The sequence below is a fragment of the Nicotiana tabacum genome, chromosome 3, assembly GCF_000715075.1.
Source record: "Nicotiana tabacum cultivar K326 chromosome 3, ASM71507v2, whole genome shotgun sequence".
Lineage (NCBI taxonomy): Eukaryota > Viridiplantae > Streptophyta > Magnoliopsida > Solanales > Solanaceae > Nicotiana > Nicotiana tabacum.
This window is the reverse complement of record NC_134082.1, coordinates 208428386-208500474: the sequence shown is the minus strand read 5'-3', so window position 1 is coordinate 208500474 and position 72089 is coordinate 208428386. Positions and strand designations below refer to the sequence as shown.

The 72089-nt window shown below is 40.1% G+C and overlaps 1 protein-coding gene across 1 annotated transcript; it reads right to left on the bottom strand.

The window, feature by feature from the left end:
* Positions 1-38706: 38706 nt before the first annotated feature.
* On the bottom strand, positions 38707-43735 carry LOC142161757 (uncharacterized). Its single transcript, XM_075250494.1, has 2 exons — positions 43018-43735; positions 38707-40359 (listed from the first exon to the last, which is right to left on the bottom strand). Exon 2 carries the CDS (start codon positions 40187-40189, stop codon positions 38885-38887), a length of 1305 nt encoding a protein of 434 aa, XP_075106595.1. The 5' UTR covers positions 40190-40359; positions 43018-43735; the 3' UTR covers positions 38707-38884.
* Between the last annotated feature and the right edge of the window lie 28354 nt (positions 43736-72089).

The following is a 72089-nucleotide window of genomic DNA, read 5'->3' as shown; positions in this document are numbered from 1 at the left end:
AAAATACGTGATACAATTTCCCTCTTTATAATTTACTCAGCTCTCAACTAGCAAGTTCCCTCTGTAACCGGAGCATATACGTAGATATATTGGATTTCATCAAAGAGGTTGTCATAATTCAAATCAGGGGAAAAACCATAAGATACACGGGCTTCTTGACAAATATTACGCACGATTCCATGAGGATAATATATATATAGGAAATGCTGAGGCGTACGGTCCGATCCAACATAAAAGTAAAATGTGCACTGCCGAGAGTCGAACGGCGCAAACCATAGATGCATCTATTAACCTACCGAGGCGAACGGGCTCCCATGAGAGTGTGGTACATAAATCCTGCTGAGGCAAGTGACCCGATCCCTTAAGAGTAGTAGGAAGTATCCCGCTCGCGAATCATACGTTCGACGCGGTCAAACATAAATTTAAGGAATCATCCCGCTTGCGGATCATACTTGCGACGCGGTCAAATATAAATTTAACATTAAAGTTATATATCTTTCTTGATTTTTTCAAAATAAGGGAAATTCAGCTTGTAGCTTTTTAAGGAAATTACCTCGCTCGCGAAACATACATGTGACATGGTTACACATAGATTTCTTCGGCTATTATAATATTCCTCAATTTCTTTTCAAAATTTCGAAGTTCAGATGAAACCTTTTAAATTCTTCAATTTCAACTCATTTCAAAATGTTTAATAAGCAGACTCAAATCTCGCCCCATCTCAAGGCATACAATAAATATAATTCAATAACAATATCAACAAGGCATGATGTGAGCCTAAAACTACCCGGACATAGGCATAGCTAGTAGTTACGTACAGACTCTCGTCACCTTGTGCATACGTAACCCCTCCACCCCCACAAATAGAAGCACACAATAATTGAGTTCACCTCTGGAATTAATTCCCTATTACAAGGTTAGAAAGGAGACTTACCTCACTCCAAAGTTCCATAGCCGGCTTCCAAGCCCTTTCCGATGACTCAAATCGATACACAACGTTCCAAAACTAGCCAATAATTATGCAAACCCATTAATATATGCTCAATACCCATTATAATCTAATTTATAATAATTTCTAACCCCGATCAAAAAGTCGATAAAAATTACCCTCGGGCCAACATGCCCGGATTCCGAAATTTTTCGAAGATAAACTTTACCCATAACCTTACGAACTCAAATATATAATTTACTCTTAATTTCATACCCAAATTCGTGGTCAAAATTCAAAAATAACAATTTCTAGTTTTTCTACTAAAACCCCAAGTTTTCACTAATTTTCCATGAATTTTCATGTTAAAATATATAGATATAATCCAAGTATTTAACTTGCAATATGTGAGAATCACTTACCTTGACATGGATGATGAAGATGGAGCTCCAAAATCGCTCCTAGGCCGGCTTCATGGAGGAAATGAGATGAAATGAGCCAAAGCCATTTTTGCAAACTTATACACTTCCCAGGCGATCCTTCTTGGTATTCACGAGCCCCCCATCGCGTTCGCGATGAACAAAAATTCCCAAAATTCATTTTCAAACTCTTCTCAGACAACCTCTAGTATAATGATCATAACCTTTTATACGAAACTCCAAATGAAAAATGGTTTAATATTTTGAAAACTAGATACCAAGATCTACAACTTTCATGTTTTGGTCATCTCCCAATTTCTTATATATTCTGAGATATAAACTGCCAAAATTAGCCCTATGCAACACAAATTTCTTCTTTATCTTCCCGGACAGCCTATAGTATACCAACCATAACTTTTTGTACACAAATCCAAATGCTAAATGTTTTAACTTTCTAAAAACTAGACACAAAGAACTACAATATTTACTTTTGGATCATCTCCAAATTCCTTATAAATTGTGAGATATGAGCCTCCAAAATCAGACCTGCGTAACAGATATTTTCTTTTTCGCGAACACGAGAGTCTCTTCACGAACGCAAAGAACAAAATCCCTGAAGCCAAAGCCTTCTTCGCGAATGCAAGAGGATCCTCGCGAACGCAAAGAACAACACCAGATACCAGCATCAACTATAGCAAAACATTCCGAAATGATCTGAAACCACCCCGAAACACACCCGAGGCCCCCGAAGCCCCATCCAATCACACAAACCAGTCCCATAAAATAAACGGACCTGCTCGAGGCCTTAAATCACATCAAACAACATCGAAATCATGAATCACATCCCAATTCAAGCTTAATGAACTTTAGGACTTCAAACTTCTACAATCGATGCCGAAACCTAACAAATCACGTCCGATTGACTTCAAATTTTGCACACAAGTCACATTCGACGTTACCGACCTACTCAAACTTCCGGAATCAGATTCCGACCCCGATATCAATAAGTCCACTTCCGGTCGAATTTCTCAAAAACCTTCAAATTTCTAACTTTAGTCAAATGACTCCAAAATGACTTACGGTTCTCCGAATCCACTTCCGAATGCACTCCCAATACCATAATCACCCATACAGAGCCATTCCCAGACTCGGAATCCCAAACGGACATCGATAACATTGAAATGCACTTTAACCCAAATTTATGAAATTCTTCCAAAATACTAACTTCCTCAATAGATGCTGAAACGCTCCTGAGTCATCCAAAACCTGATCCGGGCACATGCCCATGTCTGAAATCACCATACGAACCTGTTGGAACTTTCAAATCCCGATTCCGAGGTCGTTTACTCAAAAATCAAACCTTAGTCAATTTTTTCAACCTAAAGCTTCGGAATTGAGAATTTTCTCTCTAAACCTACTCCGAACTTCCCGAAATTAACTTCCAACCATGCGTACAAGTCATAATACTTGAAGTGAAGTTACCCATGACCTCAAACTGCCGAACGCCACGCTAGAGCTCAAAACAGCCGGTCGGGTCGTTACATTCTCTCCCACTTAAACATACATTCGTCCTCGAACATGCTAAGAACTGCTCTGGGGTTGTCCGAAATAACTGTTTAACACCTCGTGCACCTATCTGTGCTGCCACAACTCAACTGAGCACATTTGATCTAACAAATATGAAGATTCTCCCTTTTTACTTAGCCAAATAAGCCTTAAATCCAAATTCCAACACCCGGAATTTTCTACCAAGCCTTTTTCCAACATACGAACACCGTACCAAACACTGCACGATACATTAATACATGATTGCATAGCTTTGCTGAATCCACACCATGCACCGAATAATTCACATGACCATAATAACATCCTCTGATAGCGATAGCCGAAATTCCATGAATTCGGTGCTCACAACACACCTCATGATGCATATAAGTCATATTCCAACTCTTGCAATATTGACATGATGGAAGAGACATGCCGAAACTCATAACCAACTGCCGAGTCAACAAATCATTACCCCATATTCTCTTGACAAGAACCATTACCCCATTCTGAACCAAATAATGGTATTTGCTCTTTAATATACTTCATATAATTCGTTTGCACTGATCCTAGATACAATAATCCCGTCTCACCCAGTATGAGTTGGTCAGGCAATAAGCCACCTCAGACATGACCAACAGTTTCACATGATACCATAATGTGCCAATAAGCTACAAACTCGAACGTGATACATAAGAAAAACGAACTCTGGAAGGGACTACTCAACCCACACAACTAATATGAACTTTTCTCTGAAAATGGGAAACAAAACACACAAAAATAGATATAGGGGATTGTACTCAACATCACACTGTTGCGGCGTGCAACCCGATCCAAACAACATACCCGTGGCGGTGTGCCACCCGATCCACACACAAAATCTATAAGGAAATACTTACCGAGCTAAAGTGCTCATAACCACAAAACATCCGAATATCAGACATAAGCACGTCAAGTGCATAATACCATCCCTAGGGAGACAGATAGCACCATACACTACAAAACTCAAGCACAACTAAGGTGCGATATATGATCTGAATCTCGAGAGCCATCCTTCTCACATAACACCATCGCTATGCAGAACCTCAACACATATGAAATTTATCAAGCCGTTTCACAACTCACACGGCACAATATATCATTACATGAAATAGCCGACGACGAAACGACATCCTTGCCATCACCAAACTACAACCTTGATCCTCACTTTCAAATTTCATACCGCTTACTGCATCTAACATGACAATATGCCATAGTACAAGAATTTCCTCATAACTCATGAACCACTAATATGGTGAACATTTCATTACATAGAAACTTTTAACTTAACTCATTCCAAGAGAACCATAGCAGCACACGAGTGAATTCTCATAACCGTAGAACATGCAAATCCTCAAGTAGTAATCTAAACCACCATAACCCTTTTGGGATCCGGCTACACATAACAGGCCAAAATACTTGGATATTTCTGTTACGACCCAAAACGATGGGCCGTGATGGTCACCCGGTACCTTACGCAACCGAGTATCAACGTAACATATGTTTCTTATTATATCATCATATACACGTGACATACGGGCCTAATAGTCCAACATAATCATTTATAAATTCAAAACTAGGCCAACAAGGCCGTACAATCTTTCACGTACATGACATATGTCTACAAGCCTCTAAGAGTACATAAATGTCATAAAGGTTGGGACAAAGTCCCGCCATACCAATCAATACATGTCTAAATCATACTAACCAAACACACAACTCCGAAGCAAATGGAGCACACCAACATCTTTCACTGAGCTGATAACCTACTTGGAGGGCTCTCGACCTGTTTGTATGGACCTGCGGGCATGAAACGCAGCGTCCCCAAGAAAAAGGGACGTCAGTATGAAATAATATACCGAGTATGTAAGGCAATATACTGAAAGCTGAAACTGAATTGATAATATAATAACTGCAAGTAGCTCGAAGTCAAAAATAATTTGAAGATATGTTTACCTGCTGATACTGTCTCAACTCTCTCAAAATATTAAGTAAAATAGCTGTCTGGCCTTATAAGGCTCGATATATAACTGCTCTGCCGTAGTTGGCTCGCTCATAGGCGCTCGGCCATACTAGGCTCTTTATCTTGACCAATTGGGCTCGCTCATAAGCACTCGACCACAATAGGCTCGGTATATAACTTACCATCTGATCAGAGGTTGCCCAATAGGTGCCTGCCCGTTGATTATAGCTCGATGGTAATGAAAATACTGTAATATTGTATACATATAAATTCTCTGCTCTCTTTACTAGAAAAAAAATACGCAAATGAATATAAAGTCCCGATAAAGAGAATATTGTCACTTACAAGGAAAATTTATGTAACTTGCGAGACTAGCAAAATATACGTAAATTCCGGGATATGAATTTTTTTCTTTATGCCTCGTTATCAAACTCGTGTGATTATGAGATCATGCCAAAATGAAAGAAGGGCTTAGCCTTAATATACGTGGAGTAGGAACGACTCCGTATAATTATCCCGTTGGAAACCTTCGCGATTGAGTGAAATTTTCCCTTGCTTTGTAGAAATTCACGGACGAATATTGCTTTTGATTCCTTGAGCTTCTTGGAATGAATCACATTTTTTTCTGTTTGGAAGGAATAATGTTTCTGCTTCTGATTTTAAACGAGACTTTGCTTATGGATTTTAATGTTGGACAATGATTATGTTTTTAATATCTTTGGTTTGAAACCAAAATGCAGAATGTGGTTTCTAATATTGCAATGCATGTAATACTAAGACGGTTTACTTGTTAAAAATTCCATTGGTTTATGAAAATAAAAGTTTGTCTTTACAAGAAAATTTCTTTTACATCATCATTGCAACGTATCTCTATTAGCTATTAATTGACTTTACAGTTTGTTGTATGCTTTGGACCTAAACTAAGTACAAGAAAACTACACAAGGCTACATAAACAGAACTTTGAAGGAAAGGTAAATATATCAACGTCACTGCTGGGCAGTTGGTGGCTAATGTAACTAAAACTTGAATGAGTTACACGTTACCTCCACTAAGCATATATGACCAATCGGTCATATATTTGAATTGTCTGTCTATTGCCACGTGGGGATGGGGTGGAGATTATTAATTTTATCCACTTATTCGTTAACTGGGTAATGCCCTGTTACTCGATAATTAATCAATTATCCGCATAATTTAAAAATTATCACAAATTACTTAAAATTCTATTTATTTATAAAATACTTCAGATATACTTTATATATTATACTATCGTGGTCATATGGTACCTTGCATGGTACTAGTTTTTAATTATTAGGTATTATCGCTCGACCCGTATTTTTATTCCAAATTGACCACTTTCAACGAAACTCATTTTCTTTAATTTGTGTACCCTTTATCCTTCAGGACACTTATTTATCGCTTGTTATAAATAATGTAAATATATTAACATCAAAATGAGCCCATCCCCGAGTCTACGTCAATTACCTGAACACGAAACTTTTAATGTTCGAAAATGCGAGATGTAACATCCTTCCCCCCTTAGAAACATTCGTCCTCAAATGTTGACGGATGCTCTTATTATTTTCGTATCTTATAACTCTTGTGAATACCTTAATACTCTTCTTGCCATTTAAGCATTTGTTCTGTGAATACATCTAAAGTCTAGGGTATCCCCCCCTAGTCTTTTTTCTCATATCATGACCTGTGGTCGAAATCTTCCTACTCTTGCAACTACTGTTACCTCCTGTCATGCAGCCTGTATGAACCTGGCTTTGTAGGTGTACTTATGCGATTTATCGTTCCTTCTTCCTTTTGTCTTTTAGTCAATCTCTAGGTCTTACTTTGTATATACAAGGCTTAATAGGATGGCTCTCTGGGCCTCTATAGGTATATTGAAGTCCTTTGCTCGATACTTTGTAACTTGCGAATATGGCCTTATCTTATTTCATAGATCTTGTTATCCATTCATATGACTTTACTACATTTATATGGGTTATACTATACCATAATTTTTACTTCAATATATCATTACTGAGGTATGCTTACCAAGCTCCCAGTTGCTTTTGTTGCCTATCCTTTAGGTATAAATCTCAGTCCTTTAATGCTCCTTCATTGCCGTTTGTCTTAAGAATCATGGCCTAATCTCATGTCATACTTTGTAACTTGTATCTGACCGTTGTTGATTCGCCTCAATGTTGATCTATAATCCTCTACTTAAAGACTTGAAACTTCTTATGTAATACATTACCGCTAGAGCTTACATTGCATTAATGAATATTTGAAGTTATTTCCATAATCATATTTCATAGTGCCTCAATGTGATTCTGTCATGTTCTCAAACACAACTTCTATAATTTTTCTAGGTCCAATAATCAGACTCCTGATTTACTTTGGGTGATGTAATTCTTTAGTTTCTTCTTCCTTCTAATCAGCCTTTACGTAGGCTTAGGCTATCTTCCGATCTGTGGCTCATGGTATCAGTTATTACCTTAGCCTTTCATGGGCATTATGGAATATTCATGATACAATCTTCTAACAATTCAATCCTTTGTCTGTGCCCTAAGCTCAATTATTTCTTTTAACTTATACCGGAGTCTTCTATGGCTATATGATTGTCAACAATGCTGCCTGGATAATGCTCCAAAATTTTGTGTGTATCCATAACGTACTAACTTTGGATCATTGATCAAATAATTCTTTCGTTACATCTTAGCTTTCTTTCAATGTATGCTCTTACTTTTCCTGGTCTTTCTGCCCCCTTGTTGCGTCCATACTTAGCTTATCTTAGTGCCCACACTTGCCAGAGTTTTCATACAACTTATATGATCTCGAATATTACTTTTAATTCTTACTTCCCGTTCATTAGCCACTATAGGTGCCACTTTCCTTTGGAATGCTTTACAATGTTGTTGCAAGATTGTTGTTACACGACCATTTCCTCTTTAGGTCTTTGTGCTTAGGTTGAAGCCTTCTTTCTTATCTCCTCAACTAGTCTTTCGTTGTAGTACTTAGGGAGAACCCTTTACTCTTGTAAAGCTATGAGCTTATTCCGAACCTTTTTGATGTCCGTAATTGCCTATAATCATCTATAGTTGCTTACTTCCATGCCCTTGTGCTTGTATGGTTGCTTCCTGAACTGATATTTTGACTGCCTTCCCAGCGGTACTTTCTTTTATTCTCGTAACACTCATACGGTACCTTTAACTACCCCGACTCTTGTTTGAATATATCTCAAGTATTATAATGATATTCTTCGAGGCTGAATTCTCCATGTTGGGTTCTACTATGTTTATCTTACACGATCTAATGACTCATTTGTAACCTCCTGTTTAGCCATAACTGGGATCTTCCTGACCAATTTCTAACTACTCGTTGGCCCATTCTCATATCAATATTCCTCGTGATCTTTCTTGGGTTATTTTCTTTGTCTTAACTTATGTCTTGCACTGACTCCTTATTTATTAATAATAGCTCGGGTTGGAACCTTTACTTCCTCTCCTTAACGTCGTGCTTGCACAATATTCTTGAATCGTAGCATATCTGTATCGCATTCTTCCTTTACTATTCCATAGTCACTAGAACTACTTAATTCTGACTTAATGCCACATCACTCCATATTCCCCCCTTTAGAGGTGTACTAAGAGTTGAAGCCACGAGGATCTACCTATAGATGTTTTACCTCTTCTTCTTTGGCATTTTTTCTCAACATCAATGATCCTTACTCGCCTTGCAGCAATCCTTCTATACCACGGATGAAAAATTCCCTTACTTGCGAGGGTGACACTTAGCGTAACTGGCACATACAGTCTTTTAAGCTTAACTTTTCTCACATTGCTTGCTTTAGGGAAGTGTCTCCCTGAATGACCATTCTCTGAATTCATCATGAATCTTTTTCTGTGGTCCATTCTATTACCGCTAGAACGAATCTGAAATTTCCATGATGCCGAGTATTTTCCAATCATCCAATCCCTAATTCATATTTAGTTTATCTTGTTTACCAGCCCATACTGATTTCTATTACTCTGGGGATTAATTCTCCCTTCTGGTAGTCGCGTTGGAGTCAAGAACTTATTTCTCGAAATGAGGATATAACCTTATGGCCTATATTCTTTTGTTGTCTTAAGGCCCATCACCTTTCATCTCTTTCTTCATTTTACTATAGGTTTTGTAACACTCTACCATTTTCATCCATGTATCACACCTTATTCGTAATGCTTCCTTATTTCTCTTCTCATTACTCTGCTAATATTTCTGTATATCCTTTTTCTTGTGAAAACTTCCATACGACATTCTTTCGCTTTTAGCTTTCCTTTGCTCTATCCAATGGCTCTTCAAGTTGCTTAACGTTCTCGCTTTACTAGGGACGCGAGCCACACTAAGGTAATATTTATCCCTTCAAGGCTTATAGTGCATGTCTTTGTAGTACTCATATCTGGCTGCATTATTTTAGAGTGCACTATCTCGGTGTCTCATAAAGAGATCTATTAGCACATTTGCAATATCCTTCGGAAATGTCAACTAACGCAATCAATCCATCCATTATATCTTCTTATACTACGTTTGTTAACCCCCATAGGGCATATTTGGAATGGGTGCGACCGATTGTATATACCTCTGTTACTATTGAATATAACTCAAAAAGCTTATGTTCCTCTACCTCAATTATAAACGCTGTTAACCTTCATTAGCTGGGTACCTCGTACCCTTTTTCACCTTGCTTCTTTTACTTGCTGAAACTTGTACTTATCTTTTTAATTTCCCATTGTCCTTCACCATAAATATGGATAGGTATTTTTGCCTTAAGGCTTCTTATCAGTAAGCTTATACCTTTTAGTACACTCATGATCTTCTAAAGACCTCACATTTACTTATCGTAGGCATCATACAAAAATCCAATTCCTCTGACTCAGCTTTTCCACAACAATCTCTCTTTCCAACCTTCTTTCCAGATATGGGTATCGTCTTATCATGAATAGGATTTAGGAATTTGAATTCCTATGACTGAGCTCTACCACACGATCTAGAGTAAGAAGAAAGAGTGACAATCTTAAATGCCCTGTAGCCTCCTGCTTGTAAGTGCGGTGCATGACACACCCATAAACAAGACTCTACTAGACACGGCTTGTAGACTCCCTAAGACAGAACTGCTCTGATACCACTTTTTTCACGACCCAAATCGATGGACCCTGACGGGCACCCGGTACCTTACTCAACCGAGTACCAACATAACATATCTTTCTTATTACATCATTATATACACGTGACATACGTGACTAATAGGCCAACATGATCATTTATAAACTCAAAACTAGGCCGACAAGGCCGTACAATCTTTCACGTACACGACATATGTCTACAAGCCTCTAAGAGTATATAAATGTCATAAAGGTCAGGATAGAGTCCCGCCATACCAATCAATACATGTCTAAATCATACTAACCAAACATGCAACTCCGAAGTAAATAGAGCACACCAACATCTTTCATTGAGCTGATAGCCTACTTGGAGGGCTCTCGACCTGTTTGTCTGGACCTGCGGGCATAAAATGCAGCGTCCCCAAGCAAAAGGGACGTCAGTACGAAATAATGTACCGAGTATGTAAGGCAATATACTGAAAGCTGAAACTAAACTGATAATATAATAACTGCAAGTAGCTCGAAGTCAAAGATAATCTGAAGATATGCTTACTTGCTGATACTGTCTCAATTCTCTCAATATAGTAAGTAAAATAGTTGTCTGGCCCTATAAGGTTCGGTATGTATATATATATATATATATAACTGCTCTGCCATAGTTGGCTCGCTCATAGGCACTCGTCCATACTAAGCTTTGTATCTCGACCAACTGGGCTTGCTCATAAGCGCTCAACCATAGTAGGCTTGGTATATAACTTACCATCTGATCAGAGGTTGCCCAATAGGGGCCTGTCCATCGATTATAGCTCGATGGTAATGAAAATACTGTAATATTGTATACCTATAAATTCTCTACTCTCTTTACTGGAAAAAGAAATACGCAAATGAATTTGAAGTCCCGATAAAGTGAATATTGTAACTTACAAAAGTAGAAAAATTTACGTAACTTGCGAGACTAGCAAAATATACGTAAATTCCAGGATATGGATTTTTTTATTTATGCCTCCTTATCAAACTTGTATAATTATGAGATCATGCCAAAATTAAAGAAGGGCTTAGCCTTAACATACCCGGAGTAGGAACAACTCCGTATAATTATCCCGTTGAAAACCTTCGTGATTGAGCGACATTTGCCCTTTCTTTGTAGAAATTCACGGACGAATATTGCTTTTGATTCCTTGAGCTTCTTGGAATGAATCAAGTTTTTTTTTGTTTGGAAGGGTTAAGGTTTCTGCTTCTGATTTTAAACAAGACTTTGCTTATGGATTTTAATGTTGGACAATGATTCTATTTCTAATATCTTTGGTTTGAAACCAAAATGCAGAATGTGATTTCTAATATTGCAATGCATGTAATACTAAGATGGTTTACTTGTTAACAATTCCATTGGTTTACGAAAATAAAAGTTTGTTTTACAAGAAAATTTCTTTTACATCACCATTGCAACGTATCTCTATTAGCTATTAAATGACTTTACAGTTTGTTGTATGCTTTGGACCTAAACTAAGTACAAAAAACTACACAAGGCTACAAAAATACAATTTTGAAGGAAAGGTAAATATATCAACGTCGCCGCTGGGCAGTTGGTGGCTAATGTAACTAAGACTTGAATGAGTTACACGTTTCCTCCACTAAGCATATATGACCAATTGATCATATATTTGAATAGTCTGTCTATTGCCACATGGGGGGTGGGGTGGAGATTATTAAATTTTTACCCACTTATTAGTTAACTGGGTAATGCCCTGTTACCCGGTAATTAATTAATTACCCGCATAATTTAAAAATTACCATAAATTACTTAAAATTTTATTTATTTATAAAATACTTCAGATATACTTTATATATTATACTATCGTGGTCATATGATACCTTGCATGGTACTCGTTTATAATTATCGGGTATTATCAGAAACGTTACACGCACATTCACATCTTCAAATGGTATACACATTCTGATAATCCCTCTACGAGTCTGAAGTTATTTTCTCTTTTTCCTCCAAATGCTACTCTGCAAGTCAAAATTATCATAGAACATTCCACGCCTTTTATCATAATCCTCTACAAAAGCTCGATTCTTAATCATACCGCGGGCTTGAAATCCTTAGGCACCGCATTTTTACCTTTGAATTCACTAGGACCGTTGCTGAGAGTCATCCACTCTGGCTTGGTCCCGAATATCATCAACTCCAAGGCTCCGCTGGCACATGAACACCCATCTTAATGAAGCACCCGACTGAATCACTTCCCTTGTAAATCACCTCTGTACGAAGCATAAATCCTGAATTTTCCCAAAGCCCGAACATGAGCCAATAAGGCCAACTATAGCACATATTTATCAATTTCTTTACTCAAATTACCACTTATGTTCTTTTCCCTTAGCTGTTATAACTCACCAATACGCCGATAACCCAAAAACCCACAAGTAGATAAACATGCAACCCAATCGTAGGTGGTGGGACTCTCCCACTTAGCTTGAAGCTACTATTACACAACTCTGGAACCCACCAAGATTCTTTCTTTATTGTTGACATGATATTGCACAACTAACCCTCCAACTTCCTCAAAATCCTTGTGATAGCATTTCATGAATACTCTGAATCTCTAGCAACATTCACATATTCGACCTCTTACTGGATAGTCAGTAAAACCCTTCGCAAAAGCTTCACCAACCACGTGACCGCTGACCTGCTCACAGGAGATAACCCATATGTGAAAATTACATGTCGACATCTTCTATTGTCGTTGCATGGGGTACAATCACTACGACATCGATAACCCACCCTGAGCCCGTTCTCATTCACCAACAGTACCAGTCTGTTCACTCCTTATGGACATCAACTAAATGTGCAATAATATCTTCCAATTCAAAGCTATATTGCATCCTTCTTCATATCAAGCAACTCCTTTCTGTTGCATCTAATCCCTTGCCATATAATACCCAATATTTCAAATTAAGCCCATAGACCCAATCACCGTCCACTAAAATTCCCAAATCATTCCAAACTTTCCTCAAGGGGGTGTAGTTATCCTACCACTCTTCCACTTTCCCACTTTGGTCAAACCCTCTCCTTTAAGCAACTACTTAACTTCTACTTCTTACACCTGGCCTTCTAAAAATTTAACTACCGCACGACACCTCCCATATGTCCTTCCCCATACTTCGCCATCTAGTTGTTGCGTTGAATCATTATCTATCTTTGTAGCATTTGAAATATTAGATCGATAACAACTTTACACCCCTTCAAAGATCATCTTTCTCAAGCCATCAATACCCGAAACACAGATTCAAATCCTGAACCACCGTACACTGCGATCTCTGATAGCCGCTTCTCCGATACTTTCACGCTACTCTTCCCCGCAGGCAAATTGAAGAAAACCATAACACCAGCGAATTTAACGTATTCAACCAGGACAATGACACCACATCACAGATGAAAATTCCACCACTCTCGAAAATACCAAGTCTAGTTACTACATCAATCCAAACTTGAGCATTTATAATCTGATTGCCTTTCCTCCGCCGAAAATAAAATACTGAATCTCTGAATAATTCACTAGGTGAACCTCCTTTCAAGTTATTCATTGTCCTGACACATAGACAAACATCCTACCTTCACATCAATACTATGCGATAACAACTCATGAGCATCATAGCAAACTATGCATAGCCTCAAAGCTCTCAGAAGTGCAGCTACCAAGCTGAAATGATAGAATATCTTTTTGCAAGGCAGCGACAATAGCCCAATCAACTGTGCCGGGAGAACATCTCGTACCACATTTGTAGTACCATTACAACTCCTAGTTCCCAATTGATAACAAACACTTCACGTCACATAAGATTGAATATGAAGGGAATAAAAACATAAGCCTCGAAGGAATCAAACAACACGATAAGGAATCAAGAAGGGAAGTGCTCCTAACAACCCTGTAGCCTCTCGAGATAAGTACATATGTCTCTGTACCTATCCACAAGACTCTACTAGACTCGATCATTACTCGTGTGACCTAAGGGAACCTAGTGCTCTAATGCCATGTTGTCATGACCCAAAATCTAATAAAGGTCGTGATGGTACCGAACACCACTGTCAGGCAAGCCAACACCAAGAAGTTAATTAAATTTAGTATTATTTTTTTGAAATCATTTCTTTCCTTACATTAAACAACAAATAATGAACTTCACTGAGTAAATAATGATGTTTTTAACAAATTTAAATACTGAATAATCCCATATTCATCCTAGAACCTGGTGTAACAAGTGCATGAGCAATTTCTAGGATTTAAAATGTAGTACAATAACTATACAGAATACAAATTGGACGGAAAAGAAAATACAATACTCTGAAGGAGACTCTGCTGGCTGCGGGTCATCTCGAGAGATGCAGCTCACCTAAGTCCCCATGTCAACCATGCCGTTGTGCCCAACTTGGCCACTAAGTATCATGTGTCCGTGTAACAAAAATGCACAGCAAGTGTAGTATAAATATGAAAACAACGCGTATCCAGTAAGAATCCCATCTAACCTTGAAGAAGTAGTGACGAGAGGTCGACTTCAACATTTACTAGTGGTCCAATAATATCAAGTACAGTAAAGAAGTGAATAAATATCAGACAAAGTAATTATATGAAACAAACAAGCATAAAATACGTGATACAATTCCCCTCTTTACAATTTACTCAACTCTCAACTAGTAAGTTCCCTCTGTAACCAGAGCATATACGTAGATATATTGGATTTTATCAAAGAGGTTGTCAAACTTTAAATTAGGGGAAAAACCCTAAGATACACTGGATTCTTGCCAAATATTATGCACGATTTCATGAGGATAATATATATAGGAAATAAGAAATGCCGAGGTGTACGGTCCGATCCAACATAAAAGTAAATTGCGCACTGCCGACGGTCGAACGACGCGAACCATAGATACATCTATTAACCTGCCGAGGCGAACAGTCCGCTCCCATGAGAGTGTGGTACATAAATCCTGTCGAGGCAAACGGCCCGATCCCATAAGAGTAGTAGGAAGTACCCCGCTCGCGAACCATACGTGTGACGCTGTCAGACATAAATTTAAGGAATCACCTCGCTCGCAGATCATACTTGCGATGCGGTCAAATATAAATTTAACATAGAAATTATATCTCTTTCTTGATTCTTTTCAAAATAAGGGAAATTCAGCTTGTAGCTTTTTAAGGAAATTACCGCGCTCGCGAAACATACATGCGACGCGGTTACACATAGATTTCCTCGGCAATTATAATATTTCTCAATTTTTTTTCGAAATTTCGAAGTTCAGATGAAACCTTTTAAACTTTAAATTCTTCAAGTTCAACTAATTTTAAAACATTTAATAAGCAGACTCAATCTCGCTCCCTCTCAAGGCATACAATAAACATAAATCAATAACAATATCAACAAGGCATGATGTGAGCCTTAAACTACCCAAACATAGGCATAACTAGTAGCTACGTACGGACTCTCGTCACCTTGTGCATACGTAGCCCCTCCACCCCCACAAATAGAAGCACACAATAATTTAGTTCACCTATGGGGTTAATTCCCTCATACAAGGTTAGAAAGGAGACTTACCTCGCTCCAAAGTTCTACAACCGGCTTCCAAGCCCTTTCGATGACTCAAATCGATGCACAACGCTCAAAAAGTAGCGAATAATTATGCAAAACCATTAATATATGTTCAATACCCATTATTATCTAATTTATAACAATTTCTAACCCCGATAGAAAAGTCAATAAAAATTACCCTCGAGCAAATGTGCCCGGATTCCCATGGAGGAAATGAGATGAAATGAGCCAAACCCATTTTTGCAAACTTATACACTGCCCAGGCAATCCTTCTTTGCGTTCGCGAGCCCCCCATCGCGTTCGCGATGAACAAAAATTCTCAAAAGTCATTTCCAAACTCTTCTCAGACAACCTCTAGTATAATGACCATAACTTATTTTATAAAACTCCAAATGATAAATGTTTTAATGTTTTGAAAACTATACACCAAGATCTACAACTTTTATGTTTTTATCATCTCCCAATTCCTTATAGATTTTGAGATATAAGCTGCCAAAGTCATCTCTGTGCAACACAAATTCCTTCTTCATATTCCCAGACAGTCTGTAGTGTACCAGACATAACCTTTTGTACACAAATCCAAATGCTAAATGTTTAAATTTTGAAAACTAGACCCAAAGGGACACAACTTTTATTTTTGGATCATCTCCAAATTCCTTATAGATTGTGAGATATGAGCCTCCGAAGTCAGACCTGTGTTACAGAGATTTTCTTCTTCGCGAACACGAAGAACAAAATCCCTAAAGCCAAATCCTTCGTCGCGAACGCGAGGGGATCCTCGCGAACCCGAAGAACAACACCACACACCAGCATCAGCTATAGAAAAACAGTCTGAAATAATCCGAAACCACCCAAAACACACCCGAGGCCCCGTCCAATCATATAAACCAGTCCTATAACATAACACGGACCTGCTCGAGGCTTTAAATCATATCCAACAACATCGAAATCATGAATCGCACCCAAATTCAAGCTTAATGAATTTTAGAACTTCAAACTTCTACATTCGATGCCAAAACCTATAAAATCATGTCCGATTGACTTCAAATTTTGCACACAAGTCACATTCGACGTTACAGACCTACTCAAACTTTCGAAATCAAATTCTAACCCCGATATCAAAAAGTCTACTTCTGGTCGAACTTCTCAAAAACTTTCAAATTTCTAACTTTAGTCAAATGACTCCAAAATTATTTATGGATCTCCGAATCAACTTCCAGACGCGTTCCCAATACGAGAATCACCATACGGAGCCATTCACAGGCTTAGAATCCCAAACAGACATCGATAACATTGAAATGCACTTTAAGCCAAATTTATGAAATTCTTCCAAAATACTAACTTCCTCAATAGGCGTCGAAAAGCTCCCGAGTCGTCCAAAACCCGATTCGGGCACATGCCCAAGTCCGAAATCATCATACAAACCTGTTGGAACTTTCAAATCCCGATTCTGAGGCCGTTTACTCAAAAATCAAACCTTAGTCAATTCATTCAACTTAAAGCTTCCGAATTGAGAATTTTCTCTCTAAACCAACTCCGAACTTCCCAAAATTAACTTCCGACCATACATACAAGTCATAATACATGAAGTGAAGCTAACCATGACCTCAAACTGCCGAACACTGCACTAGATCTCATAACGGTCGGTCGGGTCATTACAACGCTGGTGCCACATACCAACACCTAGTTAACCTGATGTTCGAAGAACAAATAAGGAAATCAATGGAAGTTTATATTGACGATATGTTGGTTAAGTCCCCATAAATAGAGGACCATTTGAAACACTTGCAGGAAACCTTCGACATATTGAGGCAGTACAACATGAAGCTAAACCCGGAGAAGTGTGCCTTCGGGGTCAGCTCGAGCAAGATCCTCTGGTTCATGGTATCTAATCGAAGAATAGAGTTCAACCTAGACAAAATAAAATCTATAAAAGACATCACCGTAGTTGACAACGTTAAGGCAGTACAAAGACTGACCCGGCAGATAGCCGCATTGGACCGATTTATTTCGAGATCGTCGGATAAGAGACATCGGTTTTTCTCACTTTTAAAAAGAAAAACGACTTCTCTTAGACCCCGGAATTCCAACAAGCTTTAGAATAACTCAAGCAATACCTATCGAGCCCTACCTTGTTGCACACTCCGAATGCGAACGAACTATACCTCTACTTGGCGATTTTTGAGGTAGCGGTAAGTGGTGTCCTGGTCTGAGAAGAAGAAGATACATAATTTTCTATTTATTATATTAGTTGAAACTTAGGCGATGCCGAAACAAGGTATCCACACTTAGAAAAATTAACGCTTGCCTTATTAAGCGCTTCTAGGAAGCTAAAATCGTACTTTCAATGCTACCCCATATATGTCATAACCTCGCACCTGCTGAGGAATGTCATGCAGAGCCGATTGGCCAAATGAGCCGTAGAAATTTGCGCGTACGATATCGAGTACAAACCCCTGACCGCCATAAAATCTCAATTTTTCGCGGACTTTGTGGCCAACTTTACGCCGGCCTTGGTCCCCAAGGTCAAGAAGGAATTACTGCTCACTTTAGGGATTAGCTCGGGGATGTGGACCCTATTCATGGATGGTGCTTCAAACCCGATGGGGTCTAGGCTCGACATCGTATTAAAACCACCTACAAGTAACGTAATTAGGTAGTCTATTAGAATTGTAAAATTGACTAACAACAAAGCTGAGTATGAGGCTATGATTGCAGGTCTAGAACTGGCTAAGATCCTGGGTGTAAGCCCTCGTAATTTTTTTTTTTCTAAAAAACCCAAATTTTGTGATGCCAAAATAGGCGTAAGGGAGTTGAAGGAAATATTTTTGCATAATTAGGCATTTCTTTGGCCCATTATGTGGCCGCATAATCACTCTGCGGGCCGTAGAATAGCCGCAGAGTGGATCAGTCTTTTTGGCCAATTTTGAGGTCAGTTTCGCGGCTAATTATGCAACCGCATAACCATTTCGCGGGCCGCACTTTGGTCGTATAATCGTCCTTGGACCTTTGCAGAGGGAGGTTCTGCGGCGTATTATGCGACCGTAGAACAGGTTTGTGGGCCGCATAACGACTGTAGAGTGAAACAGACCAGCCTAGTTCCTCGGGCCACTTTTCACGTTCATTTCGCGGACTGCATAACCATTATGCCGTTGCATATGCGACCGCAGAGCTTGTTCTAGAGCTTTTCGCATTCCCGTTCCAGTAGCCGCGTTCGCGAAGGCCAACTGCTCCAGGCCCCGCTCCTTCTCTCTTCTATGCATTCACAACCGCCCTCACGCGTTCGCGTAGGCTGTCTTAGGTCCTCTTCAGCATTCGTGAACCCACAGTCATGTTCGCGATGCATAAATTTCCTCCTCAGCTCCAGCTTCTCTTCGCGATCGCATCCCATCAACCACGACCGCGATACACACCAGATGCACCAGAAACCAGCAGCAGCAAATCAAGGAGAAATGACCCGAAACCATCCCGAAACACACCCGAGGCCCCCGAGAACCCTGTCCAATCACACTATCCAGTCTTAAAACATAACATGGACCTGCTCGAGGCCCCAAATCACATCAAACAACATTGAAATCATGAATCACACCCCAATTCGTGCTCAATGAACTTTAGGACTTCAAACTTCTACATTCCGAAATCTATCAAATCACGTCCGATTGACCTCAAATTTTTCACACAAGTCACATTCGACATTACGAAACTACTATAACTTTCAGAGTCAGAATCCGACCCTGATATCAAAAAGTCCACTTCTGGTAAAACTTCTCAAAAACCTTCAAATTTCTAACTTTTGCCAAATGACCTCAAAATGACCTACGGACCTCCGAATCCACTTCTGGATACGCTCCCAATACCAGAATCACCATACGGATCTATTTCCAGACTCGAAATCCCAGGTGGACGTCGATAACATTGAAATGCACTTTAACCTAAATTTATGAGATTCTTCGAAAAATGCTAACTCCCACAATAGGCGCTGAAACGCTCCCGGGTCGTCCAAAACACGATCCAAAGATACACCAAATCCGAAATCATCATCCGAACCTGCTGGAACCTTCAAATCCCAATTTTGAGGCCGTTTACTCAAAAATCCAATCTTAGTTAATTGTTCCAACTTAAGGCTTTTGAAATAAGAAATTTCTTTCCAAATTATTTCAGAACTTCCCGACATTCAATTCCGACCACGTGTACAGGTCATAATACCCGAAGTGAAGCGCTCATGGCCTCAAACCGCCAAATGATGTGCTAGAGCTCAAAATGACCGATTGGGTCGTTGCAGAAACTATAATAAACAAAGAGTCATAAAGCTTATGATACTCTAGATTGGTTTTTTCTGGAGAGAATACAGATAGAGCTTGGTTTTCCTCATAAATTTATTAGTTGGATAATGGAATGCATTACAACAATGACTTACTCTCTTACCATGAAAGGTGGATTGACAACACCTTTCAAAGGAAGGAGGGGAATCAGGTAGAGAGACCCTATGTCTCCCTATCTATTTGTGTCACGACCCAAAACTCTAACCTATCGTGATGGTGCCTATCGTGGTTCTAGGAAAGCCAACACCTTTCCAAAACACTTCGATATTTCATTAAAAGATAAGACAAAGCTTTTTCATAGCAGAAATTGCATAAATGAGTTAAACTCAAAACAAAAATGAGGAAAAGATTGCCCAGCATTGGGGTGTCACTAAGTCATGAGCATATAAAACAAGTCTAGAATCATAGTTTACAATGTTCTACCAAATACCAAAACAGAAAGAAAAGATAACAATAGAAGGGGAGACAAGGGTTGCGGACGCCGACAGCTACCTCACATGTCTCCGATAGCCAAATGCAGAACTCAATGATCTCTACGACTGGTCTCACCTGGATCTGCGCACAAGGTGCAGGGAGTAACGTGAGTGCTTCCAACTCAGTAAGTAACATAAATAAGTAAGGAACTGAGAAACAATGACGAGCTATGCAATTACACTGTATTTCAATAACTTTCAAACAAAGAACAGTCATGCTTCCAAATTTAGTAGTTTAAGACAATCAGTTCGTGCTCAAGTAAACCGGATATCAAAAATCTTCCAGAAATTTGCACAACAAGGACAGATAACAACTGAGTGCAATAAATAATTGAAAATAAGTACAGTATCTCAAGGCAATAGTCACTCAGCTTGTCTCAACAGCTCAATCACTCGGCTCTCAGCCCTCGGTAATCATACTCAATAGGTACCTGTGCTCATTGGGAGTGTGCAGACTCTGGAGGGGCTTCTTCAGCCCAAACGCTATAATCCGCACGGACAACTCACGTGCTATAATATCAAAACAAGATTCACACGGACAACTCAAGTGCCATAATATCAATATCTCACCACTTGGCCCTAGGCCTCACTCAGTCATCAACCTCCCTAGACTCTCGGTCTCTCAGAAATCATATAAAATAGGTCAAACAGAGATGATAACATGTATCAACAATGAACAGTAAGAGACAGAGGCATAATAAGCAAGAAAAGCTATGACTCAGTACAAAACAACAATTAGCAGTTAATTCAGCAAATACACGACCTTTACGGGTCCCAACAGTGATATCATAGGGCCTAAAACATGATTTCTAACATAAAATGCAGTAAATTTCCATAAAAACAAAGGAACACGTAGTAAATAGTAGGCTACTCAATTTCACAGTCTCGCGGGACGGACCAAGTCACGATCCCTTCGGTGCACACCTACACGCCCGTCATCTAGCTTGTGCGTCACCTCCCAAAATAGTCATATAACATAAAGTCCGTGGTTTCATACCCTTAGGACCAGATTTATAACCGTTACTTACCTCAATCCGAGCGAATCTCTACTCCAAAATGCCCTTGCCTCTCGAGTCGGCCTCTGAACGTCTCGAATCTCGCCACAAGTAATACAATACAATCAATATAGGCTAAATGATCAATTCCACAAGAAAACTATCAAATGTAGAGTCAAAATCCGAAATCGACTAAGATCGAGCAACCTCCTTGATTCGGAATTTTGAGGATTCTCATAAAAATTCTGCCCCAGATTAAATGCATACTTTGGCCAATACATTCTTTGGCGATTCTGAACATGATAAGATCGGGAAAATTTACGACCTTTCCCCAGTTTCTGACCATAGGGAAATGAAGATTTTATTATGATGAGACCGAACCCATAGAGTTGCCTACGTATCCCTTCTTAAACGGGAATCAGGTCAAGCGTAGTTCAGTTACAACAAATAGAAAGTGCAAACATAATCTTAAACATAGTATCTGACCTCATTTGGTCATTCAAATCCCCAAAATCCACTCTCCAATTCTCTAGCCCTAAATCCCTAAATTTCCAATTCCAATCTCTAATTAAATGATGAACAAGGCCATATATTCACGGAAATTAGACCAATATGGGTTAGGAAGTGCATCTCCTAGGGGTGAAACTTAAATGACTCAAACTAGAAAGTGTGTCTCCTAGATGAACTTAAACGACCAAAACTAGGAAGTGCATCTCCTAAAAAGCATAATCCAAAAGACCCAGACTAGGAAGTGCGTCTCCTAGGGGTAAAATTTGAATGACTCAAACTAGGAAGTGCGTCTCCTAGGGATGAAACTTGTAACATAAGATTAGGAAGTGCATTTCCTAAATAATATAACCTGAAAGATTCAGACTAATAAGTGCGTCTCCTATAGATAAAACTTGAATCACTCAAACTAGAAAGTGTGTCTCCTAGGGATGAACTTAAATGACCAAAAACTAGGAAGTGCGTCTCCTAGGGGTGAAATCTCACTTTAGGAAGTGCGTCTCCTAGAAAATGTAACAAGAATGACTCAAACTAGGAAGATCGTCTCCTAGATGTGAGACTGAGCTTGAGGAAAACTATAAACTAAGCTTGACTAAAGTAAAAACTGACCCTATTCTCCAGGCGGGACCCCTGAACTCAAGAAAAACTAATGATTACCAACTTAACAAAATTAAAAACTGACCATATTATCCAGGCGGGACCCCTGAACTTAAACAAAGCTAAAGATTAACAACTTAAAAATTAAAAATTGATCCTATTCTCCAGGCGAGACTCCTGAACTTAAGGAAAACTAAAGATTAACAACTTAGTAAAACTAGAAATTGACCCTATTTTCCAGGCGGAACTCCTGAACTTAAGGAAAACTAAGACTAACATCTTAAGAAAACTAAAAATTCACCCTATTTTCTAGGTGAGACCCCTGAACTTAAGGAAAACTAAAGATTAACGAATTAAGGAAATTAAACTGACCCTATTTTCCAGGCGAGACCCCTGAACTTAAGTAAAACTAAAGATTAACAACTTAAGAAAACAAAAATTGATCCTATTCTCCAGGCGGGACTCCTGCCAAAGATTCTTCTTAACTAGGGATATGCCTAGGAGGTATGGTTCTTCTCAACTAGGGAAAATGCCTAGGAGGTGTGATCTTCTCAATAGCCTTTGCGTAAGCAGGATTGGGGGGGTATTACACCTGAAAAATTCAAGCTTCCAAGCTTTGATATGAATATAGCCTTCATCCCTATTTCAGTCAACGAAAACTTGTGAGTTTAAAATATGGTGGTTAGTTTGTGGCTTTGACTACGAGGGTGATTTCTCTTGCACTTGTCATGATCAACTTTGATTCAGCTTGGAAGACAGTGCTTCTTATCGGTCAACTACTTTTTCGGTCAACCCTTATCACAAGAAATATTCCTAATTCGTTCAAGTCCAATACCTTGTATCTGATGCATTGCACTCGTATTCTAACATTCACCGAGTCTTTGGGTTTTACATAGATCCCAAAGAACGTCTGTTGTCATCAACTCAGTGCACACACTATTCTCCCATGTCTTATGCAACTTTAATGTGCTTGCTAGACTCTGCTTTGTGTAATTAAAAAGCTGGTAGTAGATTTTGAAGTTATTTTTCACTTATTTCGACAAAAATAGACTCAAGAGGAACTCAAACAAAACAAGAGGAACAAAGTAAGGAGAAGAACGAGAAGAGATGGTATCTAACAAGAAAATTTTTACCCAGGAAAAGAACAATGTGGAAACTAATATGATTTGAAGGCCAACTCCACTGATCATGACATGCATTTTGGATTAAGCGGCCTAATATATCCAACCAATCACACTTTCAGTTCATGTCATGTCTTCGTACTTCAAAAATCGGAATTTACATGATCCAATTTCTCTGTAAAGTCACAAAACTCATTCAACTTGTAGTGCCCTGAAGGGTTTTCACCAACAAGCCTCTCTCATTTGTTCATCTCTCAACTTAGCGTTGCCTTACAGTGCCCGTGAGAGTTTTCACCAATAAGACTCTCTCATTTTGTTCATTTTTCCTTGTGCCAATGATCAAAATGTTACCCATGATGTAAATCATACCCTTATCTCGCTTGACTTGGCATCCTCAAAGATTGGTTGGAAGGTCGTTATTTGGACCGTAGGGTAGGCTTTTGGACAGGGTCAGAAAGAAAGGCATGAAGGCTCAAATTAAAACTAAGTTAAAAGGGTTAATTTATTTACAACTTTTGGAATCCATTAAAAACTTTGCCACAGTTTCTAGAACAAGAGAATTTGATTCTTTTTTCTTTTTTTCTTTTTTTAGATGGAATTACCAAGAAAGGCTGCCCCACGTTTGATTTCGTGGGATTATGAAATATTTTATTTGGTGCAACCGAACTTTAAGGCTGCCTACGTATCTTGTGGTGACGGGAATCAGGTCGAACATAGTTCAAACATCCGACCTAACTATTTTTCTTTCTTTCTATTTCTTTTTTTTCAAAACAAACTACCCTAGTTTCTATTTTCTGGGGGCATGGACCTTTGACTGTTCTTTCTTTCTTCTTCTTTTTATTATTTGAACTTTCTAAGAGTTGCCCCAGTTTGTACTCTCGGGGCATGGACTTTTCTTTTTGTCATTTTTTTACTGTTAACTCAAAACTTGATTCCAGAAGAGGGTGGTCAAAGAAAATAATACAATCTCAAAATGGGTAGCAAGGGGTATAAAGTGTTTCGATTGGAGAAAAAGGGCCTCCCAGCCCTGAGAATGCCAAACATGGTATCCTTTCGCGATCACAGCATTGACGGACATGTCTATCTTCTTGGTGTGTCGTGGTCGAAAGACACTTTTCATCCATTAATGTCAAACTTTACCACAAACTTTAATTTATTTCCTCAAACCAGACCTTCACAATGATTTGAAGGTTCCACATGAATTTTACTCGAGCTTAATTCCAAAGTGTTTCGACTCTTTATTCATCCTCACAAGTGTCTCTTTCTCAGTTATCCAATTCAAGGCTAAATTAGTTTTCTGGGATCTGGCTAAAATTTCGTGTGCATGTCATGTCATTAGAACTAGCGGGAAAAGAACTGAGCACATAATGACATAAAAGGACAAATTATATTTCATTGATTAGAGGATGGAATGGTTTAACAACAAGACAAACGACCTAAAATTCGAGTTACAAACCTAAAACAACCCAGATACTGAAAATAAAAACAGAACAGACAGACAAAACTCACACAAATACAATAGAGGGATAGAAGAGTTTGACTCAATAAAACAAATAAAATCTAGATCACAACCCTGAAATAAATCAGATAATAGAAAAATATCAAAACAAGCTACCGAGATTCCTTCATAGTGAGGAGGGAATGATTTTTAAATTGCTAAGCTTGACATTTAGCCACAAATTTGCTCATCACAATCACTAGGGCCTTCTCTAATTTCAAAATCATTAACTTTAGTCAGCAAGTTGTCACACCCCTTTTTTAACCAAACCTCACTAACCCTCTTACAAATAATAAAAAGATTTCGCAAGGCTCAAAAGGGTTTTTCAATTTTGAAAGTGACAAAAATTTGTGTTCAAAAAGAAAATAATTCAGAGTCGCCACCTGATTCGGTGTGTCAGGTCACCATTTTTTTTAAAATGATTTTTCCTTTTAAAAAACACTTAGGACTCCAAAACTAAATCTGCACCAGAGATTTGGGTAAGGGGGTTCATTTGACTCGGGGAGAAGGTGTTAGGCACTCCCCAAGTCCCGTGAAAATCACGGTTGCGTACTCAATCTAGTTGGCTTTTAAGATATTTAAATTAAGGTAAAACACACAAAGGAAAATAAACATCCAAAGGGTTCGAGGTCGTCCCTTCCTAATAAAAAGAAATAAAACAAAATAAAGCAAGTTTTCTTAGCTCATACTACGCCTCCGTTGATGATACCGTGACTCCATTTACATTTACTTCGGGGCATTCCCCGGATTAAAAATATTTACAAAGTCCACGGGGCATTCCCCGAATGAATTTATCTAAGGGACAACCTCTCACCTCAAAACCAAAAGCAAATGAAAAATCCTAAAATTGCCTATCTAAGTGTGGTCGGCCTAAACATGCTTCTAACGGACATTTAAAATAATAGACATGACAATCCTAAATTTTTGTTCAATTCTGGTACCAAGCCGTATCAGTTTTGCTTTTAACCAACCCAAGACCATCTATGTTTCTAATCAAATTTCTTTCACAAAATCCATGCTAATTCTCAATTGCACAATGACGTTCAAGACACTTACCAAACAGAAATATTTCTGCTAGTAACCAAATGATAGCAAATTCATTTTTAACTTTCAATTTAATTCCCCAATATCAACTCACAAATAAATCATATAGCCCGCACAGATTTTCAGATCGAACTAAGTCACTAGGCCATGTCACATTATTAACGATTTAGCAAATTGGTTTAGTGTTGTTCTCAGGTGAAATTATGGATCAAAAGGAAGCCCAGTATTCAAACCAAATGAAGCGAATTACAAACAGAGGACAAACAAATAGCATTCATGTCATCAAAAATCAATCACATACACGCGCACAAAATCTAAAGCGAGAGCAAAGCGAGAAATGAACCTCAAAAGAGTTATCAGATTTCCTTCGACACTTGAAAATCGTACAAGATCCTTAAGCCAAAATCGAGCGAATCGCAACACGAACAGGATGAAAACAGCAACAAGAACTCGGACAGTAACCTCGACGTATGACTGAACGAGACCTCGGCGAACAACAACGACTTCAATAAACTCAACTCAACCTCATGTACTAACCAATACCACTAGTTTCTCGCGTATGCCTGTGTATGAGTGGTGAGGATTTGCTGGTCTGGTTGGGGTTTCCGGCATGTGTGACGGGGATAGAGATCGGGGTCATTGGTTGGAGAGGAGCTGGTTGTTTTTAGGCGAGGGGTCACTGGCGGCTAGGCTACTGGTGGTTTAGGGTCGTCTTTTGGTGTTGTTCGTTGGTGTTTGGTGAAGTCAGGGGACTGTTGGTGGCGTGCAGAAGGAGAAGGGCTGTTGCTGGCGGCGTTGGAGGTGAAGCAGCGGTGGTGGTGTAGATTAGTTAGGTTTCAGCTTGTTCCATTGTTGTTTGATTCATGAGGAAGAAGGTTAAGGTTTGTGTTTGGTTTTTATGTTGAAGAAGAAGGAAGGTCCGACAGCTATGGAGGTTTAGGGTTCAGTTTGTCTCCTTTCCATGAAGAAGAAGATCCAGTGTGCTAGGGTTCTAGGGTTCTGGTCGCGTGTGGCCGGTGAAGAGCGTGGTGGGCGATTTTGGTGCCTTTTCGTGGAGGTTTTGGCAGCTGGTCCCTTTTTCAAGACTAGGAGTTGAAAACTTTTTTTAGGGTTTCTATAATTGGTATTTTATATGAAGGTGGGAAGGGATGATGTCCATTGGATTAGAAAGAAATAGATGGCTAGGATTAAATCTTGCACATAAATGGGCTAATGGGTTGGGAAGAATGGGCTAAGAATAATTGGGTTTAAGTTAAAAGGAATGGACTCACACCTTTGGGCCTACAAATTTCTTGTTGGACAAAGTCAAACTCAAAAATCTTACCAAAATATTAATTAAACTTAGTTAAGTATATAAACAAAATTTTAAAATGAAACTGCCTTTTTTTTTTGTATTTTTAAATGTTATAACAATAAAATAAAAAGCAAAGAAAATAGGCTAAAGTCTCGATAAAATTAAGACACCATGAATAAAAATATACGAATTGATCTTAAACTAATGATAAAAATATAGAAAAGCGATAAACACGATAAATAAAACTATTTTTTTATGTCCTAGGACTAAAAGTAAAAGATTAAAATTATATTAAAATAAAGTCAAGTAAATATTTTAAAAATATTAAAATACTAAAACTAACTTTAAAATTTGCGCGAGTCAAAAATTACGTGCTTACAGCTGCCCCTCTTTGCTTGGAAACACGAAGAATTTTCGGAGTAAAGAACAATAAGCAACGTAATTAATTTATGACCCGACGCTTATTCAAAAGAAAATAAAGGTGACTAAAAAGATTGTGACCGAGCCTTGGTATCTGAGCTGCCTACATATCCTTGGCTATAAAGGAATCAGGCCACGTGTAGTTCAGAAATGAGAAAGATGATGGAGTACCGAGGTGGAGAGTCGAGTGAAGTGCCGTCGAGGTTCCAGCCCGCGGTTCCTGCCATTACATCAAAATAAAAGAAAAATTACAGCGAAGTGAAAGAAAAATACAAGATCCTATCTACTCTTTGTATTGAATCTTCCTTGAGTCTCTATTTGATCTTCAATATGCAACTGAAAAATGGACCATGTTCTTTAGGCGGGCTCCTAACGCTTCTTGAATTTGCGACTTGAAGTAGCTCTAAAATGAATTCCCTTGTTATCCAGGTGGGTGCCTGATTACTAAAACTTGAATTGTATTCCCTCGTTATCCAGGTGGGGTTCCTGAATACTAAAACTTGAATTGTATTCCCTCGTTATCCAGGTGGGCGCCTGATTACCGACAACTTGAATTGTATTCCCTCATTATCCAGGTGGGCGCCTGATATTGCAACCAAACAGACAAAACAAAAGCAATTTTTCTGCCCCAGTTTGGGATCTGGGCATATTTGTGAGTGTTGATCGGATCATGTTACCTATAGAGCTCTAATAATTCAAAAGCTAAATCCCATTATCCAGGAGGGCCCTGAAAACTTCGAATTAAACCTCCTCTAAAACTTAAAACTAAATCCCATTATCCAGGAGGGTCCTGAAAGCTTTAAAACTAAGTCCCATTATCCAAGAGGGTCCTGAAAAATTTAAAAACTAAATCTCATTATCCAGGAGGGTCCTGAAGATTTAAAATTAAATCCCATTATCCAGGAGGGTCCTGAGAACTTTTTAAAATTAAATCCCATTATCCAGGAGGGTCCTGAAAGCTTTCGAATAAAATACCATTATCCAGGAGGGTCCTGAGAATTTAAAACTAAATCCCATTGTCCAGGAGGGTCCTGAAAATTTAAAAACTAAATCCCATTGTCCAGGAGGGTCCTGAAAATTTAAATTAAATCCCATTATCCAGGAGGGTCCTGAAAATTTAAAAACTAAATCCCATTATCCAGGAGGGTCCTGAAAGATTTAAATTAAATCCCATTATTCAGGAGGGTCCTGAAAATTTAAATTAAATCCCATTATCCAGGAGGGTCCTGACAATTTTAAAACTAAATCCCATTATCCAGGAGGGTCCTGAGAACTTTTTAAAATTAAATCACATTATCCAGGAGGGTCCTAAGAATTTAAAAACTAAATCCCATTATCCAGGAGGGTCCTGAGAATTTAAAAACTAAATCCCATTATCTAGGAGGATCCTGAGAACTTTTTAAAAATTAAATCTCATTATCCAGGAGGGTCCTGAAAATTCAAAAACTAAATCCCATTATCCAGGAGGGTCCTGAAAATTTAAGAATTTCTCATCTTTGAACTTACCTGAGCCATGCTCTCATCTTTGAGGATTCTGAACATAATTTCTTGCTCCCCGAACCATGCCTTTTCATGGGAGGTCCCTGTGGATTTAAAATATTTCTTGCCCCTGTTTCAGACAAATAAAATCTTGTTAGTTTGAAAACATGGTGGTTAGTTTGTGGCATCCTTGCTGAGTGTCTGCTTCCGCCACTGCCATGCTTCATTCTGATTAGCTGCTTTGAGCTAGAAAGAAGTTGTTTGACCTTTTGATTGGAACTGGACCACAAAACCTCTACATGACCTGAATCTCTCACACTCACTTGTTGCATTGTGTTTTCATTTTGAAAGTTGTTGAATCCTTGTATTTCCTCAGAATTCAAGATTCACTTGATTGCTTGAACCTCAGTTATCACCATACTGCTTATTCTAAATCAAGTCAATTGTGATGTGCCTGGCCAGACTCCGCTTTGTGCAATTTAGAAGCTGGTAGTAGGCTTTGAAATCCTTTCCTGCTTGTTCAACAAGGGCTAACTCAAAAGAGACCCATAAAGATGGACTCAAAGAACAAAGTGAAATGATTTTTGACAAAAAGGAACGAAGGAAAAGTTTGAGCACAGATGACTATATGAAGAAGAATGAGAAAAGAAGACTTATCTGAGGGAAACAGCTGGCTTCAATGATCATGACATGCATTTAGGATTGATCAGCCTAATCCGTCCAACCAATCATACTTTCAGTTCATGTCCTGTCTTCATACTTCAAAACCGGGCTTTCACCGATCCAAATTCTCTATAAAGTCATGAGCCTTATTCGACTTGTAGTGCCCCAAAGGGTTTTCACCAACAAGACTCTTTTATTTGTTCATCTCTCAACTCACCATCGCCTTATGGTGCCCGCAATGGTTTTCACCAATAAGACTCTCTCATTTTAAATTTTCTCTTAGCTTACCATCGCCTTACGGTGCCGGTGAGGGTTTTCACCAATAAGACTCTCTCATTTATTCAATTTTCCTTTGTGCCCATGATCAGATTTTTACCCATGATGCAAATCATACCTCTATCTCGCTTGACCTGGCATCCTCAAAGATTGATCAGAAGGTCTTTCTTTGGACCGTAGTGGAGGCTTTTGGACAGGGTTAGAAAGAAAAGGTGGCATGAAGACTCAAACTAATTTAAGATGAAAAGGGGTTAAAATTACAACTTTTGGAATCAGATCTTTTCAAAAACCAAAACTTCTGCCCCAGTTTCTTTGGGTCTGGGGAATTTTAATTTTAATTTTGATGGGACCGAACCGTAAGGCAGCCTACGTATCCTTAAAAGGAATCAGGTCGAACGTAGTTCAAAAAGAAAGTTGTTTGTTTTTATTTCCCTTTTTCTTTTCTTTTTCTTTTTCTTTTTTTTTTCTTTTCCTTCTTTTTTTCCTTTTTCCATTCTTTTCGTTTTTCTTATTTTCACTCATTCATTATCTTTTTTTCATTTTCTACTTCTACTACTGATTCCAAAAGAGGGGTATGAAAGAAAATAAATAAGGCTCAAAAGGGATAACAAAGGATAAAAGTATTTGGGTAGCGGAACCAAATGCCCTCGTCATTTCAACTTTGAACATGCCAAGTACAAGATACAACTGAAGGTAAGCAAAGAAATCATACATAGTACCTCTTAACTGCATCAAAATTGATAGCCATATCTACACATTTTCCTTCTATGTCTGTTAAATACAAAGCACCATTGGGCAACACTCTTGTCACAACGAATGGCCCCTGCCAGTTTGAGGCGAACTTGCCTTTAGCATCAGCCTGATGAGGAAGGATGCGTTTCAATACCATCTGGCCCACTTCGAATTTCCGAGGACGCACCTTTTTGTTGTATGCTCTTGCCATTCTCTTCTGATACAATTGACCATGACATACTGCAGCTAACCTTTTCTCATCAATCAAACTCAACTGCTCTAGCCGGGTTTTGACCCACTCATCATCATCAATTTCAGCTTCTGCAACGATCCGAAGGGATGGAATCTCAACTTCCGCAGGTATAACTGCCTCAGTTCCATACACCAGCAGATAAGGAGTCACACCTATTGAAGTGCGAACAGTAGTGCGATAACCCAGTAAGGCAAAAGGCAACCTTTTATGCCACTGCCTAGAACCTTGAACCATCTTACGAAGCATCTTCTTTATGTTCTTGTTAGCAGCCTCAACAGCTCCATTTACCTTGGGGCGATACGGAGTGGAGTTCTGATGCATGATCTTGAACTGTTGGCATACCTCTTTCATCAGATGACTATTGAGATTAGCAGCATTGTCTGTGATGATCACCTTGGGAATTCCGAACCGACAAATGATACTTGAATGAACAAAATCCACCACCGCCTTCTTGGTCACGGACTTGAAAGTTACAGCTTCGACCCACTTGGTAAAGTAATCAATGGACACCAGAATAAACCTATTCCCGTTTGACGCTGCTGGCTCAACTGGTCCAATGACATCCATGCCCCAAGCAACAAAGGGCCAAGGTGCAGACATTGTGTGTAACACAGATGGGGGAGAATGAATCAAATTACTATGTACCTGACATTGATGACACTTCCGAACAAAACTGATACAATCCCGTTCCATGGTGAGCCAATAATAACCTGCTCGAAGTATCTTCTTTGCCAAGACATACCCATTCATGTGTGGCCCGCAAACTCCAGAATGCACCTCGGTCATGATAGTTGCAGCTTCTTTAGCGTCTATGCACCTCAGCAGTCCTAAATCCGGAGTCCTCTTGTACAAGATTCCTCCACTAAAGAAAAATCCACTAGCCAGACGTCGAATGGTTCTCTTTTGGTCATCTGTAGCATGTACTAGATATACCCCCGACCTAATGTATTCTTTGACATCGTGGAACCAAGGTTCGACATCGATTTCCTCTTCCACCACATTACAATAAGCATGTTGATCATGAACTTGGATGTGCACGGGGTCTACATAAGCCTTGTCCGGATGATGTAATATTGACGCCAGAGTGGCCAAGGCATCAACAATCTCATTATGAATCCTGGGAATATGTCTAAATTCAACCGACCTGAACCGTTGACAAAGATCATGTAGACACTGTCGGTACGGTATGAGTTTCAAATCTCGAGTCTCCCATTCTCCTTGAATCTGATGAACCAACAAATCTGAATCTCCCAGAACCAGTATTTCCTGGACTCCCATGTCTACAGCTAACCTCAAACCTAGAATGCATGCTTCGTACTCGGCCATATTGTTGGTGCAATGAAATCGGAGATGGGATGTTACAGGGTAGTGTTGCCCTGTTTCAGATATAAGTACAACCCCTATTCCGATCCCCTTCATGTTAGCAGCTCCATTAAAGAAGAGTTTCCAACCTGGATTTTCATCTTGGTCAACCACGTCAACACACATGACCTCTTCATCAGGAAAATAAGTCTTCAGTGGCTCATATTCATCATCCACCAGATTCTCGGCCAAGTGGTCGGCCAAGGCTTGAGCCTTCATCGCGGTCTGAGTCACATAGATAATGTCAAACTCAGTAAGTAAAATCTGCCACTTCGCCAGTCTTCCCGTGGGCATAGGATTCTGAAAGATATACTTTAGAGGATCCATGCGGGAAGTGAGGTAAGTAGTATAGGACGACAGATAATGCTTCATCTTTTGTGCAACCCAAGTCAGGGCGCAACATGTCCTCTCAAGCAGAGTGTACTTAACCTCATAGGGAGTGAACTTCTTACTGAGATAATAGATTGCTTGCTCCTTCTTTCCCGTGATGTCATGTTGACCCAATACACAGCCAAAAGAATTATCCAAGACTGTCAAATAGAGAATTAATGGTCTTCCAGGCTCTAGTGGGACCAGCACAGGTGGATTCGACAGGTACCTCTTAATCTTATCAAATGCTTCTTGACATTCGTCAGTCCACTTGACCGCAACATTCTTTTTTAGCAGCTTAAAGATGGGCTCACAAGTTGTTGTGAGCTGAGCAATGAACCTGCTGATGTAATTTAACCTTCCAAGCAAACTCATCACCTCTGTTTTGTTCTTTGGCATCGATAACTCTTGAATGGCTTTGATCTTTGAAAGATCTAACTCAATGCCGCGTATACTAACCACGAATCCCAACAGTTTCCCAGACGGGACACCAAATGCACATTTCGCTGGATTGAGCTTGAGGTTGTATCTGCGGAGCCTTTGGAAAAACTTCCTCAAGTCCTTGACATGGTCAAACTGCTTCTTTGAATTATATTCACATCATCTACATAAACCTCGATCTCCATGTGTATCATGTCATGAAATATGGTGGTCATCGCCCTCATGTAAGTTGCCATAGCATTCTTCAAACCAAATGGCATTACCCGATAACAATATGTTCCCCATGGCGTGATGAACGCTGTTTTTTCTGCATCTTCCTCACCCATCAAGATATGGTGATAACCCGCATAACAGTCCATAAAAGACCCAATCTCATGCTTGGAACAATTATCGATCAGAATATGAATGTTCGGCAATGGAAAATCATCCTTTGGGCTTGCTTTGTTAAGATCACGGTAATCAACACAGACCCTGGTCTTACCATCCTTCTTCAGTACTGGCGCAACATTGGCTAACCAAGTGGGATATCGAGTGACCCGAATGACCTTTGTAGTAAGCTGCTTTGTGATTTCTTCTTTGATCTTCACACTCATATCAGTCTTGAACTTTCGCAACTTTTGCTTGACAAGAGGGAATGCTGGATCAGTTGGCAATTTATGAACTACCAGATCAGTGCTCAGGCCCGGTATATCGTCATATGACCATGCAAAGACATCTTTGTACTCAAACAATATTTTGATTATTTCCTCCTTAATTCGCAGTTCTAAATGCACACTTATCTTGGTTTCCCTAACATCATCCTGGTTCCCTAAATTGATTGCTTCGGTCTCACTCAAATTAGGCTTTGGTTTTTCTTCAAATTGTTTTAGCTCTTTACTGATTTCCTCAAATGCTGCTTCTTCATCATATTCTATTTCATCATCATATTCTACTTCTTGGATTGTTATTTCAGAATTAGATTGGCTTTTAAGACTCGGCTGAAAACTCTTCATGCATGTCATGTCACTGCAACCAGCATAAAAAGAACTATACAAAAGAAAAAAGAACAAAATAAAACACTATTAAGAATAACAGAAAACGAAAAATTGCATTTTATTGAAAATAAAAGGATAGAAGGGTTGGAACATCAAAACAAGCAAAACTAAAAATTTGGATTACAACCCTGGAATAACCCAGATAACAGAAAGGAAAACAAAGCAAACTACCAAAACTCCTTCCTAGTAGGGAGAGGAGTAGCTTCCCAATTGCTAAGCTTCACGTTTGGGCCAACGAGCTACACATCTGCTTTTCTAGAGCTTTCACCAACTTCTACCATATTGACCTCTTCGAACAGACTTTGGAACCTCTTGATCAGCTCTTCATCAACATTGACCATAGGTTTTGGGATTGAGGAGGTTGGAGGCTTTTCGATCCCTAGCTTGACAAAAGACTTAGAGATGTGTGGGACGGGCTTGGGGAGCGACCATACCTTCTGTTTCAGATTTTTAACCCTTTTCACGTCCTTCTCTGTGGGCATGAATCCCAAACCAAATGTACCAAGATTCCCACCGGGGCGTACTGGATGCACAATACCCTGCAGAGATGAGCCTAGACCCTTGCCGGGGATAAAACCATTCTTCAACATTTCATTCGCAACCATGACGGGCGCGGAGGATAGCTTAGGACCTGGAATGCATTTTCCTTCAGGGATTTTCTCAACAGACACTGTTTTGAAAGTCTGATAGACCCAAGGTCCCGTATCGTCTTTAGCTTCGATAAATGGAACAATTGTATCATTACAGTCTGACAAGTCCTCATCATCGTGCACAACTATTTCCTGTGTGTCCCATTCAAACTTCACCATTTGGTGCAGAGAAGATGGGACAACCTTAGTAGCATGTATCCAGGGCCTGCCTAACAACAGGTTGTAGGAGACAACCACATCTAACACTTGGAATTCCATAGTAAACTCAACAGGCCCTATCGACAATTCGAGCATTATATCTCCAACAGAATCTTTACCTCTCCCATCAAAGCCTCGAAGACACACACTGTTCAAGTGGATTCTTTTGGTGCCAATCTTCAGTTTTTGCAGAGTAGACAAGGGACAAATATTCGCACTAGAGCCATTATCAACCAAAACCCTTGAGACAACAGAATCTTGACACTTCACCGTGAGATAAAGAGATCGGTTGTGTTTTGTACCCTCCCTAGGAAGTTCATCGTCTGAGAAAGTTATCCTATTTGCTTCGAAGATCTTGCCAGCTATCTTTTCCAAGTGGTTCACTGTGATCTTATCAGGAATATGTGCCTCATTCAAAATCTTCATCAAGACCCTGCGATGTTCATCTGAATGTATCAACAAAGACAAAAGAGAAATCTGAGCTAGTGTTTTCCTTAACTGCTCCACAATGGAATAATCCTGCACTTTCATCTTTTTCAGGAACTCCTCAACCTCTTCCTCAGTGACCGATTTCTTTACTGGCATTGGGCTATCCTTGAATGGCTTGGCTTTCCTTAATTCTTCTAGGGTGAAACATCTCCCAGAATGAGTCAATCCTCCAGTTTCATTGACTTCTTCCTCTATTTCTTTTCCTTTGTATGTCACTATCACTTGTTTATAATTCTACGGAACAGCCTTGGCATCCACCACTGGAAGCTGGGTTACTAGTTTAATGATGATAGGGGTAGTAGGAGCCCCCTTCACAACTATGACAGGCTTACTTGAAATCCCTGGTACTAGCACTTTTGAACTTTCCGGCCTTTCCCTTGTATCTCTCGACAGCCCTTTCACGACCAACACTGGTGGTTTCGAATTGGGTGAGCTTGGCTTTTCTGTCATCCCTAAGGGCGTTGCTTTGGTAGAGTCTGGAGCTTTAACCAAATTGCTTTCACTGGCCCGAATCATCATGACGGACTTAGAAGACCTTTTGAGCTCCCCGTCCTTGTGAACTATTTCAATCATGTGCATCTCTGCATGGGCTGGCAAAGGGTTTTGGTTGATGTTTGGCGCATCTGGGCTTTGGACTACAATTTGGTTTGTATCAATGAGCTCCTGGATTGCCCGTTTCAAATGCCAACACTTCTCTATGTCATGCCCTGGAGTATCAGAACAATATGCGCAGCTTAGGGAATAATCAAGGTTCTTTGGAGGGGGATTCGGTATCTTTGACTCAATCGGCCTCAAGACGTCCAACTGCCTTAACCTTTGAAATAGACTAGCATAGGACTCTCCAAGCGGGGTAAAAGTTTGTTTCCGCTGCTGCCTCTCTCTCCTATACTCTGGCCTTGATCGAAAATTTGAACCAGTGGGGTTTTAATAGAGTTGTGGGGGTGGATAGGTATTTTGTGGAGCTGGGTAGATATTCTGCGGAGCTGGAGTACGCCATTGCGGGTAAGTAGGGGGTTGAGTATATGACTGTGCGTGGTGAACAAGGTATTGGGATGGCCTGGCTGAGTATTGGGGGTTTTGCGAGGAAAAGTAATGTTGAGGTGGATTATATGGAGCTTGGGCGTAGGTTTGGGGTCGGGGTCGAGGATGGATGTACTAATGAGGTGAACTCCTCTGGCCATGCCATGATCCGGAGACAAATATAGCAACATCTTCCTTCTTCTTCTTGCCTGGCAAACTTCCGGTGCCACTCTGGATTGCCTGGGTGGTTGCTTTTATAGTAGAATAGCTCACGATCTTACTCGATTTGAGCCCTTCTTCCACCATTTCTCCCATCTTCACCACATCATTGAAAGACTTGCCAATGGCTGAGATCAAGTGTCCATAGTAAGTGGGCTCTAGGGCCTGAAGAAAGTATTTAACCATCTCGTCTTCTTCCATTGGAGGATTGACTCGTGAAACTTGCTCCCTCCATCGGAACCCATATTCTCTAAAGCTTTCACTGGGTTTCTTCTCCACCTTGTTCAGAGATAGGCGGTCTGGAACAATGTCTATATTGTACTGAAAGTGCCAGGCAAAGGCCTGAGCCATATCGTCCCAAGTGTACCGCCTGCTAGCGTTCTGGCGGGTGTACCATTCTAAAGCTACCCCACTCAGACTTTGGCTGAAGTATGCCATTAGTAATTCATCTTTTCCCCCGGCGCCTCTCATTTTACTGTAATAACCTCTCAGATGAGCTACAGGATCCCCATGTCCGTCATACAAGTCAAACTTGGGCATCTTGAACCCGACATGCAATTGGACATCGGGGAATAGACACAAATCCTTATAGGCCACACTCACTTGGTTTCCCAACCCTTGCATATTTTTCAATGATTGCTCCAGACTCTGTACCTTCCTAAACATCTCTTCTTACTCTGCGTTCTTGGGTGGTTTGTCAGTTTCAACATGAGGCTCAAATTGGGGAGTGTAAGAGTAAGGATCCGGGACTTTGAATGTGGGCTCTGGTGCATAGTAGTGGGCATCTGTAGCGGGGAATGCGGGCTCACTAGAGGATCGGTGGAGGGTAGCTTGTGGAGGGGGTACAAAAATAGGAGCAAATGTCGGAGCAGGGTATGAGGTTGTTTTGGCTGGCGGAGCATGAACAGTTTGGGTTGAAGTGCTGGGGTAGTTGTGGTAAGGGGTAAAGCCAGGTGAGTGTTGTGGGGAAAGATCAATGGTATTGGGCATCTGGGATTGAGAGAGTGGTGGAATGGAAGCAGGGTTTTTTGTGTAGTTGGAAGGGAACGAGGGTGGAGGATGTCCCTTAATCCAGGCTTGATACATTTCTGCCATCTGATGCTTCAACCTCCGGACCTCCTCTTGTAGTTCCGATTCTGACTCAACAATCTCCCTTGGTGGGTCTACAACTCCAGTGTCTGTTTCCCTACTAGCCATAACTGTTTGACGCTTTGATCGGGTGTTGTATGGATGACTTGCCAGGATGCCAACAAACTAACCACCTTCCTGAAACATAATAGAGATAACAGAGGACAACAACACAAAACCACCATGTTAGCATTAGAGCATTTATCAAATAATAATATCACCTTACATGCAATGAACCTAGCAACGATTAACGGTTCTAAAATGGCTTTGAGGGTCGCTGGGTCATATGGAATCATCCCAATTTGCTCATTTCAATCCTTTCTTCTCTTTCTTTTCCAACACCTCTTATCACTCTTTTCTTCCTCTTTCTCTTTTTATTTTGAACCAAAAATGATTTGATCGAACCCGATGTAGGTTGCCTACGTATCATGTCCCTCATGAATCATACCAAGCGTAGTTCTGGAGAAGTGGTGGAAAATAAACTTAAAACAAAATCTTTTTGGGATTTTTCATTTAAAACTTTTCGATATTAAAATACAAAGGGAAATACGATAATGAAAGACATGAACGACTCAACTACACTATGACAGACTCTGACATTACCTAAAGGACTCGGTACTTCTAGACAAGACACGAAAGTAAAAGACAACATAAGACAATCTCAAAACACCTAAATAGAATGACTCCTCAAGCTGCTCCTGAATGCGGTTGTCCTGACTGGGATGGTCCTGGGCTGTCCGTCATGCTCAAACTCTGTAACATGCCACGTAAAGAAACACCGACGCTGGGAATAAAGGCCCTGGCGTGTGCCCCCTCATCCTGAAGGCCGACCCTGAACAAATACTGGCTATGCTGTTCCACGCTTGCTGCCAATCCCACTAACTGAGACTTTATCAACTCAAGCTTATCCCAGGAATCTTGGTCCGATGCTTCCCCAAAATCATCTGTCTGAACTGCCCGACCCCTGAGTTGGGCTGGCAATAGGATGCTGACCCCTGGCGGGACGGATTGTAACCAAATCAAGTACTCCTGAGTACACTCGGGCCTGCCGACGTCCTCTACTAATGTATTTTTCTTCATCCTCTTTGCATTGTTCCAGTATTGCACATACTTGATTTCATCAACCGCCTTTTTGCTAAAATTTATGATGTGCCTCCGAAGATTCAAAGTTGGAGGCTCCTCTTGTCTTCTGCCCAATTGCCGCATTACCCTATCGGGAGTGTACGGTCTGACACACTTGAGTCCTATCAGCATCAGGAAAGGCAGCATGAGGCACCCTACCAAGATATCATCCAAAGGTAGCCAAAGGTAAGCCCACAAAACATTCCCATTTGTCCTCAAACCGAGGAACTCAATCCAAGCCGTGATGCCTACTAGGTACCTAAACTTAGGAGATTTCATCCTGCGTTCGATGCATACCACCCGATACCTCAAGGCACGGTCGATGGGACAAAGTAAGGAAGTGGTGTACAAATGCTCCATCATCCACAGCTGTAGCAAAAGGTTACTTCCCTCAAAATATCTGACACCTCCCCTAACCTCACTCAGGGCTCGGTACAACTCTGCTAAGATCATCGGCACAACGGTAACGGTTTCGCGTTGCTTCTCATGAAATAGTGCCATTATCACTGACTGTAGACGGGTGCTAATATGCCTCTCATCTAATGGAAAAACCAATAATCCCAACAAAGCAAGGCTGAAAGCTTCGAGGCGACGTCTTTGCCACTTTGCCTTGGTTGTGCAGAACTCATCCCAAAAGATATCAAAACTATCCTGTGGTCCAAATCTAGCAAACAAATAATCCAAGGATATCCAGGACTGCTCAAGACATTTTAAATGCTTATTATCTTTCAGGCATTGGTCTCGAGGAAGTATCATGTCCTTGCCTATATAGTTTAAACGAGTGAGACCAGACATTTCCGCCAAGGTAGGAGTCATCTCACACTCTCCAAATCTGAAAATCAAATTTTGCGGATCCCAATAAGTCAGCATCGCCTCCACTAAGTCTGGGCGGGGTGTGATATCAAGAAGGGAAGTTAGGGTGCCCAATTTCTACATTAACTCATGCTGCTCTAACGATGAAAACGTTTTCCACCACTTGATCAACTTCCTAGGAATCTTTACTACCATCAGCACTTTGGATCGAATCAGCGGGTCCATACCTGAATGAAGCCAACATGGTTAGCGACTCGGGACACTACGTGACCCCATCACATTTCCTAGTGGACAAATGCAGGACACAACTTGGCTATATTTGCAAAATGGAGTAAGTGGCTAAAAGTGGCTATTAACGCAAACTTGACAAAGTTGACCCCTAATGCATGAGAAATACTCCATTTAAATCTTACATGACTTTAATATCCCGACAATCATGGTCTAAAAAACTACTTTGCGGAAATGGATCCCTTTTTTTTTGCAAAAATGGCCGATGTGGCCAAAATGGCTAGACATGCAAATTTGTCAGGAATGAATCTTAGAATTAAGAGGACACTTTATTGTAGACTCAAGATCCTAAGACAATAGATAACAAACTACTCTGAGAAAACACTTCTATTTTTGCAAAAACGGCCAATGTGGCCAAATATGGCTATACACGCAAGATTTGGCTACGACCCCGGAAGCCAAGAACCTAGGACCTACTAGGAAGACCGGACCCTATGTGGCTTGCCTACGTATCCCGCCCCGGAAGACGAGAATCAGGTTCGCGTAGTTCGGGAAGATTAAACATGGGAGGAAGCCTTTAAAAAAAAATAACTAATTTGGAAAAACCATTTTTTTTTTATTTTTGATGAAAATTGAAAAATATTTTTTTTTGAATTTTTCTTTCTCTCCTTTTTTTTAGAATTTTTTGGGAAAATGATGAAAAATGTAAAATCTTTTTGGATTTTCTTTTTTTGAATTTTTGGAAAATGATGGAAAACGTAAAATTTTTTTGGATTTTCTATTTTCAATTTTTTTTTTGAAAAATAATGGAGAGGTATAAAATCTTTTTTTTTTGGATTTTTCATTTTCATTTTGATTTTTGGGAAACTATATATAAAAAAGTGTGAGTGGGCCCTACTTTCTTCATTTTCACCCTTCTTTCCAAGATTTCGGTCCGCCAAATGACCCTTTTACCCTCACAAATGCAACATTTAGCACATAGGATGATTAACTGTCATTTTGGGCCACGAGCCCATTTTGACAAAATTTGGACAGGCTTCCTACAAAGGGACACGGTACCTAGGACCGAGCCCTACTAGGTCTAAATGACATGATGCAAATAAAAATGACTAAAGGCTGACCTAAGTTTGGGGTTCACTAACAAGGCAATTCGGGGAAGCGTATGGTCGATGGTGGCTGCTCAAGCTTTCCACCCACTCCATACGTCCGACGGCCCCCCTCCTAAATCAAGGGTGACTCAACAAAGAGTTCGTGCACGCGACGCGTGCTCTGAGACTTGTTGCAGAAAGAATTGACTAGGTAATGCATATGATGACAGTTTATAAAACAATAACACATAAAGGAAAAACTATAAACAAATAAGCAACTAGCAAATAATAAAATGACATAAACAAAATAAAAATTAAATAAAGCAAACAAAACACATAAAAACCTCAACCGAATATCCTAAAAAGCCAACAAGATCAAGTACTAGCTCGAACCTGCAAATCCCCAGCAGAGTTGCCAGAGATGTCACACCCCTTTTTTAACCAAACCTCACTAACCCTCTTACAAATAATAAAAAGATTTCGCAAGGCTCAAAAGGGTTTTTCAATTTTGAAAGTGACAAAAATTTGTGTTCAAAATAATTCAGAGTCGCCACCTGACATTTGATTTCGGTGTGTCAGGTCACCATTTTTTTAAAAAAAATAATTTTTCCTTTTAAAAAACACTTAGGACTCCAAATCTAAATCTGCACCAGAGATTCGGGTAAGGGGGTTCATTTGACTCGGGAAGAAGGTGTTAGGCACTCCCCAAGTCCCTTGAAAATCACGGTTGCGTACTCAATCTAGTTGGCTTTTAAGATATTTAAATTAAGGTAAAACACACAAATGAAAATAAACATCCAAAGGGTTAGAGGTCGTCCCTTCCTAATAAAAAGAAATAAAACAAAATAAAGCAAGTCTTCCTAGCTCATACTACGCCTCCATTGATGATACCGCGACTCCATTTACATTTACTTCGGGGCATTCCCCGGGTTAAAAATATTTACAAAGTCCACGGGGCATTCCCCGGATGAATTTATCTAAGGGACAACCTCTCACCTCTAAACCAAAAGCAAATGAAAAATCCTAAAATTGCCTATCTAAGTGTGGCCGGCCTAAACATGCTTCTAACGGACATTTAAAATAATAGACATGATAATCCTAAACTTTTGATCAATTCTGGTACCATGCTGTATCAGTTTTGCTTTTAACCAAACCAAGACCATCTATGTTTCTAATCAAATTTCTTTCACAAAATCCATGCTAATTCTCAATTGCACAATGACGTTCAAGACACTTACCAAACAAAAATATTTCTGCTAGTAACCAAATGATAGCAAATTCATTTTTAACTTTCAATTTAATTCCCCAATATCAACTCACAAATAAATCATATAGCCCGCACAGATTTTCAGATCGAACTAAGTCACTAGGCCATGTCACATTATTAACGATTTAGCAAATTGGTTTAGTGTTGTTCTCAGGTGAAATTAAGGATCAAAAGGAAGCCCAGTATTCAAACTAAATGAAGCGAATTACAAACAGAGGACAAACAAATAGCATTCATGTCATCAAAAATCAATCACATACACGCGAACAAAATCTAAAGTGAGAGCAAAGCGAGAAATGAACCTCAAAAGAGTTATCAGATTTCCTTCGACACTTGAAAATCGTACAAGATCCTTAAGCCAAAATCGAGCGAATCGCAGCACGAACAGGATGAAAACAGCAACAAGAACTCGAACAGTAACCTCGACGTATGACTGAACAAGACCTCGGCGGACAACAACGACTTCAACAAACTCAACTCAACCTCATGTACGAACCAATACCACTTGTTTCTCGCGTATGCCTGTGTATGAGTGGTGAGGATTTGCTGGTCTGGTTGGAGTTTCCGGCATGTGTGACGGGGATGGAGATCGGGGTTGTTGGTTGGAGAGGAGCTGGTCGTTTTTAGGCGAGGGGTCGCTGGCGGCTAGGCTACTGGTGGTTTAGGGTCGTCTTTTGGTGTTGTTCGTTGGTGTTTGGTGAACTCAGGGGACTGTTGGTGGCGTGCAGAAGGAGAAGGGTTGTTGCTGGCGGCATCGGCGATGTAGATTAGTTAGGTTTTAGCTTGTTCCATTGTTGTTTTATTCATGAGGAAGAAGGTTAAGGTTTGTGTTTGGTTTTTATGTTGAAGAAGAAGGAAGGTCCGACGGCTATGGAGGTTTAGGGTTCAGTTTGTCTCTTTTCCATGAAGAAGAAGATCCAGTCTGCTAAGGTTCTAGGGTTCCGATCGTGTGTGGCCGCTGAGGACGTGGTGGGCGGTTTTGGTGCCTTTTCGTGGAGGTTTTGGCAGCTGGTCCCTTTTTCAAGACTAGGAGTTGAAAACGTTTTTTAGGGTTTCTATAATTGGTATTTTATATGAAAGTGGGAAGGGATGATGACCATTGGATTAGAAAGAAATAGATGGCTAGGATTAAATCTTGCACATAAATGGGCTAATAGGTTGGGAAGAATGGACTAAGAATAATTGGGTTTAAGTTAAAAGGAATGGACTCACACCTTTGGGCCTACAAATTTCTTGTTGGACAAAGACAAACTCAAAAATCTTACCAAATATTAATTAAACTTAGTTAAGAATATAAACAAAATCTTAAAATGAACCTACCATTTTTTTCTTTTGTATTTTTAAATGTTATAACAATAAAGTAAAAAGCAAAAAAAATAGGCTAAAGTCACGATAAAATTAAGACACCATGAATAAAAATATACGAATTGATCTTAAACTAATGATAAAAATATAGAAAAGCGATAAACACAACAAATAAAACTATTTTTTTATGTCCTAGGACTAAAAGTAAAAGATTAAAATTATATTAAAATAAAGTCAAGTAAATATTTTAAAAATATTAAAATACTAAAACTAACTTTAAAATTTGCACGGGTCAAGAATTACGTGCTTACACAAGTTCCCGCGAGAATTCTCATACTCCCTGTTACCACGCATCATCCTCACAAAGTGTACATCATCATGTGCAAGTAAAGGAATTTGCACGATATTTTGGGTGTCACTGTCCTGGATCACATTTATCCCTTCTTGAATCATTCTTTCTATTTCCCTTTTCAAAGTATGACAATCTTCAATATTATGCCATTGGACATTAGAGTGGTACATGCACCGTACAATATGATCAAAACCTTCTGCATATGGGTCTGGAGTATAGCCGAGGAGCGGCTCAATCAGGCCAGAATGTTTAAACCTTTCAAACAAGCTTGTGCAGGATTCCCTGATTGGCGTGAAACTATTTCTTTGACTTTGTTCCCCTCCATGCCACTATTTTCTAGGGTCGTTGGGTGCTCTAAAATGTTGTGAAGGTGAAATAGTATTATGCGGTGCTGGCGCTCGCCATAAGGAGTAACCTAGTGGTTGGACAGTTGACCGGATGTTGTTTGGAGGATAATACTAGGGTGGATTATATGAAGCTCGGGGAGAAGTTTAGGGTTGGGGTTGAGGCTGAGTATATTGGTGAGGTGGACCCGTTGGGCCATGTCGTGATCCTGAGACAACCATGGCAACATCATCCTGTTCTTTCTAACCCAGCAAGCTTCCTGTGCTATTCTGAATTGCTTGTATTGTGGCTTTTAAGGCAGAATAGTTCATGATCTTGCTCGGCTTCAACCCATTTTCTACCATTCCTCCCATCTTTACCATATCATTGAAGGGCTTACCTATGGCTGAGACCAAATGGAAAAAGTAAGTAGGCTCTAGGGCTTGAAGAAAGTAATCGACCATCTCGTCTTCTTCCATCAGAGGATTGACCCGTGCAACTTGCTCTCTCCATCTGAACCTGTATTCCTTAAAGCTTTCGTTGGTCTTCTTTTCTATCTTGGTCAAGGATAGGCAATCCGAGACAATATCTATGTTGTACTGAAAGTGCCGAGCAAAGGCCTGAACCAAATCGTCCCATGTGTACCACCTGCTAGCATCTCGGTGAGTGTACCATTCCAGAGCTGCCCCACTCAGACTCTCACTAAAATACGCCATCAATAATTCGTCCTTCCCACTGGCACCTCTCATCTTACTACAAAAGCCTCTCAAATAGGCCACGAGATCTCCATGTACATCGGACAGGTCGAACTCGGGCATCTTGAACCCAACGGGCAATTGGACATCAGGGAACAAGCACAAATCCTTGTAAGCCACACTTAGTTGGCTTCCTTGCATGTTCCTCAAACATTGCTCTAAACTCTTGAATTTCTTGAATATCTCATCTTGCTCCACATTCTTTGATGGTTTCTCTGTTTCAACAGGAGGTTCAAAGTGAGGGGTGTAACAATAAGGATCCGGGACCTTGAAGGTTGTTTCTGTAGCATAATATTAGGCATCTGGAGCTTTGAACGCGGGTTCACTAGAAGATCGGTAGACGGTAGCTTGTGGAGGGGCTGCAAAAATAGGAGTAGATGTCGGAGCAGGGTATGAGGCTGTTTTGACTGGTGGAGCATGGAAAGTTTGGGGGATATGAGGTGGTTTTGGCGGGTAGAGTGTGAAAAGGTCGTGGGGAGATATCAGCAGCAGTGGGAATCTGGATTTGTGATAGTGGTGGGATAGTTACAGGGTTTTCAGTGTAGTTAGTGGGGAATGAAGGTGGAGGATGCCCCTGATCCAAGCCCGATACATGTTTGCCATCTGCTGTTCAACCTTTGGACCTCCTCTTTCAATTTAGATTCCGACTCCACAATCCCTCTCGATAGGTCAACAACTCATGTGTCCAAGTCTTTGCTAGCCATGGCTACCTTGCTCCTTGACCTTGTATTGTATGGATGAATTGCTAGAATGCCACAAACTAATAACCTTCTTTTATGATAATAATGAAAGTAACAAATAGGAGCAAAACAAAGCCAATATATTAGCATTAGGGCATTTATCAGACAAAAATATCACATTGTGTGCAATGCATCTAGCAACAATTAACAGTTCTAGAATGACTTTGAGGGTCACAAGGTCACTTGACATCATCCCAATTTTGTTCATTTCAATCTTTTCTTTTTCTTTCTTTTTTAGCACTTCTTGGCTTGCTTATTTTCCTTCCTCTCTTTTTCTTTCTAATTATCACTCTTTTCTTTGCTCTCATTTCTCACATCCTATAACATCATCCTCTTTTTTTCTTTTTCTCTTTTAGTTTCAAAAACGATTTGATCGAACCCTATGTAGTTTGCCAACGTATCATGTTCCACATGAATAAGACCAAGCATATTTCTCATAAAGTAATGGACAAAATAAATTAAAAATAAAATATTTTTGGATTTTTCATTTATAACTTTTTTTCGATTTTCAAATACAAAACAGGAAGTACGATAACGAGAGACTCGACAAACTCAACTATACTACGACAAACTCTGACACCAACTAAAAGACTGCATACTACTAGACAAGATTAGAAAGTAAAAAAAACAGCACAAAAATAGACTCAAAACATAAAAAGTTTCCCCAAACAAGCTCCCAAATATGATGGTCCTAGGGTATCTGTCATGCTCGAGCTCTGGTACATGGATCCATACCTGCATGAGAAAAATAAGACCAAATAGATTTAGTGACTCGAGACACTATGCGACGCCACAACACCTCCTAGTGAACACATGCAAGACATGACTGGACTATTTTTGCAAAATGGCCTATGTGGCCAAGGGTGACTATTAGTGCAAACTCAACAAAGATGACCTCCAAGAAATGCAAATACCTCACTAAGTCTTATATGGCTTCAAACTCCCAATAATTATGGCCCTAGAAATTACTTCGTAAAAATGACCCATTTTGCAAAAATGGCCGACGTGACCAAACGCAGCTAGAGATGCAAGTTCAACAAGGACGGGCCTTATAATAATATTACACCTAGTTGTGGACTCAATATTCAAAGACACGGGTCACTAAACCACTTTCGCAAAAATGACCCCATTTTGCAAGAATGGCCGATGTGGCCAACAATGGCTAGACATGAAAATTCAACAGGAATGGACCTTAAAACTGAGAGGACACCTTGTTGTGGACTTAGGGCTTTAAGAAATGGGATAGCAAGCCACTTTGAGAAAATAACCCCATTTTGCAAAATGACCAATGTTGCCAAACATGGCTAGACATGCAAGATTTGGCTACGACACCTGAAGCCAAGAACTTAAGAGGCACTAGGAAGACCGGACCCTATGTGGGTTACCTATGTATCCTGCCCCGAAAGACGAGAATCAGGTATGCGTAGTTCGGGAAGATTAGATACGATCGAGAATTAAAAAAAATAACTGATTTGGAGAAAACATATTTTTTGCCTTTTTTTTTTCAAAATGATGAGAAAGTGCAAAATCTTTTTTGGATTTTTCATTTTTATTAATTTTTTTGTCTTGAAAAAAAAGTGTGAAAGAAAAATATAACTAGGCCTACTTGCTTCATTTTTAAACTTCACCTTCTTTTCTTTCTCATTTACCCTCAACCATCATTGGTTCGCTAAATGACCCCTTTTACCCTTGAAGAATGCAACATGTAGTACATACGATGCTTCAGGATGGTCTTTTATTTTTGGGTACACCTATCTTAGACGGATCCAACCCTTGTGTTGAGTCCCCAAAGTCAAACGTACGTGATGCAAACAAACGTTTCTACTAGAGATTCGACATGAGGCTATGTTATTCTAGGTTTAAAACCCTAGGGATGTGTTCTAGACATGGCTTACCCAATCAGATAGCTCGATCCGAGGTGTGGGCAATGTACCGGAAGCACGAAATTCTACCCAGTCTAGTTGCTGATCCAGCCTCATTATATTTGGTACGATCTCTAACAGAAAATTGGGCCACGCGTACGTGTACACCATATTTTTAGAACACTCAGAAGGGAGGCATAAAAAGATAGTTTAATAAAGTTCAAGGAATATCAAAGAGGTAAATGAGCGTCAATTAGCACATTAAGTCCACAAACACAGTAATATCAACAAACAATAAAGCCAAGCATGGATCATATTAACAAGCTCGAATTCTGAACTCTGAACCAGAGATTTTGGGTTCTTGTCCCTAGCAGAGTCGCCAGAGCTGTCACACCTCCTTTTTCCAAAGGAATAGGGAGTTTTTCCAATTAAAGTGACGTTGTTCGAAATGAAATTATTTATTTAATTTAGAGTCGCCACTTGGGATAGTTTATAGTGTCCCAAGTCACCGGTTTATTTTAAATCCCAAATTGAGGAAATTTGACTCTGTTAAAAAGTCCGCGAAACCAGAAGACCGGGTAAGGAATTTTGTTAACCCGAGAGAAGGTGTGAGGCACTCCCGAGTTCCGTGGTTTTAGCATGGCCGCTTTTAATCATACATGGCTTAATTAAATTGCTTAATTACTTATATTTAGAACCTATATGTATTTTACCTTTTACCGCTTTTAATTGCTTGATTATTCATGATTATGGAATTATCTTGAAACGAGTCACGCGTACGTGTACTCGTTTTGTTTGGTATGTCAAAGTCATGTCACACGTACATGTACACAACTAATAACAATTTATAATTGTTAAGATTGTTTGGCCAAAGTTACGCGAATGTGTACCTTGGTTTTAAGTTTAAAAATCATAACTATGTCACGTGAACGTGTACATGATCACGATAATTTATTTATTAATACGCGCCTAAAGCATACTAGCGATTATTCATGATTTATTTCTTTCCTAAGTTTGAGATTAAAAAAAATGCCAACATTTAACTAAAAGCCCAAGGTGCGATAAAGTTTATTCCGGTCCAAATCTTTTAACAACTAGCCCACACATTTCTTTCCAAGGCTTCAATTTGCTGTTTTCGTTTTTGGATCTAATAAATGAAATGATATTTTTTCTATTTCTACATATGACAAGTTGTTTGGACTAGTCAGCCTTTGGTGGTTTGTGTGATGTTGAAAATTCCATTCCATTATGACCACAACCTCGTTGTTGCATTTAGCATGTTAATTGTATTTTGGTTCATGATCTCATAAGTTTATGACAGTGGGATTACGTTATGCAAATACCACCATTCAGCCGGACATGTTGCTTTGTAACCAAGTTTCCTACTGTGATGCCGTGATTGTTCATAAAACTTATCCATAAAACTCTTACACACATTCATGGTAAAACATGTTAGGGGTTCGAACAAAACAATGTGGATATTATTTCCTAGTGAATAACATCTCAATTCATACATTATATTAAACAACAGATTTACTCAAGGCCTTTGGGTTTACAATAACGAATTATATAGATTATAATTTGACTGCGAGGTTCTTCAAACACATAATATCACTCAGAGAATCAACTGAAAAACACACACATTTTAATATTCTCACAAATGAGCCTCCATTTCCCTAAATTATGACTAGTGACGAAATCACAATTAGTTTAAGCACGATGGGTCAAATTTAAATCAATTGAGTACCCTATTAGGTATAGATATACCCAAACAACAACAGAAACAATAAATTCATAACATGTCAAGCAATTCAAATTATTGATTAAAAAAGGTAAATGAAAATTTGTGGGTATGTACCTAATGCCTTGAGTTCATTTGAGCAATAATCAGCATCAAATAGCAAAATTTCAGCCAATTCCTCTTTAACTTTTATTCAAATTTAAGCTTTTGAATACAACCCGAAGCAAAATGTAACAACGAACTCGAACCAAGAACGGAAATCTGCTCACGGTGAGGAACTCAAACAAAGGACCCTTTCTCGATCTCCTCACTATTTTTCAGAGCTCATGCTCTTTTTTTTTCGTCTTAGGGAGTGGGGTGGGTTGTTGCTGGAAATTGAATCGCCAGAACAAAGGGTTTGAACATCTTTGAAAGAAGGGTAGGAGAAATTGGGGGAAGAGGGATTGTGAACATAAATCTTTGATTTGGTTCGAGTTAGTAACATGGTTGAGTTTTCAGAAATCAGAACCCCTCTTCGTTTGCTGGTGATGTTCCGAGTTTGGAGGAATTTCGTCTAGCTTTTTTTCCAGGTAGGCGACGGCTTGCAGGTTTTCTTTGTTTGGGGGGGGGGGGGGGTGCTCACTTAGCTTAGGAGATAAAGGTAGGCTAGGGTTTGATTATAATTGGGTTTAAATATGGGTGTAAGAATTGACATGGGTCATTATATTGGAGGATAATAAATGACTAAGATTAAGAGGGGTTTGATGGGTGAGAAAAGGGTTTGGGCTAAAATAAATTGGGAAGAATGGGCCTTTGTGTATAAAACTATTTTTATGTTTTTAAACTTATGCACAAAAATTAAAATTAAAAGTTGACAGAAATCCTATTAAAATAAAAATAAGTAAATATTTTTAAAATACTACTTTTAAAAGTTGTGGGTCAAAAAATACGTGCTTTCAATATACACACTAGAGGAAGATCAATACAAAAATGGCAATGTAACGACCCGACCGGTCGTTTTAAGTTCTAGCGCGTCGTTCGGCGGTTGAGGCCATGAGCAGCTTCACTTCAAGTATTATGACTTGTACACGTGATTGAAATTTAATTTCAAGAAATTGGAAAGAAAATTCTCATTTCGAAAGCTTTAAGTTGGAAGAATTGACTAGGATTGAATTTTTGAGTAAACGGCCTAGGAATCGGGATTCGTAGGTTCCAACAGGTTTGTATGATGATTTTGGACTTTGGCGTATGTCCGGATCGAGTTTTGGACGAGCCGGGAGCGTTTCGGCGCCTATTGTGGAAGTTAGCATTTTGGAAGAATTTCATAAATTTGGGTTGAAGTGCATTTCAATGTTATCAATGTCCGTTTGGGATTCCGAGTTTAGGAATAGCCTGTATGGTGATTCTGGTGTTGGGAGCATGTCCAGAAGTGGGTTCGGAGGTCCGTAGGTCATTTTGGGATCATTTGGCAAAAATTAAAAGTTTGAAAGTTTTTGAGAAGTTTGACCGAAAGTTGACTTTTTTAATATCGGGGTCGGATCCTGATTCCGAAAGTTGGAATAGTTCCATAATGTTGATTATGACTTGTGTGCAAAATTTGAGGTCAATAGGACGAGATTTGATAGGTTTAGGCATCGAATATAGAAGTTTGAAATTCTAAAGTTCATTAAGCTTGAATTAGGGTGTGATTCATGAATTCGATATTGTTTGATGTGATTTGAGGTCTCGAGCAAGTTTGTGTCACGTTTTGGGACAAGTTGGTGTAATTGGACGGGATCCCAGGGGCCTCAGGTGGAATCCGGATAGTAAACGGATCGAGTTTGGACTTGGAAGAAGGACTAAAGCAGCTGCCTTTTGGTGTAACCGCACCTGCGAGATTTGGGCCGCAGAAACAGCCAAGAGGGTCCTAGATGCGGTTTTGGTTAGGCAGTAATGAGACCGCATATGCGATTATCTCGCCGCAGAAGTGAGACCGCACCTGCAGAAAGGAAGGCGCAGAAGCGGAAGTAGGCATTTGGGGGCATCTCCGCAGAAACGGAATGGTAGTCGCACCTGCGAAACCGCAAAAGTGGTCAAATGACTTTCATCTTATTTCATCTCATTTCCTCCATGGGAGCCAAACTAGGAGCGCTTTTGGAACTCCATCTTCATCATCTATGTCAAGGTATGTGATTCCTACCTATTGTAAGTTAAATACTTGGATTATATCTAGATTTTTAACATGGAAAATCATGGGAAATTAGTGGAAATTTGGGATTTTGAAGAGAAACCTAGAAATTGGTATTTTATGATTTTGACCACGAATTTGGACATGGAATTAAGAATAAATCATATATTTGAGTTCGTGGGGTTGTGGGTGAAGTTTATCTTCGAAATTTTTTGGAATCCAGGCACGTGGGCCCGAGGGTGATTTTATCAACTTTTCGAGCGGAGTTGTGATTTTATTTAAATCGAATTTTTGTGATTATTAGAGTATATTTTTATGGTTTTGCACATTTATTGACTAGTTTTGGAGCGTTGGACATCAGTTTGAGTTGTTGGAAAGGCTTGGGAGCCTGCTATGGAACTCCGGAGCGAGGTAAGTTTCCTTTCTAACCTTGTATGAGTGAATTAACCCCATAGGTGAAATAATCCAATATGTGCTTCTATATGTGGGGGCTACGTATGCACGAGGTAACGAGAGTCCGTCCGTGGCTACTATTATTCTTAAGTCTGGGTAGTCTAGGACCTAGAAGCATGCTATACTTGTGACATTTGAAACCTTATTATCAATTTAAATTGCTTAACCGTTAAAAAGAGGATTAACATTTTCTTGGGTAATTGCTCCTTGATGAATTCTTGATTGACTTGTTTATTGTGTTTACCTTTTGTGGAACGGGCCGAACGCCTCAGAAGATTAAATAGATGCATCTATGGTTCGCTCCGTTCGACCCTCTAGCAGTCACAATTTAAATAACATGATGGATTGGGTCGTACGACCTCGACATGATTTGCGCATGACTTAATTGATTATTTTGGAATTATTAATAATTGATGTGGCCTCCTTGGCCGGAGATAGAAATTGTTAAAAGATGAAAATAAATTTGGAAATCTCCTATTAACAAAAGAATTGTTTACTTGCTTCATGTTATTGAATTTACAGTCATCATATAAAATCCATGATTGAACATATTATCGGTATATTATTGTTGGCCATAGTAAGTGTCGGAGTCGACCTCTCGTCACTACTTCTTCGAGATTAGACTAGATACTTACTGGATACGCGTTGTTTTTGTACTCATACTACACTTATTGTACATTTTGTTGTACATGCATATATATGGCTAGTGGCCTAGCAAGTGCATTGGTATGGTTGAAACGGGGACTTAGGTGGGCTGCATTCCATATTACGACCCGCATCCAGCAGAGTCTCCTTCAGAGTATCTACATTTCCTTTTCTGTCCAAATTTGTATTCCGGATAGTTGTTGTATTATATTTTATTTCTTAGTAAATGCTCATGCACATGTGATACTAGGTTCTGGGATAATTATGGGATATTCAGTATTTAAGTTGGAAAAATATTATTAGTTATTCTGTAAAGTTTATCTTTTACTAGTTAAATTGAAGGAAATTTATGATTTCAAAAATATTAAAATAAGAATTTAATTAACTATTTAGTGTTGGCTTGCCTGACAGTGGTGTCTGGCACCATCATGACCTTTAATGGATTTTGGGTCGTGACAACATTAGAGCACTAGGTTCACTTAGGTTTCACGAGTCATGAGAAAGTCTAGTAGAGTCTTGCGGATCGGCACGGAGACATTTGTACTTATCTTTGAGAGGCTACAAGGCTGTTAGGAGCACTTCCCTTCTTGATTTCTAATCGTACGATTTGATTCCTTTGAGGCTCAAGCCTTCATTTCCTTCCTATTCAATCTTACGCGGCGTAAAGCGCTTGTTATAGATTGAAAATCGAGGAATTTAGATGATATTGCAGATGTGGCACATGATGTTTCTCCCTACATATTCGATTGGACTAATGTCGTCGCCTTGCGGGTCATTTCAGCTCAGTAGTTGTATTTCTGATGGTTTGATGCTATGCACAAGTTGTTATGATGTTCATGAATTGTTATCGCCTAGCATTGATGTAATGGTAAGATGCTTGTCTATGCTTCGAAACAGTGAATGACTTGAAAGACGATTTTTTCTCAATGCATGATTCAGAGATTCAATATCTTATTTCCAATGGGGGAAAGGCAATCAGACTAAAAATGTTCAGGTTTGTGTTGATGGAGTAACGAGACTTGGTATTTTCAAGTGTGGTAGAATTTTCATCAGATATGTGGTGTCATTGCCCTTGATTGGATGTTTTAAGTTCAACGATGTTATGGTCTTCATCAATTTGCCGTCGGGGCAAGGTAGTGTGAGATAGTGCCGAAGAAGTGGTTGTCAGGGATTATAGAGTGTAGCAATTTCGAAATCAAGTGGGTATTTCAAATGTTGTCAGCTTGAGGAAGATGATCTTCGGAGGGGTTTAAAGTTGGTAGCAATCTATTGGTTCAGGTACTATAGAGATAGATTTGACTTAAGGCAACAACTAGCAGTGAAGGATGAGGAAGGACATGTGGGAGGTGTCATGCGGTGATTAAACTTCTAGAAGACCAAGTGTGAGAAACAGGAGTCAAGTAGTTGCTTAAAGGAGTGAGTTTGACCAAAGTGGGAGAGTGACAGAGTAGCACCTGGGTACTGTGGTAGGATGACTACACGCCTTGAGGAAAGTTTAGAGTAATTTAGGATTTATGGTGGATGGTGACTAAGTCTACAGACTTAATTTGAAATATTGGCTATTATACGGCGGGAGAATTGGATGCAACAGAAAGGAGTTGCTTGATATGAAGAAGGATACAACATAACTTTGGATTTGAAGAGGTCACCGCACCTTTAGTTGATGTCCATGAGACGTGAACGGACTTGTATAGCTGGTGAATGAGCACGGGCTCAGGATGGGGTACCGATCTAATAATAATTGTACTCAGCACAGCAATGTTGGAAGATTTCGGCTTGTAATTTCCACAGGTGGGTTATCTCCTATGAGTAGGCTAACGGTCGCGTGGTGTTGACGAAGCTTCTACGAAGAATTATACTGGCCATCCGGTAAGAGGTCGAATATGTAAATATGGCTAGTGATTCAGAGTGTTCGTGAAATGTTAACAGAAGGAATTTCGAGGAATTAGTGGGTTAATGTGCAAGATCATGTCAACTATGAAGGAAGAATCTTGGTAGGTTCCAGGTTACGCAAGGGCAGCTTCAAGCTAAGTGGGAGAGCCCCACCGCCTACGATTGGATTGTCTAGTTATCTACTTCTGAGGTTTCTAGTTATTTGTATATTGGTGGGTTATTACGATTAAGGGAAGAGAACATCAGTGGTGATTTGAGCAAAGGATTTGAGGAATATGTGCTATAATTGGCATTATCAATTGTGTTCAGGCTTTGGAAAGACTCAGGATTTATGCTTAGTGTAGAGGTGATTTACAAAAAGGTGACTCGGCCAGGTATTTCCTTGAGAGGGTGTTCATGTGCCAGTAGAGCCTTGGAGTTGAGTATATTCGGGACCAAGTTAGAGTGGGTTACTCTCAACAACGGTCCTAGTGGACTCAAAGTGTGGTACCTAAGTATTTCGATTCCATAATATGGTTAAGTATCAAGCTTTTGCAGCGGATAATGAAGAAGGGGTTTGGAGTGTTCTGTGTTATCTTTGGTCTGCAGTGTAACATGAGAGGAATGAGAACAAATGACTTCGGGTTCAAAGAGAAATTATTAGAATGAGTGCACTAGTTGAAGTTGCGAATATGCGCACGAGGAGGATATGAGATGGTTCGTGGGTTTTGAGACGACATGGTCTTGTGAAATAAGGTCACTCAGGATGAGTGCGGATTTGGTTTTGTGATGTTTTGAATGGGGATACTATTATTCCTAAGTCAAGCCCAGAGTAAATTAGAAGAAGTCGAATCTGCTAGAAATGGTCGAATAGGCATGATGGTGGCAACGATCAGTTCCTTTAGCGTGTTGAGTTATACAAGTGATTTGTGGTGGTGTGTGTGAGGTTTGACGGTTGCCGTAATTAATTTTATTTGGAGGCTTCTGAGTATTATGGCATGTTATGTGCAGATGGATCCCAGAAGAGTTATGGTGGTTTAGACCACTACTTGAGGTTGGTATTTTCTGCAGGTATGAGAATTTAGTCACGTGTTGTAATGGTTCTATTGAAATGAGTTAAGTAAAAGGTTTCTATATGATGAAGTGTTTACCCTATTAGTGGTTCAGGATTTATGATGAAATTCTTGTACTCTTGCGCATTGGCGTGATTAAGTGCATCGAGTAGCATAGGATTTGAAAGTTGAGGATCCAGGTTGCAGTTTGGTGTCGACAAGAATGTCACCAGCTCAGATGAGCAGGGAAAAAGGATTCAGATGGTTAGAGTAAGCTGGTATTGTCTTTAGCGTTTACCTGAGATCGGTGTCTTGTGTAAGAGGCTTTGAATACTGATTTCAGATTTTTGATTTGCTTTACAGCATTAGTGCGGTCGGTGGTGTGGATGTGCAAACTTGTTACCTGGTGCGGAAGATTGTAGGAGCATATCCCATGGAAAGATAGTATAAGTGTGGCATGTAGTCACCTAACTGATTAAAGATAGAAACCAAGTATGGAGATTGGGGTACTATCGTGAATGTGAGAGTTTATGCCTGAAGGGCGCTCGGTTCATTTGGTTGTGGACTATGGAAGTTTGTTCCGGACTTGACGGTTGTTCTTGTGTTATTGTGAATCTGTGCGGTATGATCAGAATTGGCTTGAGGTCTGTCGATGGATCTAAATGTGAATGTAGGCTTTTTATCAGGCTGGGTGTATTCATTTCAGCATAGCACTCCTTATAGAGGAGTATTCGGATGTTGGATGTTGTTTCGTCGTCAGCTATTTCATGTAATACTATATTGTGCCGTGTGAGTTGTGAAACAGCTTGATAAATTTCATATGTGTTGAGGTTCCATGTAGCGATGGTGTTATGTGTGAGCACGTGATTTTTGCCCTACATGAATTACTCCCATAAATTCAAACAAAATAATTTCTTTTCATTATTTGGAATTTTTGAGGATTTTGTGGCATTTTCTGATAATTGTTTGCATTTGTCTATGTATATTTATTTTATTTAATTAACGGAAAATACAAAAATATGTCGCATTCGCATTTAGGATTAAACTTTGAATTATTGAATTAAGTAGTAAATTAGTTATTTTATAAGAATTGAAAAAATCACAAAAATAGTTTAACTTGCACTCTTTAATTTGAATTTTGATTTTGAGTAATTTTCTTTTAATTTACTTGTGATTAATTGTGATAGTCTTTAATTAGTTTTAATTAGTGTTTTTCAGGTTAATTAGGTCCTAGGATTTAATTTATATTTTAATTTATTTTTGAAAAAAAAAGAAGAAGAAAAAGAATTAATTGAAAAAAAGGAATTGAAGAAGTTGTTTGGGCTACATTGTCTTAATTTGCCCATGTCCCAATATTTCTTCCCCAAAAACCAGGCTAAACCCGGCCCAAAAATCCCCCCTCCAATGTCCATCTAACCTAGGCCCAGACCCGCCTCACCCGGTCGGTTTCCCCCTAGTACCATACGATGTCATTTCATTAAGCTTGATCTGGGCCGTTGATATTGCCTAATCCAACGGATCAGAACTGGAGGGGGGGGGGTTTAATATATATATGTCCAAACGCTACCCTACCCCCCCCCCCCCATTTCATCGTTCCAACACCCCGTCCTCAGAAACCTGCCCTCAAACGCTAGTAGCCGCCCCAAAATTCCACCACCGTCCGGTGGTGGCGCCACCTCCAAACGCCACCAAAATCACGCCACCGAACCACCCTAGTTCCGAATCCCCACTCTGTTTCCCTCGAATGTTGCCCCAGCTCCTCGAATCTTAGATCAGAAACGAACCCCAGAAACCCCAAGTCAAGTTTTGGCAAAATTTCGTGCCGAATCTGAGTTTATTCGCGTGTTCTTCGTAAGAGCACATGATTAACCTCATATTTGGCCGGAAAATCCGAGGATCTGAAGCCTGAGATTTTAAAGCTAAACCCAAAACTGTACATGCATAGTTGTTCCTTGATAAAAAAAACAAGTATTTGACGTCATTTAGGAGTTCCAAGCCCAGGTTCAAGTTTCAGTTGGTAAGTCCGTCTTTCATTTCTTGGTCCATCTCTCCTCCTTTTTCTAGCCGATTCAATTAAAACACTGTTAATTAATGATCTTGTTACTTTAATTCATAAGTGTCAAGGTAATAGTCAGCGCAGAGTCAAATTGTTTACTCGTGTTGTTGGGTCAGAATTTGAGTTTCTGAATGTTCATTTGGACTGATTTGGAACCAGCCTTGGGCTTTTAAGTCATATCTGGCCCAATTCAAGATGCCCGGTTGTTTTGAGCCCAAGTTTGTTTGGTTGGGAAGGTAATTAACAGGGTTTAAAAGGGTAAATTGGGAAATCTAGGTAAAGAATCTCTCTATAACTGAAATAGGAAGCTTCCCAGAAGCTGTCATTAGGACTTAACCGAAAATCTAATAGTGCCTAGGGATATCTAAGCTATATTTCAAATGTAAAAAGGGTCTAATTGCAAAATTTAAATTCTTTGAGCCTGCCCTAATAGCTTGCCTATAAAGGCATCTTTTCTTGCCTTTCAAGGCAGACCCAAGAGATTTTAAGAGAAAAAAAATACAGAAAATACAAACGGCTGAGCTCTTTTTACTGCTTCATTGAACTTCTTCAGAAATCTTTGATTTGGTTATATTGTTGAAATAATTTGGACTTATCTGAGTGTGGAATGGGTGGAATTCGGTCTTCGGAAGTTGGTTTTTGAAATTGGCCTTAGTACTGTTCGCTTGGGAGCTGTTTTGGACTACGTCATATTATTTTTTGTTAAACTAGGCTATTGGTATTGAATCCTGCCGTATTGTTGCTGCTGTTTATTGCTTCTCACCTCTTTTTCCTCTTTGCAAATTCCAGGTACATGCTCTAAAATCTGTATACGGTGAATTGCTTGACTTGAAAGGTGAAATGGAAATGGAGTTGATGAGCTTGGCCTTAGTTTGTTATTCATTATTTAGTTCATCTCTTTCTGTTTTCTTCCTCTGAATCTCTAGTCTCTAAATCTGAAGAAAAGGTTCTTGTATTTAATAGGGGTTTGATACCTTACTTGCTTTGATATCCATGTAATGTGAAACTTGAAGTTGGATTTTCTAACTTTATGCTAGATTTGGACTTTCAGGAGTACATTTGAGTCCAGAGTACTAGTCAATTATGTGTGTATTAATTATGGACTGAAACTACTAGTTTAACTAATTAAATTTGTTTGGTTTGAATATATGTTTCATGGCTTTGGCAAATATAAGGATTTGATATTGAATGTGAGAAAACAGAGTGTGCTCTCAGTTTCTTCTATACTGATTGATTGAGCCCTTTGTGAACTCAACAAGAGTTTTGAATTGGTTTGTTTGTTTATGAGATATTCATTCTTTAAGTATAACAGCATGGACGCCTCACGAATAGGAGTTTAAGTTGTTAACTTTGAAGAAGAGCTAAAATAGGTGGCGAATTAATCTCATTATGCTTTGTAGTGAAAATTTGCAGCATGTTTCCATCAGATATATAGGCTCTATTCCCACGAATTGACTAATGTTTCAGTTTTAGATTCTGAATACTATCGTAGTAAGACACGGACATAAGGCTAAAGAGAATCAGTGCTTGATAGTGTAAATGCAGAATTGGTATTAACCCGTCTTTCGCAGTGATGGCTTCTGTTTAATTTGGTCTAGCTGTCTTCGCTTGTCATGGGCTTGTTCTTGAGCCCAAATTTTTATTGTTGCTAATGTTAACTAATAGGGGTGGCCCAGCTTCTGAACATCTAACGCCTTTCCCCCCTTCCCTAGCAGTTGAACACCTAGCCCTTAAATCGTGTTAGTTCAATTATTTGTGGTAATTAATTTGAGGCAAGCTATAATTAGACGCTTAGTAACAAATGGCTCTTGTGTTAATTTCATAATATAGATGTAAAATAACAAATATTCGTAGAGAAACCTTTAGGGCCTTTTAAAATACTATCGTGGTTGTGGACACGTTCGCGTGACATGATTACGGTTTCTAAAAATAAAATTGAAGTATGCGTTCGCGCAACTTCGAACAATTTCCTTTAACAATGGAAACATTTGCTGATAGGCCACTAATCTATTTTAAGAGTTTTGAAGCGTGCCATCTACAATTTAATTATTCATGGCCCTCATGTTAATAACCTAGATAAAAAATATGACAAATGTTGGTAGTTTGCTCTAGGCTCATTTAATACACTATCATGACCGCGTATACGTCCGCATACTTTGGCCAAACTTTCTTAACAATAATAAAGCATTATTAATTGTGGACACGTTCGCGTGACATGAGTTTTGACGCACCAAACAAATGGGTACACGTACGCGTGACCCGTTTTAAGATGATTTTTAATTTAAAAGCGGTAAAGGGTAAATGCACATAGGATTTAAAGTCAGTAATTAAACAATTTTAATAAGCCAAGTATGATCAGAGCGACCGTGCTAGAACTACGGAACTCGGGAATGCCTAACACCCTCTCCCGGGTTAACAAAATTCCTTACCCGGATTTCTGTGTTCGTAGAGCGTGAATAGAGTCAACTTTCCTCGATCGGGATTTTAAACCGGTAACTTGGGACACCATAAATTATCCCAAGTGACGACTCTGAATTTTTAAACAAACAAATCCCGTTTCGACTGTCCTTTAATTGAAAAAACTCCCCTATATTTATACCCTTTACGGGGTGTAGGTAAAAAAGGAGGTGTGACAGCTCTGGCGACTCCGTTGGGGATCGAACCCAGAATCTCTGGTTCAGGGTTCAAGAATTCGAGCTTGTTAATGATTTTTACTTGGCTTCATTTATTGTTAATATTACTGTATTATGTGAATCTTTTGTGCTAAATGTTATTTGTTTACTGCTTTATTATTGTTTGAATTGTATATAACTGTCTTCTTACGCCACCCATCTGAGTCTTCTGAAAATGGCGCACACGTTCGCGTGGCCCGCTTTTTCTGTAGAAATTATGCCAAATAGAACGGGGTTGGGCAAGCGACAGGGCCGGGTAGACTTTAGTGCTCCCGGTACGTTGCCCCCTCCTTGGCCCCAGTTGTTCGCTCGGGTACCCCAAGTCTAGGCCAAAACCCCAGGATTTAAACCTAGAAAAACTCAGCTTCATGTTGGATCCCTAATTGGAATATTTGTTTGCATCATGTGCATTTGACTTAGGGGACTCAACACAAGGGTTAGGTCCGTCTAAGATAGGTGTGCCCGAAATAACAGACCATCCTGATGCATTTTATGTGCTATGTGAACATTTATTTATTTTGGCTTGCATGCTGACCGGCTAGGGAAAATAAAGCGAAAAAAGGGGAAAACCAAGAGTGATATAGGGGAGGAAATAAAACCCGGTTCTAAACATCCCGATATTTGAAAAGCGTCCTGAAACTCTGCCCAAAATTTTTCAAAAAGAGTTATTTTAAAAGAGTCAAACACTGTGTTCTTTCAAATATGTCAAAACTGACCGAACTACGCAGGTCTGATTCTCACCAAATGTGGGATACGTAGGCAACCTACATAAGGTTCGACCTTATTTTTGAAAACCAAAAAAAACAAGAAAAGAGGGTCGGTGGTCGATTGAATGCAATCTTGATTTTGGTCAAAATAAGCCGATCCAGCTTCGGCTATGTCTTAAACCGTTCTTGCCGAGGTAGCCTCAGAGTATTTTTCAGTTGTCGAAAGGCTATTTTTGTAAAAGAATGGACAAATTTGTGAGGGGTCATAAAATAATTCCCTCGGCCTCAAAATTCGCGTGAAATTGGAAAGGGGCCGCATTTGCAAAAACAACCATTTGGCTAAAGTTGGCATACATGGAAAGAGATTATGGTTCTTTTCTTCTTTTATTTTCTCTTTTTTCTTTTCTTCTTCAAATAATTGTTTACAAAAGGGTCAACTCAAGTCAACCCTAACCTTAATCTTCCACAGGAACAAATGAATGTCATCCAAGAACCACCAGAAGTGGTCAAGGAATAGGCTCGGCTACACTTGCGTATGTGGTGGAATGATCTAGACGAAGATGGTCAGAAATGGGTGAAAAAGCACTTGGGTGCTCTTATAGACATCTTTGAAATCAAACCACGGGAAGATCTGATCAAAGCTTTGGTAACGTTTTGGGATCCTGTCCACAATGTCTTTCGTTTCTCAAATTTCGAGATCACCCCTACTTTGGAGGAGATAACCGGGTACATTGAATTCAGACAGGATTTGAGGAAGCAACAACTTATATTTCCAAGAGTTCCATCGGTGCACAAGTTCTTTGACCTCCTGAATATTAGTAAACAGATGAATAAGGAACGTGTGAGCAACGGGTGTTGTGCTTTCCATTTCTTATACTTCAGGTTCGGGCATTCTGCTGGTTTTGAAACACACGAAAAAGGTCTAAGCAATAAACAAAACAAAGGCCTTTGGCAAGTTCATCGCCGGTTTGCATTTATTGTGGCATTCTTGGGGATCATGGTTTTTCCAAATGAGAAAGGGACGGTGGATATTCGTATGGCTAGAATTGCACAAATCCTTACTACCAAGGAAAATCATACACTTGCCTCATTGGTGCTGGCAGATATCTATCGAGCATTGACTTTGTGCAAAGCAGGGGCTCAATTTTTTGAAGGTTGCAGTATCATTCTGCAAATGTGGTTGATCGAGAATCTTCGCCGTCATCCCAGATTCATGAGTTACGGTTCGAGCCCAAACAACTTCATCATTAGTTATGAGGAGAGGATAAAAGATTACAACACACCAGAAGGATTTGAAGCATGGGTTTCTCATTTGAAAGTTCTTGACGCAGGTCAGGTCGAGTGGACTATAGGATGGCTCCCGAGGACAGAAGCCATCTATATGACTGCTACCAAAGGACACCTGAGGATAATGGGCGTAAGGAGTATTCAGCCATATGCACCGCAGAGGGTCTTGAGGCAATTAGGAAGGTATCAGATTGTGCCTGAAGATGAAGATCTAAGCACCCAGGTCATAGAGTTGCATCCAGAAGCTGCGTTGCCTGAGGCTGTAGTTCAGCAGGATTGGAATAGCTGCCGGTATCTAAAAAATGGCACCCATGTACCAGACACCGCCAAGGGGGAAGTAGATCTAAATCATGCTGCTTGGTTTGAGAAATGTCTTATGTAAACAATGAGCCAGAGCCCATGAGGCCCGCCAAAAGGCCTCATGTTCAAGCCTTTGATGATAAAATTCAAGAGAGGTTAGCTTGGGGGGAGAAGGAAAAGGAATATAAGGCCATTATCCATGGTCTGCGAGAAGAATTGAGAAATGTCACCTTCAACAATGATTTGCAGGCACAAGAGGCGGAAGGTGAAAGGAGAAGATTGGTGCGAGAAAATGAGGCCCTTAGAGCTCAGGTTCGACAATTGAAAATTGAAGCCGAGAACCCAGGCCGAAGCAGGAAAGATAAGAGGCTCATTTACAACCTCACTCAAAAGGTACGTGACTACGAAGATGACCTGCAGAAAGCTGAGTCTGAACTAGCAAAAGCACGGGCAAGGTTGGCTAAAAGCGCCGAAGGGCGTGCAACTTTCGTTCAACAGATAAAAGAAAGATATAAAAGAGGGGTCACAGGTTGGGAAAAGGCAATTGGCAACCTCGAGGGTGAAATGGCTAAACAAGCCAAAACTTTTAAGGCTGAAAGAGAACATTGTTATGCCTTAATGGCACGGCTAGAAAGGGACTTGCAACAACTCCAAGAGTAGAACCAGGTAGCCGAACGAACTTTGGAAGCCAGATCCGAACAAATTGGGCATTTGTTACAAGAAAAGGGCATCATAAGAGAGCGAGTCAAAAGGGTCGCCAACTATATCGCAATGAAGTGCAGTAGCTGCGAGGATATGACGAGATCTATATTCTTCGCTACTGTGATGATTTTTATTCGCTGGGTAATGGAAGATCTCTACCACCTTCAGGGAGATTTAGCGAGTCGGCCCGCAGCAGGGCCGAATGACGCTCCGCGGGTCCCGGGGACAATTGAGGCATTGATGTATTCGTGATTTTTTTGAGTCTGTATTTTCCTTCCGTTAAAGTTTGCCAGTTGTTTTGGAGTCGGTATTTCTGTTATCAGAGTATGTTGGTTGTTTGTTCTTGAGTCTGTATCTCGTTCTTTCATCAGAGTCTGTTAGTTTCTTTCGAGTCTGTTAGTTTCAGTCTGTGTAATAGCGTTCTTTTATATATATATGAAAACTGAAAATCCCAAAATATTTTTCTTTATTTCACATTTATCCCCAAGAACTACACTTGGTCTAGTTCATGCGGGGTCGTGATACGTAGGCAATCTCCATAGGATTCGACTGTAACCAAATAAAAGAGAGAAAGAAAGAGCGAAAAAACAAGAAAGAAAAGAAAGAAAATAAAATCAAGAGAGAGTAAAAACAAAGAGAGAACAGAGGCAAAAATGAAAGGAAAGGAAAGAAAAGAAAAGAGAAAAGGGGATGTTTACAATTAAAAGAAAGAAAAGGCCGGGATGACGCATGCAACCGATCAAATACATAATAGAGACGGTTAATTGTTTAGGTGCATTCATGCCCAATTTGCGGTTACCAATCTATTAAAGCCTAATCGCTAACAAGGTTGTTGTTTGATGTATTAAGCCCAGGCAGGTGGTTAGTTGACTGGCATTCTGGCAACTCACTCCTACACACCCGATTGAAAAACGGGCTGAATATGGTCAACCAGGAATCGAAAACAAGTATTGTCGGCCCATCGAAAGAGGTGGAAGAAATGGACGTTAATTCAATGAGGGAAGAAATGTATAAGCTGAAGCAGCAGATGGCTGAAATGTACCAAGCCTGGGTGAAGGGACATCCACCACCAGTTTATCCCGCCAACCTTGCTTATATCCCACCATCAGCCCTACCTCCGGAGCCTCCCACTGTGAACTCATCTCCAGCCTTTCCCCTCTACCAATAATGCCATGGCGCCACTTCCCATACCTCTCAAGCTCCACCACCCAAACAAGTCCCATGCCCTCCCCCACCAATTACACCTGTTTTTGTGGCACCTCCACCTGCTACATTACACCGATCTTCCAGTTAACCCCTATTCCAAACTCACGACACTCAGTACTATCCCCATGAACCCACCTTCAAAGTTCCAAAACCATATCCTTACACTCCTCATCTTGATATCCCGGTAGAGACCGAGAAACCGCCCAAAAATCCCGAGCATGAAAAGATGATTTGAAAGGTCAAAAGCTTAGAGTAATCGTTCCGAGATATGAGGGGGATGGGAGGTCAAGTGAGTGTGGCCTATAAGGATTTATGTATGTTCCCAGATGTTCAGTTGCCAGCAGGGTTCAAAATGCCCAAGTTTGATCTGTACGATGGGCATGGTGACCCAGTAGCGCACTTAAGAGGATTTTGTAGCAAAATGAGAGGAGCAGGTGGAAGAGATCAATTGCTGATGGCATATTTCAGCCAAAGTTTAAGTGGATCGGCCTTATAATGGTAAACCAGACAAGATCACAATAGGTGGTACACATGGACGACTTGGCCCAAGCCTTCGCCTGCCATTTTCAGTACAACCTCGAAATTATCTCAGATTGTCTGTCATTGACAAAGCTTGAGAAGAAGCCCGGTTAGAGCTTCAGGGAATATGGATTCCGTTGGAGAGAGCAAGCAGCGAGGGTTGACCCTCCGATGAAAGAAAGCGAGATAGTTGATTATTTCTTGCAGGCCTTGGAACCCACTTATTTCGGTCACTTGGTGTCAGCAGTAGGTAAGTCCTTTAATGAAGTCGTGAAAATGGGAGGCATGGTTGAAGAGGGACTCAAGTCCAACAAGATCATGAGTTATTCAGCAATCAAGGCGACCACTCAGGCCATTCAAAACGGTATCGGGGGTATGCTCGGGAAGAAGAAGAAGGAGGATATTGCGACAATTGAGTCAGGAGCTTGGGTTGGATCCAAGAACCTTCCCCGTTACTACAACCAGCCGTGACCCTATCTCCAAACTTACCCCCACACTCCATATAACCCACCACAACAATATTACCCACCACCAGATCCCCATTTTTCTGTTCATCACGCACAAACCTATACCCAGCCGCCCGCTCACTCGCAATGGCGTGCACCAGCTCCACAAAACCCATACCAAGATCCACAAAATAACCATCTACCCCCAAAAGCCTACAGAAATCCTCTTGGAATGGGTTTTCGACCCAACCAAGCCTTTAAGAATGAGAGGTTGCAGAAGCAAAAAACTTTTACTCCATTGGGAGAATCATATGCTAGTATGTTCCACAGACTAAGACAGTTGGGTATGTTGAATCCGATCGAGGCTAAATTGCCGAATCCTCTTCCCAGAAATCTTGACCGCTCAATGAGTTTTGAGTATTGTTCAGGGGCCCTGGGACATGACACAGAGAAATGCTAGAAATTGAAAACAGCCATTCAAGAACTCATTGACACCAATCGGATTGAGGTCCAAGCTCCGGAGGCGCCCAATATCAATCAAAATCCCTTGCCAACCCATCATGAAACAAATGTGATTGAGATAGTGCATAAGGGAGGGGAGCCTAAGAAGCCTTCGCAAACCGTCATGATGATTCGGGCTAGTGAAGCCAGACCATCTGAAAAGTCAACAAGTGAGAAGTCTATGATCAAGTTGAACAGGGCAAATAATGAACCATCCGTGGAGGTCAAGAAGGGGTCCTCAAGTGACGTTGCAGGAAAACATGAAAAAGCAAAAGTGGTTGTGCCAGGAGTGATGAACAAGCCTGTGGTAATTGTGAAGGGCGCCTCCACAGATCCTGTCATTATCAAATTGGTAACTCAATTACCGATAGTTAACAGCAAGGCAGTCCCATGAAATTATAAACGAGTGACAGTGACTTACAAGGGGAAAGAGGTTAGAGAAGAAGTGTGTGAGACCCATGGTTTGACTCGATCAGGGAGATGTTTTGCCCCCGAAGAGTTGATAAAAGCTAAGACCTCAAAAGATAATCTAGTGTTGGTGAAGAAAGTGGTGACTGAGGAAGAAGCAGAAGAATTTCTGAGAAAGGTGAAAGTGCAAAACTATTCCATTGTGGAGCAGTTAAGGAAGATACCAGCTCAGATCTCGCTTTTGTCATTATTGATCCATTCAGACGAGCACTGTCACGCTTTGATGAAGATCTTGAATGAAGCCCACGTTCCTTACAAAATCTCAGTAAACCACTTGGAAAAGATAGCTAACAAGATATTTGAGGTAAACAGGGTTACTTTTTCTGATGATGAGTTGCCCGTGGAGGGCACCAAGCAAAATAGAGCCCTTTATTTGACGGTGAAATGCGAAGATTCCATGGTTACTCGGGTATTGGTTAACAATGGGTCTAGCGCGAACATCTGTCCTCTCTCTACATTGACCAAACTGAAAGTGGAGGATGAAAGAATTCACAAGAACAGTATTTGCGTTCGGGGATTTGACGGTGGAGGGAAGGATTCAGTCGGGGACATAGTACTTGAGCTCACAATAGGGCCAGTTGAATTTACTATGGAATTCCAGGTGCTCGATATGGCTGTTTCGTACAATATGATGTTGGGACGACCCTGGATCCATGCGGCCAAAGCAGTCCCGTCTACTCTGCATCAAATGGTCAAGTTTGAATGGGATCGACAGGAAATTATTGTACACGGTGAAGATAATTTGTGTGTGCCCAACGGTGCCATTGTTCCGTTCATAGAGGTTGACGATGACAAGGGACCATGGGTTTATCAGGTTTTCGACATAGTATCGGTAGAGAAAATCCCATAAGGAAAGTGCATTCCAACTTCAAAGATGGCTGCGACATCAGTTATGGTAGCTGTTGAAATGTTGAAAAATGGTTTCGTACCGGGAAAGGGTCTGGGTGCATCTCTGCAAGGTATTGTGCAGCCAGTTTCTCTTCAAAGAATCTGGATACTTTTGGTCTGGGGTTCAAGCCTACTGTTGCAGACGTGAGAAGAGCTAGAAAAATGAAACAGAAAGCATGGGCATTGCCAAAGCCAATCCCGTGTCTGTCCAGATCATTCGTCAGGCCGGGTATCAGAAAGCAACTGCTGTCAAAGGCACCGGGACCACTGATTGGTGCCAATAGAGACTTGTAGAAGGGGTTCGAAAGGTTATTCGCTGAGGTTAACATGGTTCAAGCTGGGAAAGGGTCCAGCAGGGCAGATGTGTAATTCGTGGGACCACGTGCAAAAGTCAACAACTGGGAAGCTACTCCTCTTCCTATCCGGAGGGAGTCTTGGTAGTGGATTTTGATTTTATTTTGTTGTCTGGATTATTCCGAGGTCTGCAATTAAGATATTATGTTCCGTCTAGTTGGATGTGTTAAAACTTTGTTATCTTTAAATTCAATAAAATGCAATTGTTCCTTTTTCCTTCATTTCTTCTAATTTTTATTTTTGTTTTCTTCTTTTGTACAGTTCTTTTTATGCTGATATCAATGACATGACATGCTTGAGGAATCTTCAACCCAGTTTTAAAAGCCAATCTAACTCTGAAATAATAATACAAGAAATTGAATGTGATGACGAGTTGGAATTTGATGATGATGAGGCCTACGAAGAAATTAGTAAAGAACTAAGTCATTTTGAGGAATACAAAGAAAATGTCCGTAAAACTAATATAAGTGTACATCTGGAACCACAACTTAGGGAGGAGATAATTAAAGCATTGTTAGAATACAAAGATGTTTTTGCATGGTCCTATGACGACATGCCGGGTCTAAGCACTGATTTAGTGGTTCACAAGTTGCCCACTGACCCGACATTCCATCCCGTCAAACAGAAGCTAAGAAAGATCAAAACAGATAAGAGTGTAAATATCAAAGAAGAGGTCACCAAGCAGTTAGATGCCAAAGTCATTCAGGTCACCCGATATCCCACCTGGTTAGCCAATGTTGTGCCTGTACCGAAAAAGGATGGCAAGACCAAGGTGTGTGTTGACTATCGGGATCTCAACAAGGCAAGTCCAAAAGACAATTTCCCATTGCTGAACATCCATATCTTGATCGATAATTATGCCCAACATGAGATTGGTTCTTTTGTGGATTGTTACACGGGTTATCATCAGATCTTAATGGACGAGGAAGATGCAGAAAAGATGGCATTCATCACGCCGTGGGGAACGTATGCTATCGGGTCATGCCATTTGGTTTGAAGAATGTTGGGGCAACCTACATGAGGGAAATGACAACAATATTCCATAATATGATACACCAGGAAATCGAGGTGTACGTGGATGATGTGATCGTGAAGTCTAGAAAGCAGTCTGACCATGTCAGGGATTTAAGGAAGTTCTTCCAAAGGCTTCGCAAGTACAATATCAAGATTAATCCTGCAAAGTGTGCTTTTGGGATGCCGTCTGGAAAGTTGTTGGGGTTCGTAGTTAGCCGCTGGGGCATTGAACTGGATCCATCGAAAGTCAAGGCCATCCAGGAATTGCCACCTCCGAGGAACAAGACCGAGGTGATGAGTTTGTTGGGGAGATTGAATTATATCAGCAGGTTCATCTCTCAGCTCACGAGGACTTGCGAGCCCATCTTCAAATTGTTAAAAAAAGACACTGCGGTCAAGTGGACAGATGAATGTCAGGAGGCGTTTGATAAGATAACGGGGTATTTGTCAAATCCACCCATGTTGGTCCCGCCAGAACCAAGGCGACCGTTGATTCTATATTTGACGGTTTTGGACAATTCATTCGGTTGTGTATTGGGTCAACATGATATCACTGGCAAGAAGGAGCAGGCCATATATTATCTCAACAAGAAATTCACGCCGTACGAGGTGAAGTACACTCAGTTTGAGAGGACATGTTGCGCCCTAACTTGGGTGGTACAGAAACTGAAACATTATTTGTCATCTTACACTACCTATCTCATATCTTGCTAGGATCCATTGAAGTATATCTTTCAGAAGCCTATGCCCATAGGGAGGCTTGCAAAGTGGCAGATCCTGCTTACAGAGTTTGACATTGTCTATGTGACTCGAACTGTAATGAAGGCACAGACCTTGGCGAACCATTTGGCCGAGAACCCGGTTGATGAAGATTATGAACCTTTGAAAACTTATTTCCCCGATGAAAAGGTGATGTACATTGATGATTTGGAGCAAGTCGATAAGCCTGGATGGAAATTTTTCTTTGATGGGGCTGCAAACATGAAGGGCGTGGGGATATGAGCAGTACTTATTTCTGAAACAGGGCAGCACTACCCTGTTACGTCTCAGCTTCGTTTTTACTGTACCAACAACATGGCTAAGTACGAGGCATGTATTTTAGGTTTGAGGTTAGCTGTGGATATGGGTGTCCAGGAAGTCTTAGTCTTGGGTGACTCGGACCTCCCGGTGCACCAAATTCAGGGAGAATGGGAAACACGGGATTTGAAACTCATACCATACAGACAATGTTTCCATGATCTTTGTCAACGATTTCAGTCGATAGAATTCAGGCATATCCCAAGGATCCATAATGAAGTCGTCGATGCTTTAGCTACTCTGGCGTCAATGTTACACCATCCAAATAAGGCTTATGTGGACCCTTTGCAGATTCAGGTCCGTGATCAGCATGTTTACTGTAATATGGCAGAAAAAGAACTTGATGGGGAGCCATGGTTCCATGATATCAAATAACACCTCTGGATGGGGGTATATCCGGTACATGCCACAAGTGATCAGAAAAGAACAATTCGACGATTGGCAAGCAGATTTTTCTTCAGTGGAGGGGTGTTATACAAAAGAACTCCAGATCTTGGATTGCTAAGATGCATAGATGCCAGACATGCCACACTTATCATGAATGAGCTACACTCCGGAGTTTGTGGACCGCATATGAGCGGGTACGTTCTGGCAAAGAAGATTCTCCGAGCAGGTTATTATTGGCTCACTATGGAGTGAGATTGTATCAGTTTTGTGCGCAAGTGTCATCAGTGTCAGGTGCACGGAGATTTGATTCATTCCCCACCATCTGAACTGCATACCATGTCGGCACTATGACCCTTTGTTTCTTGGGGCATGGATGTCATTGGACCAATCGAGTCAGCAACATCAAACGGACATAGGTTTATCCTAGTAGGCATTGATTATTTTACCAAGTGGGTTGAAGCAAAAACTTTCAAATCTGTGACCAAGAAAGCAGTGGTCGATTTTGTGCATTCAAATATCATCTGTCGGTTTGGGATTCCAAAGGTAATCATCACAGACAATGGCGCTAATCTCAATAGCCATCTGATGATAGAGACATGTTAGCAGTCGAGGCAGCCAATAAGAACATGAAGAAGATACTGCGGAAAATGGTGGAAGGGTCCAGACAATGGCATGAGAAGTTACCTTTCGCATTATTGGGTTATCGCACTACTGTTCGCACTTTAGTAGGGGCCACTCCTTATTTGTTGGTGTATGGAACAGAGGTAGTAATACCCGCAGAGATTGAAATCCCACCCCTTCGGATTGTCGCTGAGGCAGAAATTGATGATGTTGAATGGGTCAAAACCCGCTTGGAGCAATTAAGTCTGATTGATAAAAAAAGATTGGCAGTAGTATGTCACGGTCAATTGTACCAACAGAGAATGGCGAGAGCATATAACAAGAAGGTACGTCCACGGAAGTTCGAAGTGGGACAGTTAGTGTTGAGACGTATCTTACCTCATCAGGCTGAAGTAAAAGGAAAGTTCGCCCCGAATTGGAAGGGGCCATTTGTCGTAACTAGAGTGTTGTCCAATGGCGTGTTATATTTGATAGATGTAGAAGGGAAATGTGTGGACATGGCTATCAATCCCAATGCAGTCAAGAGATACTATGTATGATTTCTTTGTTTGATTGTACTTATTTGTATTTGGCATATTTTGAAGATGGAAATGACAAAGGCGTTTTGTTCTGCTATCTAAACACTTGATCCCTCGTCATCCCTTTTGAGCCTTATTTATTTTCTTCAATTTTCTTCCATATCCCTCCTTCGGAATCAGTAGCGAAAGTCACAAGCACAAGCGTGAAAGATAAGTAAAGGAAAAGGAGAAAAGAAACGAACAAAAGGAAAAAAAAGAGAGAAAAAGTGAAGAGAAAAAAATGAAAAGAAAAAGAGAAAAAAAACAACAAGAGAAAAAGAAAGCAAAAAGAGAAAGAAAAGAAAGAGAAAAGAGAAAATCACAACAACAAAGTAATTCCTATGACATGAACTACATTCGACCTG

Coding starts and splice junctions, on each gene's coding strand:
- LOC142161757 (XM_075250494.1), bottom strand. CDS start 40,189: ATGCTGACTTATTGGGATCCGCAAAATTTGATTTTCAGATTTGGAGAG.